This window comes from Gossypium hirsutum, chromosome A02 (assembly GCF_007990345.1).
Source record: "Gossypium hirsutum isolate 1008001.06 chromosome A02, Gossypium_hirsutum_v2.1, whole genome shotgun sequence".
NCBI lineage: Eukaryota > Viridiplantae > Streptophyta > Magnoliopsida > Malvales > Malvaceae > Gossypium > Gossypium hirsutum.
The window spans coordinates 88,772,116-88,844,204 of record NC_053425.1 but is presented as its reverse complement, the minus strand read 5'-3'; positions in this window follow the sequence as shown (position 1 = coordinate 88,844,204).

Here is a 72,089-nt window from a genome sequence, read left to right as displayed (position 1 = left end):
GCATTAGCTGTGGGAACATATACTTTATCTTTGCCTAGTGGACTTGGTTTAATTTTAAAGGATTGTTATTTTGTGCCCAGTTTGACTAAAAACATTATTTCAATTTCTTGTTTAGACAAAATTGGTTTTGAGATAATAATTAAGAATAATTATTGTTCCTTTTATCTAAATAATGTTTTCTATGGTTCGGCAAAATTGATTAATGGCCTCTATATTTTAGATCAAATGAATCTCATTTACAACATAAATACTAAAAGATCTAAAATAAATGACTCAAATCAAACTTACCTTTGGCATTGTCGTTTGGGCTACATAAGTGAGAAACGCATATCCAAACTCCATAAAGATGGTCTCTTGGATTCATTTGTTTTTGAACAATTTAAAGTATGTGAATCTTGCTTATTAGGGAAAATGACTAAATCTCCTTTTACTGGTAAAAGTGAACGAGCTGTGATTTATTGGGCTTAATACATTCAGATGTATGTGGACCAATAAATACACAAGCCATAGGTGGATTTCATTACTTCATTACTTTCCCTGATGATTTCAGTAGATATGGGTATGTTTATCTCATGCGCCATAAGTCTGAGGCCCTTGAAAAGTTCAAGGAATTCAAAAATGAAGTACAAAACCAACTAGGTAAAACTATTAAGACACTTCGATCTGATCGAGGTGGAGAGTATTTGAGCCTAGAGTTTGATGATCTTTTGAAGGAATGTGGGATTGTCTCACAACTTACTCCTCCTGGTACTCTTCAATGGAATGGAGTTTTTGAGAGAAAAAATCGAACTCTATTAGACATGGTTCAATCCATAATGAGTCATGCTGATCTATTGACTTCCTTTTGGGGACATACACTTGAAACAGCTATTTTCACACTAAATCGTGTTCCATCTAAATTGGTTCAAAAGACGCCATATGAGATGTGGACTGGGAAACGTCCCAGTATGTTTTTTTATTAAAATTTGGGGTTGCGAAGCTTATGTCAAACATCAGACGTCTACTAAGCTTGAACCCAAATCTGAAAGGTGTATCTTTGTGGGGTATCCGAAAGAAACCAAAGGATATTATTTCGTTAATCCCTCTGAGAATAAAGTGTTTGTTGCTCAGACTGGTGTCTTCCTAGAGAGAGAATTTATTTCTAGAAAATGAAGTGGGAGAAAGATTGAACTTGAAGAAATTCGAGAATCACAAGATACCACTGAACCAGAGACAGAACAACAGTAAATTCCACAAGAAACTGAGGAACAAGTAACTGCTGTAGAAACACAACCACTGCGTAGATCTTTAAGAGAACGCCATGCACCTGAGAGATATGGATTTCTCATTACAATGCATGGTGACATTCTTCCTATAGATCAAGATGAGCCTACGACTTATCAAGAAGTGGTGGCGAGCCCAGGCTCTAAGAAATGGCTCGAGGCCATGAGATCTGAGATGGATTCCATGTATGAAAACCAAGTATAGACTTTGGTTGACCCACCCGAAGGGGTTAAACCTATAGGGTCCAAGTGGGTTTTCAAAAAGAAAATGGACATGGATGGTAATGTCCAAACATACAAGAGGCGATTAGTCGCTAAAGGTTTTCGTCAAATTCATGGTGTTGACTATGATGAAACTTTTTCTCCTGTAGCTATGTTTAAATCCATCAAGATCTTGCTCGCCATAGCTGCATTTCATGATTATGAAATCTAGCAGATGGATGTCAAAACAGCTTTCCTTAACGGGAAAGTTGAGGAGGATGTGTACATGACACAACCTGAAGGTTTTGTCAATCCAAAGGATGCTGGAAAGATATGTAAGTTACAAAGATCCATTTATGGATTAAAGCAAGCTTGTCGAAGTTGGAATCTTGGTTTTAACGATGCAATCAAAGAGTTTGGTTTTATTAAAAATGAAGATGCGCCATGTGTTTACAAGAAAGTTAGTAGGAGCACAATCACATTCTTGGTACTGTATGTGGATGACATACTTATCATGGGCAATGACATACCTACCTTACAGTCTATTAAGACTTGGTTCGGAAGTTGTTTTTCTATGAAGGACTTAGGCGAAGCCACTTACATCATAGGAGTCAAGATCTATAGAGATAGATCAAGACGACTACTAGGTCTAAGTCAAGGTACATATATAGATAAAGTATTGAAAAGGTTCAATTTTGAAGAATCTAAGAGAGGATTCCTACCTATGAGACATGGTATTTCACTCTCGAAGGAATGTGTCCTTCAACTCCACAAGAGAGAGAACGCATGAGTAAAATTCCATATGCTTCTGCTATTGGATCTATCATGTATGCCATGTTATGTACCCGTCCAGATGTCTCATATACCTTAAGTATGACGAGCAGGTACCAAGCAGATCCCGGTGAAGGTCACTGGACCACAGTCAAGAATATCCTTAAGTACTTGAGAAGAACTAAGGATACGTTCCTAATATATGGAGGTGAGGAAGAGTTAAGTCTAAAAGGTTACACTGATGCTAGCTTCCAAACCATCAAGTTGATTCTCGATCGCAATCAGGTTTTGTGTTTTGCCTTAATGGCGATGCTGTGAGCTGGAAGAGTTCAAAGCAAAGTACAGTAGCCGATTCTACAATAGAGGCCGAGTATATTGCAGCTAGTGAGGCAGAGAAAGAAGCTATTTGGATCAAAAAGTTCATTACTGAACTAGGGGTTGTGCCTAGCACATCAGATGCTATAGAACTTCGATGTGATAACAATAGAGCTATTGAACAAGCTAAAGAACCCAGATCTCACCAGCGATCTAAACATATACTTAGGCGCTACCATCTTATTCGAGAGATTGTTGATCGAGGGGATGTAGAGATATGCAGGGTACCTACAGATGATAACATTGCTAATCCCTTGACCAAGCCTCTGACACAGCAGAAGCATGATCATCACAGTAAGTCACTTGGTATTAGATATATGAGTGATTGGTCTTAGTTCCAGTGGGAGATTGTAAGAGTATGTCCAAAGATCAATCATGAGATGGTTGTAATAACATACTTGATTTATCATGTTTATTGATATAAGGCATTGCCATTATTTTTTCAGTTTCTTTTCTGTGTACATAAATAAACTGTTTTATAATAATGTCTTGAGAATAATATGATTATTCTTAAAAGATCCTTAGTCAAGTATTATTGTTGGCTAGGACAACAATAATGCATTAAGACTAACATGTAGTTGATTGATGATAAAGAGTTGTCATTGATATGGAGTGTCAAAATCAATGCATAAATATGTGTGTTAGAGAACAACATATTGGACTGACCTGCTATGAGTATGTTTCTTGGATTATTATGTAATTGTCACAACATTACTCATAGTGACTAATATGTATATGATCCTCATACTTGAGATCATCATTATCCCAACATCGTGAGTTGTATATTTTGATATAGTCAAACAAACATCATAACTGGTTGTTCTATAAAGACTAATGTTGGATATACCACAATCTATGTAGAGGGATATGGTTGATTAATATAGGATAAGTCCCTCCTACATAATGGGAGTAATATCTTAGGCCACTTGATTGAGTGAGACTAGAAATGCATGGCCATGCTTAAATAAGTTGATATAAGATGTCATACATATTTGTGTGTCATAGTTCACTTAAGGTATCAAGAAACATGGGATGGACTATGCAAGTGTGACTATTCCATGACTTGTGTCCATTCCAAAGATATAGGACTTAAGGATTAATGCATGAAAGGTTAATCACAAAAGGTTTTGTCGAATTATGACTTCTCATAACTTAGGTAGCAATGATGCATTGCTAGATGCCACTCATTGTTTGTAACATTAGAATCGTTCTAATATTACTGCTAACGTTACAAGAACCTATAAGGTCACACCCTATGGTTGAAATGAACGGAGTAAAGCATAGTTGGTATTGTATTCTGATTGTCAGATGAATTAAATTAATTATAGAATTAATTTAATTGGGCAATCAAATTGTTGAACATACGTACAAGGATGTTGTACACATAATCAGAACATAAGTTCATTAGTATATGAATTTGGTTCGTATATAAATTTAAATAAATATAGTTTATCGAAATCTTTATTGTAGACGCTCAATTTTGCCCGGGCCCAGAAATAAGTCCAAAAACAAAAATAATAAACCCAAAAAAAAAGTCCAATTTCAGTCCAGAATTACAAATATAATTTAGCCCGATCGGAATGGCCCATTACTTGAAAAGATTTAAGGTCCATCTACAAGCTTGACTCATATGGAAATGTAATCTTCAATGATATGCAATCTTGCATGAATTGAATGGTTTATGGTGATACTTGTGTGTCCTGTGGTTGATGTTGTGGAATTAGCATGAATTAGGCTTGATTGAGATTGGTTTGAATGCCTATTTATGCCATGTTATGTACCATTTGGTTTGGTGTAGGTGTATGCAAATTTGGATGGCAAGATGGCTAGGTAAATAGCCTATTTTTGTCTATACGGGCAAAGACATGGGCATGTGTCTTAGCCGTGTGTGACCACAGTTAGGTGACACGGCTGTGTGTCCCTTGGTGTTTAATTAGAAACCAAGTCAATAGCTCCACACAGTTCAGCACACGGGCGTTTGACTTGGCCATGTGGCATAAGTCAGTATACCTTATAGGTCCAGCACAGCCTGGCACACGGGCGTGTGAGGCCATTTCGAAGGGCACAAGGGCTAGATACACGGGCATGTGGTTGGCTGTGTAACCCAAGTCAGAGAGTTACACGGGGTGAGACACGGGCTGGGACACGGCCATGTGATACCATTTCAAATGTCCACACAGCTTGTGACACGGGCATGTCTTTAGCCGTGTGAGACATACAGGCGCGTGTCCCCTGTATTTTGTAAAATTTTCTAAGTTTTCCAAAAATTTTCTAAATTATCGGTTTAGTCCTGAACCACCCCAAATGCATGTTTTAGGCCTCGTAGGCTCATATTAGGGAAAATGTGAGTGATTTTAAATGATGATTATTTGGTTATGATTAATGTATGAAAAAAATGCATGTTTAATTGTGTAATAAGTCCAGTAATGCTCCGTAACTCTATTTCGATGTTGAATACGGATAAGGGGTGTTACATTTATTTGTATCAAAGCTACAGTTTAGTCGATTCTCAGACTAATGTATCGTATGTGAGAGTCTAGCTATACATGTCATATATAACCTGTGATAGTGTGATATCTCCTAACAGTTCTAAATGGTGTTTTGGTATAGTATTAGATCTCAATCGAGAAATGGCTGATGATGTAGAAAGTAATGTGCTAGCCATTGTAACACCCCTCACCCGTGTTCAACGTTAAACAAGGATCGGAGGCATTACCAGACATACATCACAAACATTCACACAAATCCAAGTCATAAATATCTATTCAGATAAAAACCATTCACATATAATCGTAAAGTCTACTAGGCCCAAAACATATGTTAAAAGCGATTCGAGAATAAACCGGTAAATTTAATAACTTTTGGAAAACTTAGAAAAATTTTGCTCATACAGGGGTCACACGCCCATGTGGTTTAGGGACACGCCCGAGTGAGCAGGCCGTGTGCTCACACACCCATGTGCCCCAAACTCGTGTAACTCTCTGTTTCGTAAGTCATGAACAAATGGAGGTCAGACGACCAAGTCACACACCCATGTGCTAGGCCGTGTGGCAAATTTAATTTTCACAAAATAGGTACAGACTTCACACGGCCGAGACACATGCCCGTGTTCGAGACCGTGTCTCTCACACAGCCGAGACACACTCCTGTGTCTTTGCTCATGTGCTCAATTCTGAGCATTCTATTTCCCAATATTAAGGTGCAGGGGACACACGGCCAAAACACATTCGCATGGGGTGGTCCGTGTGTCATACATGGCCTACACACACGCCCGTCTGTCTGTCCGTGTGGACAAAATAAAGGCTATCTACTAAGCCATTTTGCCACCCTCTTTTGCACAAGTTTTCCTAACATCAATTTAGCATAAAACTTGTATATTTAGGCAATCAATCATCCATAAACAAGACTAGCTTATGTCATTATAATATCAACATACATCATTCTTAACCTCATACTTTATTGAGCTCAATCATACCAACTCACATACCACGTACATCATTTATCCACTTTCATTTTATAAATTTAAGCATGAGTTTACCATTTTAACAATGAACCACATTTCATCCATTAAGCATTCAAGCCATGAATCAACCCATCATCACAAAGACAATAGCACAAGTATGAAAATTAATAGGCTTACAACCAATTAAATCGTATTAAGCCAAGTTACATGGACAAACACCATATTAAACCATTGACACTTAAAAGACAATACATTTGGCCAAATTACAATGACATATAAACAAAATGACCAAGTCCCTATACATGCCATATTCTCAAAATGTTGAAATCATCAATACCCAAAATAATAATTTGATAGTGTGATGCAAAGCTCTGACGATCTCCAACCCGAGCTAGCTTGGCGACACTATAAAACATTGAAAATAAAACGAAGTAAGCTAAATAGCTTAGTAAGCCTATATGCAAGAAATAAGCAAACCTTACCAGACAATCATAATACAACACCACAACGTAAAATAACATAAAACTTTAATAATTCTCATAAACATAACTTATTCAATCACACCTTACCAGATTTCGTCAATTTACAAATAAATTACTTATTTGCTTTCGTACGTACCTGTACCATTTCATAGCAAACCTTATGCTCATTCTCATCTTTGACCTAGACTTAGTCTTACACTTACCCGTTGAACCAATTGGAATAATATCAGATACTCGAGTAAACTTGCACATTAAGTGCCACATATGTAGCCAACGCTACCTTAATCACATATCACATAAATGCTTACTTTCGAGCTATCAATGGGCCTGCTCACACAAGCTATCAGTCAAGACTTAGCTATGTGGTGCTGCTCACACAAGCTATCAAGTAACCGCAACAAATACCGATATACTCAGCCATCGGTAGGATGTACAAGACTAGCACCCAGATCACATAATTACATAATCACATACCATGGTACCCTAGTGACATGTGACACGTATCCTAACTTATTCCTAAGGTTTAAACGTGATTTTCACTTGTCGAATCGTCATCGTACATTTCCATAGAATCATTTGGCAATTCATACAATATCAAAGCATTTAAATATAATTGCAATACTAGCAATATTTATTTAATACATACGAACTTACCTCGATTACAAAAATGGCTTACTAGGTTAATTACTCCACAACCTTGTTCTTTCCCCGGTCTAGGTTCAAACTTTGTTTTTCTTGATCTATAATACCAAGTTTAACTTATTTAATCACCACATTATTCAATTTCAGCCCAAAATCACATGATGGCAAAAATTACATCTTTACCCCTAACCTTTCAACTTTTTACAATTTAGTCTCTAGGCTCGTACAATGAAATACATTCAATTTCTTTGTAACTCCAGCCTAGTCGATTGATATTCATGAACATAGGAATCTGCATTTTATTTCACATTTTACAACCTTTTACAAATAGGTCCCTATTAGGCATTTTCAGTAAAAACCAATTAGCAAATGTTGTTTATCTAACAACCAACATGCATTTTCTACCATTAAACATCAAAATACAGACTTTGTGTTTTCTTCAAATTAGTTCTTGAAATAGCTAGATTAGTTAACAATAACTTCAAAAACATAGAAATCATGAGAAAGGCAATAATAACGGACTTATAATCGAGTTTGAACGTGGCCAAAACCCTAGCTGTCTTCCTTGAGAACTTCAGTTATGGAGGACTAAATTGATGAAGATGGACATCTTTTATTTTATTATTGTGTTTATTTACCGTATGACCAAAATGCCCTTCATGCCAAACTTTAAAATTTCACCTAACCATGTCCATTTTTGTCCACCTTACCATATATTGGTCTAATTACCATTTAAGGACTTCTAATTAAAATTTCATTGTCATTTAATACCTATAGCTCATAGAACTCAAGTTTTGAACCTATTGCAATTTAGTTCTTTTTACTAAATCAGACACCCAACGAAAAATTTCTAAACCTAATTTTCATACAATTATTCTATCATGCTATAGACCTTAAAGAAATAATAAAATAAATATTTCTATTTTACTAAAACCATTGTTCTGACTTGACCCAAAAACGGGTTGTTACATGCTTCATTCACGGAGTAGCGCAGTCTGAGTCGAGACCTATATCAGGTAGTCAGGGAGGAGAGGCCAAGGAATCCTTTTTCCAAATGATGAACAAGTGGTTCACTGAGTTTTTACGAATTAATCCAGCTATTCAGCAACCTCCACCCCCATCTATTCCCCAACCAGTCCTCATAGCTCCTCAAAGTTTGGAACCTTTACGCTTAAATAAGCTGCCTCTTAATAAAATTAAAAAAACATAGGGCTAAATAGTTTAGAGCTACAGTTGATGATGATTCTGAGAGAGCTGAGTTTTGGCTTGAGAATACTATTCGGGTATTTGATGAATTATCTTGCACACCAGCTGAATGTGTTGAATGTGACGTATCACTTCTGAGAGACACTATATATCAGTGGTGGAATACTTTAATATCCGTGGTGCCGAAAGAACAGGTCACATGGGAATTCTTTCAAATTGAGTTCAGAAAGAAATACATCAGTCAGCAGTTTATTGACCAAAAATGTAAAGAATTTCTAAAATGGAAACAGGGTCGTATGTCTGTGATCGAGTACAAAAGAGAATTTGTGAGACTCAGTAAATATGCTTAAGAATATGTTTCCACTGAGAAGATGGGTTGAACGAAGACATTAGACTTCTAGTCGAGATTCTAGAATTGAAAGAATTTGTTGTGTTAGTTGATAGAGCTTTCAAAGCTGATGAACTTAGCAAAGAAAAGAGAAAAGCTGATTTTGAGGCTAGAGATTTGAGAAAGAGGTCGATGACTAAACCCTATCACTCTTTGTCAAAGAAATCATGAGATTTGTATAATCATTTGATAGCTTCAGTGGGTTATTCTAATAGAGAACATGGAAAGCATTATACAAATCCTAAAGCCCAAGCCACTTCAGTATCGAGTGTTGGTAGTGTTAAAATCAATAAACCTGAGTGTCAATAGTGTGGGAGAAGACATTTTGGAGAATGTTGGATGAATAATAAAGCTTGTTTCAAATATGGCTCGTTAGATCACTTTATTTGGGATTTCCTGAGTTAATTGAGAAAGAAAATTTTCAAAATGCAAGACCGAGCAACACAGCTGCTAGGAGACCACTTAGAAATACGAGAAATGTGACTAGTAGCAAAGGAGTGAAAAAGGATTCTACTATGAGATTTGAGGCGAGAGCACTAGCCAAAGCTTACGCTATTCGCGCTCACGAAGATGCGTCATCACTAGAAGTTATCACCGGTACATTTTCTCTTTATTACACTAATATAATTGCCTTGGTTGATCCTGGACCAACTCATTCATATATTTGTATGAATTTAGTGTCTAGTAAGAGTTTTCCTCTTGAGTCAACTAAATTTGTGATTAAAGTATTGAACCCCCTAGGCAAGTATGTCCTAGTTGATAAATTTTGCAAGAATTGCCCTTTGATGACTCGGGGTTACTGTTTTTTGGTTGATCTGATGCTTTTACCTTTTGATGAATTCGATGTGATTTTAGGTATGGATTGGTTGACTCTGCATGATGCTGTTGTGAATTGTACACGAAAGACTATTGAATTGAAATGTCAAAATAGTGAAATTCTTCGAATTGAATTAGATGAGTCGAGTGAATTGCTTGTTGTGATATCGTAGATGTTAGCTCAGAAATATGTAAGAAAAGGTTGTAATGCTTACCTTGCGTAAGTACTAGATACAAAAGTGTCTGAATCAAAGATTGAATCAGTGCCAGTGGTTTGTGAGTATTCCGTTGTGTTGCAAGAAGAGTTGCCTGGTTTGCCACCGATCAGATAAGTTGAATTTGCTATTGAATTAGTACCGAGAATGTCCCTAATACTGATAGCTCCTACAGAATGGATCCAACAGAATTAAAAGAGTTGAAATCTCAATTACAAGAGTTAACAGATAGAGGTTTTACACGACCTAGTTTTTCGCCCTAGGATGCTTCAGTGTTGTTTGTAAAGAAGAAAGATGGATCGATGAGATTGTGTATTGATTATCATCAGCTCAACAAGGTTACGATTAAGAATAAGTATCCTTTACTGAGAATTGATGATTTTGTTATTATTAGTTGTGAGTTAAAGATTCGGATATGCCAAAAACTGTATTCAATACCAGGCACGGATATTACGAATTTCTGGTTATGCTGTTTGGGTTTACTCATGCTCTTGCAGTTTTTATAGATTCGATGAATCGAATCTTTAGACTGTATTTGGATAGATTTGTTATTGTATTCATTGATGAAATTTTGATCTATTCCCGAGATGAGTTTGAGCATGCTGAACATTTGAGCATTGTATTACAAACTTTGAGAGATAAGCAATTGTTAGCTAAATTTAGCAAGTACGAGTTTTGTCGCCAAGAAGTGGTATTTTTGGGACATATTGTTTCAACTGAAGGCATTCGAGTTGATCCGAGTAAGATCTCAGCAGTTGTTGATTGGAAACCAACAAGAAATGTATTCGAAGTCAGAAGTTTTATGGGATTACCTGATGGCTATCGACATTTTGTAGAAGGGTTCTTAATGATTGCCACACCAATGACTCAATTTCTAAAGAAAGATATGAAGTTTGAGTGGTCTAAGAAATGCCAATAGAGTTTTGAAAAGTTGAAAGCACTGTTAACTGAAGCAGCGATTCTAGTTCAACCTGAGCCAGGTAAAGAGTTTGTGAGTTTCAGTGACGCACCATTGAACGGTTTAGGTTGTTTTTTGATGCAAGAAGGTAAAATGATAGCTTATGTTTTTAGACAATTAAAACCGCATGAAAATAATTATCCAACACACGATTTAAAGTTGGCAATTATAATTTTCGCATTAAAAATTTGGCGACATCATTTATTTAGTGAGAAGTGTCATATCTTTACTGACCACAGGAGTTTGAAGTATCTAATGACTCAGAAAGATTTGAATTTGCAACAACGAAGATGGCTCGAGTTGTTAAAAGACTATGAATTAGTGATTGATTATCATCCGGGGAAAATAAATGTGGTTGCAGATGCTCTCAGTAGAAAATCTTTATTTGCTTTGCTGGCGATGATCACATAGTTAACTTTGTCTGATGATGGTTCGACTTTAGCTGAGTTAAAAGCTAAACAAATATTTCTTCAGCAAATTTGCAAGGCTCAGAAGAGTGACAACAAATTGCAAGCAAAAAGAGTATAGTGCGAGTCAATTACCGGTTTAGAGTATCAGATTGGATCCAATGATTTTTTGATGTTCCAAGGTAGAATTTTTATACTAAGAAACTCTGAGTTTATTCAGAAAATTCTATACGAAGTGCACAGTGGTTGTTTATTTCTTCATTTGGGGAGTACTAGCATGTACAACGATTTGAAACGGTTGTATTGATGGTCAGAGATGAAAGGAGATATTTTAGAACTTGTGTCGAGATGCTTGGTTTGTCAATAAGTTAAAGTCGAATATCAAGTACCTTCGGGACTACTTCAGCCAGTGATGATAATGAGTGGAAATAGGATAGAATTACGATGGATTTCGTATCGGGGTTACCCATTTCTCTGAAAATGAAAGATGCTATTTGGGTTGTTGTTGATAAATTGACGAAATTTGCACATTTCATTCTAGTAAATATAGATTTTTCACTCGATAGATTAGCTGAATTGTATATCTCTGAGATTGTTAAATTGCACTTGGTGCCAGTTTCTAATATTTTGGATAGAGAGCTGAGATTTATGTCACAATTTTGGAAGAAATTGAAAGAAGCTTTAGGTACGCGGTTGAACTTTAGTACTGCTTTCCACCCGTAAACAGATGGTTAGTCTGAGAGAGTGATACAGATATCGAAGATATGCTTCGTTTCTATGTTTTAGAGTTTGAAGGCAATTGGGAAAAATATTTATCGTTGGTTGAATTCGCGTATAACAATAGTTTTCAATCGAGCATAAAGATGGCACTGTATGAACCATTGTATGGTCACAAATGTCAAACTCTATTGTATTGAAATGAACTTAGTGGGAAAAAGAATCATGGGTTGATTTGATCAGAGAGACAGAAGAGAAAATGAAAGTAATTCGTGACAGTTTAAAAACAGCTTCAGATTGACAGAAATCGTATGCAGATTTGAAACGTAAAGACATTGAATTTCAAGTCAGCGACAGAGTATTTTTGAAAGTATCTACGTGGAAGAACATTCTTCATTTAAGTCGTAAAGGAAAATTGAGTCCGTGATTTACCGAGCCATATGAAATTATTGAGAGAATAGGGCCAGTGGCATATCGGCTAACTTTACCGTCAGAGTTAAAAAAGATTCATAATGTATTTCATGTGTCAATGTTACATTAATATAGATCAGATTCATCACACGTAATTTCTCCTACAGAGATTGAAATTCAGCCTGACATGACATATAATAAAAAATCGATCCGAATTCTGGCTCGAGAGATTAAAGAGTTAAGAAACAAAAGCATAGCCCTAGTGAAAGTTTTCTGGGAACGTCATGGTGTTGAAGAGGCTATGCAGGAACCCGAGGAAGCTATGAGAAAACAGTACCCTAACCTATTTTTTGGTAAGATTTTCGGAGACGAAAATTCCTTAAGAAGGATAATTGTAACAACCCGTTTTTAGTCAAATCAGAATAGTGGTTTTGGGTCCACAAATTTGAGGTCAAAATATTTATTTTATTATTAAATTTAGGCCTACAACATGATAGTATGATTGTGTGAAAATTTCGTTAAGAAAATTTATCGTTTGAATGTTCAATTTGATAAAAAGGACTAAATCGCATAAAGTATAAAACTTGAGTTCTATTAGCTAAAGATGTTTAATAGCTATAGAACCTTAAAGTAGAGGTCCTTATGTGATAATTAGACCATTGAAAATGTTAGTGGACAAAGATGGACATCATTTAAGTGAATTTTAATGTTTTATTTAAAGGTTATATAGTAAATTAGTAAATAAAGACAAATTAAATAAAAATAACATGGCTATCATCTTTCTCCATCTAATTCTACGGAATTTGCAAAGAAAGAAAAGCCATAAAACCTTGATAAGTTTGGCCATGGTAGTTTGGAGTGCGTGGTACGTATTTTGACTCGGTTTTTAATGATTTTTATGTTTTTGATGTCATTGTAGCTTCATTTAGCTAGCCCAGGGTGTATTTTGCAAAACTGTTAAAGGTTTAGGGTTTTTCCATTGATAAATCTAGGTGTACTTTGATATTTGATGACAGAAAGTGTGACAGCCCTAATTTGACCCTAGTCGAGAAGTGTTATATTCTATGCTTATTATATGTGAAAGTGCATGTGTGAAAGTATCATGTCTTAATTTTTTCATTTGAATGTGGAATTAGCTAAAAAGGACTTGTTTGAGAAACTTTGATAATGTGGTAGGTGAATGTCCAAGTGATTAATTTTGTAAATTACTAAAGTAGAGGATTTGCATGTCTATTTTACCACTTTATTTAAGTGTACGGTAGTGGGGTTGGTTAATGCATCATGTGCTTAATCATATTAATAAATTATAAACTTAAATTATGGTATAAAATAATATATGTTATTTTATAACATAAAATGGGTGATAAAAACAAAGTGAACTTTATTTTTATTCTTTCTATCACTTAGCCGAAACTTAAGAAAACAAAAAAGAAGAAGAGAAGCTGTTGAATATTCGGTCACTTGGGGGAGATAAATTCAAGGTAAGTTCATGGTAGTTTGGTTAAAAATTCATGTTTTTGAGTTCCTCTCTTGGTTCTACTTTAAACCCATGAATTAATTTGTTAAGTGTTGGTTAATTGTGCATTCGGTTATGATAGGAAATTGCAAAAAATTGTGTTTGATGATAGAATTTGATGAATGAAAGTTTGATGGACTATAATGTTAAAATCCCTGTGATTGTAAGTTTATAAGTTTAAATTTTGAAATTTGAACTACGTGTGGCTCAATTGCTTGCAATGGGCATTCGGCTATAGTATGTAATGCAAAGAAAATTTGGTGTTGGATGTTTTAAATGATTTAGATAGTTATAAATTAAGTTTGAGGATTGGTACTTATGTATAAATAGTTTAAAAGGAGCATTCGGCCATGATGAAGTGATGTTAAATGCTTTGAATATTGAGTATATAATATTATAAGTTGAATCTAAGGTTTGTTAAATTGTTATTTTCATTGCCGAATGTGTGTAGAGTTAAAGAAAATTTGTTCAAGTGCTTAGTTAATTTATATTAGGTTAATGGTGTGTATAAATTGTTTAAAATATAAAATTTGTATGAGTATTAAAGGTTGTATATGAATTCGGCCTTGGGAGAAATATTTTAGTACAAAATGCTTGAATTTTAAATAGGTTATTGCTTTAATGACCGAATGTGCCAAGGCTAATGCATGTTCTAGTTGATCAATACGTGAACATGAATAAATATATAATTGATGAGCTATATATTCGGCTATATGGGTGAGATATGTATATGAAAACATGATAAGCCATATGAGTTTTGTGTTTGTATATGTGAGCTAGATATATAATGAATATTCGACTATGAAGTTTAAAGGTTAAATCATAGGAACTTTGGTGACATATTTGATCATTAGGGTCTTATGTACTTTAGCTATGTGAGTTATGTGTTAAAGCAAGTTACTTATTTGATATATGTATTCGGTCATAAAGGTATACATGAGGAAATGTTAAATTAATTTATTAAATTGCTTAATGTGATTAAAAATATATATATATGTGTATGACCATTTTGTATTTGAGCTAATAGTAGCTATATGACCTATTAAATTTCTTGTCATATTCGGCCATAAGCTAGCATGATGGGACCTTAGTAAGTTAAATTTTGTTTGAATTAGCTCAAGAGCATAGAGAAACAAGGTTGAACAAGGGAAAGGAGAAAGTAGTTAAATAACCAATCCGAGACTGTTCGAAAATATTCGAGGTAAGTTTTAAGTAGATAAACATAAATAATATTCGATAATCACATTACAAATTATGAGAATTAAGTATTACTTGTAATATATGTATATAGCCGAATGACAATTATAATATGGAATTAAAATGTGATATGTTTTTATGATCAAATGATAATTGTTAGATGAATATGAGTGAGATGTTATGTGTAAACTACCAAATGATAAGTGTGAATGATGAAATGAAATAAATGTGAATAAAATGTAAGATGATATATTCGAACGATGTTTGTGCCTAATTTGGTGTGATTGTGTTATATGAAACTTGTTGATTTGAATATCGTACAGTAATATTCGGGCCTTTAAGCCTAGCAGGCTATGATGCCGGTGAGATACTATTCAGGCCTTTGAGCCTAGTAGGCTACAATACCGGTGAAATACTATTAGGGCCTTCGAGCCTAGTAGGCTATAATGCCGATGAAATGATATCGAGCTTCGAGCCTAGCAGGCGAAATGCCGGTGGATGAATTCGGGTTTAAAACCTAGCAGGCTAAATGCCGGTGATTTGATAAAAGTCTAAGACTAAGATACCTCGTGTTAGAACGACAAATGAATACATTCAATACGTTAAGTTGGCCAAGTACGTATTATGTATTTATATGTGAATTTGATTTGAATTGAATCATAAGTGTATAATGTGATACATATATGAATAAATGTTGTAATTATATCTATGATCATAATACATTCGGTCAAGATGTGAAAGTATGTGAAAGTATTTGATTTATTTATGATATATTAATTTAGATTAAGTGAAATAAGAATGCTAAATGTGCATTATGTTCTTATGTATATTCGGCCAAATGACAATATACCTAGAAAATGACCTATTGAGAAATTCAATGATCGAAGTATAATTGACTTTATTTGTTTGCACTGCTTAAAACTTACTAAGCTTATGAAAGCTTACTCTGTTTATTACATTTCTCTGTTTTATAGATTGTTGACTCCAGTCACGTACTGGGGAAGGGATCGTCAGCAACTCGTCACACTATCTATCATTTTGGTACTACTATGTTTTGGTGCTAGTATGGCATGTATAGTATAGACTTAAGTGAATGATATTTTGAGATGTCATTGTATATAAGCCATGTGAATATGGAAACTTTTGAATGTCGGTATAAGTTTGAATTTTGATCTTTGATTGTGTTTGGCTATGCATATAATTTCTAATGAACTTATGTAAATGTGAATGTACAAATGTTGAGTTTTAGATTAGTAACTCTTCATAACCCACTCCGGTGACGGATATGGGTTATAGGGGTGTTACATTTTATTAGTATCAGAGCTATGGTTTAGTCGATTCTAGGACTAACGTAACGTGTGTGAGTCTAGCTATACTTCCATAAAGTGTCAATATGATAGTGTGATGATTTCTGACAGTTGAAATGTGTTTTTCGTATAGTAATGAATTCTGATCCCGATCGAGCGGTAGCTGACGATGTAGAGAACGTAGCGCCTGCTCCCGCGCTTGGGACAACACCGTTGGACTCTCAACCGAATACTAGTAATTAAAATGATGAGGATAAACAAGCCTTCTATGCTATGATGAATGATATGTTCGAACTAATCCGGCTATTTCACATCCTCCACGCCCGACTAATACAACCCCTGCACCTGTGGTACCTCCTGTAGTTGACCCGTTGTGGTTGAGCAAGCCCCCAGTTGATAGAATTTGAAAGCACGGGGCTACTGAGTTCAAGGCTACTGACAGTGGTGATGCCGAGCAGGCTGAGTTTTGGCTCGATAATACCATTCGCGTGTTTGATGAATTTTCATGCACACCCGATGAGTGCTTAAAATGTGTTATATCTCTGTTACGTGATTCTGCCTACTATTGGTGGAATACCTTGGTTTCAGTTGTGCCAAGAGAACGGGTTACTTGGGAATTCTTTCAAACCAAGTTCCGCAAGAAATATATCAGTCAAAGATTCATCGATCAGAAATGGAAAGAATTTCTCGAGCTCAAATAGGGTTCTATGACAGTTACCGATTACGAGCGAAAGTTTGTCAGACTTAGTAGATATGCTCGGGAATGTGTTTCGTCTGAGGCTATCATGTGTAAACGCTTCGAGGACGGGTTGAATGAAGACATCAAACTGTTGGTGGGTATTCTGGAAATCAAAGAGTTTGCAGTGCTTGTCGAACGAGCTTGTAAAGTCGAAGAGCTCGGTAAAGAGAAAAGAAAAGCTGATGATGGAGCTAGAGATTTCCGTAAAAGATCTTCGGGAAAATCCTTTCATCAGTCATCGAAGAAAATTAGAGATGACTCAGGCTGATCTAAGAATACTTCAGGTTTTTCCAGACGTGACCATGATAGACCCCTTATGAGTACGCGAGCCACCTCTATTACCAGTGTCGGCAATGACCGTCAGGACAGATCTGAGTGCAAGCATTGTGGTAAATGGCATTCAGGAAGTTGTAAATTTCATGACCGCTCTTGTTTCAAGTGTGGATCAACTGATCACTTTATCAGAGACTGTCCGGAATTAGCTGAACTGAATACTGATCCAAGTGGGAGACCTAGTAACACTGCAATACGAAGTAGACCACCCAGACATGCGGGTAATGCTAGGGGAAATTAAAGAGGGACCAAAGATACTGCTGTATGTTCTGAGGCTCGTGCTCCTTCTAGATTCTATGCTATATGTGCACGCGAGGATGCTTCTTCTCCAGATGTTATTACCAGTACTTTCACTCTTTTGATACCGATGTTATTGCTTTGATTGATCCCAGTTCTACTCATTCGTATGTGTGTGAAACTTTGGCATCCAGTAAGACTCTACCTGTTGAGTCTACTGAGTTTGTGATTCAGGTGTCAAATCCTTTGGGCCGTTATGTGCTAGTTGACAAAGTATGTAAGAAATGTCCCCTGATGATTCGAGATTCTTGCTTTTCGGCTGATTTAATGTTATTATCGTTTGACGAGTTTGATGTCATTCTCGGTATAGATTGGTTAACTGTGCATGATGCAGTAGTGAATTGCAAGCGAAAGACAATTGATTTGACGTGTTCAAATAATGAGATAATTCGAGTTGAGTCTACCGATTTGAATGGATCACCGGCAGTGATATCCTCGATATTGGCTTAGAAATATGTGAAAAAGGGGTGTGAAGCATATCTTGCGTACGTATTGGATAGTAAAGAATTACAAAAGAAACTCGAGACTGTGCCTGTGGTTTGTGAATATCCGAATGTGTTCCCCGAGGAATTACCTGGATTACCACCGGTTCGGGAGGTAGAGTTTGGTATTGAACTAGTACCAGGGACTACACCTATTTTGGTAGCTCCGTATCGTATGGCACCAACCGAATTAAAAGAATCGAAATCTCAGTTGCAAGAGTTGACAGATAGAGGTTTTGCTCGACCGAGTTTTTCTCCCTAGGGTGCACCAGTGCTATTTGGGACAAAGAAAGATGGAACCATGAGAATGTGCATTGATTATCGTTAGCTTAATAGGGTAACGATAAAGAATAAATATACGTTGCCGCAAATCGATGATTTGTTTGATCAACTGAAAGGATCCTTAGTATTTTCGAAGATAGACTTGAGTTCGGGTTATTATCAGTTACGAGTTAGAGACTCTGATGTGCCTAAAACTACTTTCAGAACGAGGTACGGACATTATGAGTTCCTAGTGATGCCATTTGGGCTCACTAATGCCCCTGCTGTTTTCATGGATTTAATGAATCGAATTTTCAGACAGTATTTGGATCGGTTTGTAGTCATGTTTATAGATGACATTTTGATCTATTCATGGGATGAAACTGAATATGCCGAACACTTGAAGTTAGTATTGCAGATTTTGTGAGACAAGCAATTATATGCGAAGTTCAGTAAATGTGAGTTCTGGTTGAGGGAAGTCAGCTTTTTGGGGCATGTTGTATCCGCATCAGGTATCCGAGTTGATCCAAGTAAAATTTCAGCTATACTCGATTAGAAGCCTTCGAGAAATGTTTCAGAAGTTCGAAGCTTTTTTGGACTTGCCGGGTACTACAGACGGTTTGTGAAAGGTTTCTCGATAATAGCAACACCGATGACAAAGTTGCTTCAGAAAGATATCAAGTTTGAGGGTCAGAAAAGTGCCAGAAAAGTTTTGATCAATTGAAAACTCTTTTGACTGAAGCCCCAGTGTTAGTTCAACCAGAATCTGATAAAGAATTTGTGATCTACAATTATGCGTCTCTGAATGGTTTGGGCTGTGTGTTGATGCAAGAGGGTAGAGTTGTAGCGTACGCTTCGAGACAATTGAAGCCACATGAGCAAAACTATCCGACTCATGATCTCGAGTTAGCTGCTATTGTTTTCGCTTTGAAAATTTGGTGCCACTACTTGTTCGGGAAAAAATGCCATGTGTATTCCGATCACAAAAGCCTCAAATACTTGATGACTCAAAGAGATTTGAATTTGAGACAAAGACATTGGCTAGAATTATTGAAAGATTAGGAGCTTGTCATTGATTACCATCCGGGAAAGGCTAACGTGGCTGCTAATGCATTAAGCCGTAAATCACTGTTTGTTTTGGGAGCAATGAATGTACACTTGTCTGTGTCCGCTGATGATGTGTTAGTAGCGGAATTAAAAGCAAAACCGTTATTGATGCAACAAATCCGTGAAACTCAAAAAGTTGATGATGAATTAGTTGCAAAGCGAGCATTATGCGTTTCGAAAGAGGATTCAGAGTTTCTGATTGATAGTAATGATTGCTTGAGGTTCAGAAATCGATTATGTGTTCTGAGAAATTCAAAGCTTATTCCGATGATTTTGAACAAGGCTTATAGCAGCTGAATGTCAGTTCACCCGGGTAGTACAAAAATGTACAACGATATGAAACATCAGTATTGGTGGCATGGTATGAAACGAGACATTTCTGACTTTGTTTCGAAGTGTTTGATATGTCAACAAGTGAAAATAGAATATCAAGTGCCTTCAGGATTACTTCAGCCGATCATGATACCCGTAAAGAAGTGGGATCGAGTCACGATGGATTTTGTATCTGGGTTGCCATTGTCACCAAGCAAGAAAGATGCGATCTGGGTTGTGGTTGATAGATTGAGAAAGTCGACTCATTTTATTCCCGCACGTGCGGATTATTCACTTGATAAGTAAGCCGAATTGTATGTTTCTCAGATTGTAAGGTTACACGGGGTACCTACTTTTATTCTGTCAGATAGAGATTCGAGATTCACTTTGCAGTTTTAGAAGAAATTGCAAAAAGCATTGGGTACTAAGTTTTATTTTAGCACCGCTTTTCATCCCCAGACCGATGGTCAATCCGAGCGAATTATTCAGATACTCAAGGATATGTTGAGATGTTGCATTCTTGAGTTTAGTGCCTCGTGGGAACAATACTTGCCTTTGGTTGAATTCGCATATAACAATAGTTTTCAATCGAGCATCAAGATGGCACCATATGAGGCTTTGTACGGTCGTAAATGTCGTACACCTTTGTTTTGGACAGAACTCAGTGAGAATAAGATTTACGGAGTTGATTTGATTAAAGAGGTTGAACAGAAATTTAAAGTGATCCGTGAAAGTCTGAAAGCAGCATTAGATCGTCAGAAATCATATGCAGACTTAAAACGGAAAGATATAGAGTATCAAGTCAGAGACAAAGTGTTTCTTAAAGTCTCACTATGGAAAAAGGTACTCAGATTTGGCCGTAAAGGAAAATTGAGCCTGAGATTTATCGGACCATGCGAAATTACAGAACGGATTGGTCCGGTTGCTTATAAATTACTTTTGCAACCTGAACTTGAAATGATTCATGACGTTTTTCATGTTTCGATGCTCCATCAGTACAGATCCGATCCTTCTCATGTGATTAATCCATCAGAGATTGAAATGCAGTCTGATTTGAGTTATGAAGAGGAATCGGTTCGTATTTTGACTTGTGAAGTAAAAGAACTACGAAATAAGAAAATCTCATTAGTGAAAGTACTGTGGCTCAAACACGGGGTTAAAGAAACAACTTGGGAGCCAGAGGACTCAATGAAAGAACATTATCCTAACCTTTTCGCTGGTAAGATTTTCGAGGACAAAAATTCCTAAGGGGGAGAATCGTGACAGCCCTAATTTGACCCTAGTTGGGAAGTGGTTTCAGGACCACAAAACCGAGTCACAAAAATAATTAAATATTATATTCTATGCTTATTATATGTGAAAGTACATGTGTGAAAGCATCGTGTCTTAATTTTGTCATTTGTCTGTGGAATTAGCTAAAAATGACTTGTTTGAGAAACTTTGATAATGTGGTAGGTGAATGTCCAAGTGATTAATTTTGTAAATTACTAAAGTAGAGGATTTGCATGTCTATTTTACCACTTTATTTAAGTGTACGGTAGTGGGGTTGGTTAATGAATCATGTGCTTAATAATATTAATAAATTATAAACTAAAATTATGGTATAAAATAATATATGTTATTTTATAACATAAAATGGGTGATAAAAACAAAGTGAACTTTATTTTTATTCTTTCTATCACTTAGCCGAAACTTCAGAAAACAAAAAGGAAGAAGAGAAGCTCTTGAATATTCGGTCACTTGGGGGAGATAAATTCAAGGTAAGTTCATGGTAGTTTGGTTAAAAATTCATGTTTTTGAGTTCCTCTCTTTGTCCTACTTTAAACCCATGAATTAATTTGTTAAGTGTTGGTTAATTGTGCATTCAGTCATGATAGGAAATTGCAAAAATTTGTGTTTGATGATAGAAATTGATGAATGAAAGTTTGATGGACTATAATGTTAAAATCCATGTGATTGTAAGTTTATAAGTTTAAATTTTGAAATTTGAACTACGTGTGGCTCAATTGCTTGGAATGGGCATTCAGCTATAGTATGTAATGCAAAAAAAATTTGGTGTTGGATGTTTTAAATGATCTAGATAGTTATAAATTAAGTTTGAGGATTGGTACTTATGTATAAATAGTTTAAAAGGAGCATTCGGCCATGATGAAGTGATGTTAAATGCTTTGAATATTGAGTATATAATATTATAAGTTGAATTTAAGGTTTGTGAAATTGTTATTTTTATTGCCGAATGTGTGTATAGTTAAAGAAAATTTGTTAAAGTGCTTAGTTAATTGATATTAGGTTAATGGTGTGTATAAATTGTTTAAAATATAAACTTTGTATGAGTATTAAAGGTTGTATATGAATTCGGCCTTGGGAGAAATTTTTTAGTACAAAATGCTTAAATGTTAAATAGGTTATTGCTTTAATGACGAATGTGCCAAGGCTAATGCATGGTCTAGTTGATCAATACGTGTTAAGGGAACGTGAATAAATATCGATTTGATGAGCTATATATTCGGCTATATGGTTGAGATATGTATATGAAAATATGATAAGCCATATGAGTTTTGTGTTTGTATATGTGAGCTAGATATATAATGAATATTCAGCTATGAAGTTTAAAGGTTAAATCATAGGAACTTTGGTGATATACATATTTGATCATTAGGGTCATATTTACTTTGGCTATGTGAGTTATGTGTTAAGGCAAGTTACTTATTTGATATATGCATTCGGTCATAAAGGTGTACATGAGGAAATGTTAAATTAATTGTATTAAATTGCTTAATGTGATTAAAATATATATATGTGTATGACCATTTTGTATTTGAGCTAATAGTAGCTATATGACCTATTACATATCTTGTCATATTCGACCATAAGCTAGCATGATGGGACCTTAATAAGTTAAATTTTGTTTGAATTAGCTCAAGAGCATAGAGAACCAAGGTTGGACAAGGGAAAGGAGAAAGTAGTTAAATAGCCGATCCGAGACTGTGTAACATCCTGATTTTCGGATTTATTCGCGGTTTTCAATATTTTTTAAAGATTTTAAAAATTTTGTATTTAGATGTGAAATTAATATTTTGAGTAGGTAAATGGGCTTATAGAAGGCCCATGTGTTGGCCAAAACCCGGTTGAATTTTTGAATTTTGGACTTAGGAGTTAGGGGTTCTGGCTAGGTGGCCCTTGTATAGAGTTATGGGTAAAATTGCATCACAAAAGATCCTCTGGTAAAGTGGCTAAGTGACGCCACTAGGGAGCTAAAAAGATGGCGTGTGGAGCATTGGGGAAAGCATGGGATCGATTCCCTGTGTTGACAAATAGATGCATTTATTTTTAAGTGCTGGAGGGGTAAGTGTTGGAGTCCAGGTGGATTCTACTAGAGGAGAGTTTGAATCAGTTCAAATGCTTGGATTAATGAGGGATAAGGGGAGAGATTTAAGGGATTGGGAGAGAGGCTAGGAGTTGGCCAAATTTTTGGAATTGAAGAGGGAAAAATCGGTAGGGGGTTTGAGGTTAGTATTTCGGTACCTAGGGTATTGGGTGGTGCCGTTCTCTTCTGCTCTGACATCACAAGGTTATTCTTTTCTCTCCTTTTCCTCTCTAGCCGAAACTACCACTTTCCCTATTCTTCTTTTTCTATTTTTCTTCTTCAAAACCATTCATCAATTCTGCTTTTCATCAATACTTTTGCCGAATCCATAAAAGCCGAAATCTTGAACACACATTACTGGTACCGATTTCTTCAAAGCCAAACCCTTTAACATTATGTTTCCATTAATCAACGATTATTCTTTCTAAACTCTAGAGACCTGTCGGCAATTCTACATCCAGGTTATAGTTCCACATTGTCATCTCCTTCATCACCCAAAAGCCGAAAACCATAGATTTGGGGGCTTATAGCCGAAACTTCAAAACTCCGGGAGTCGAGTTCTACCGTTGTTTGAAAGATAAATCTACACCAGATTGCGTGGAGATCAAAAAGGAGTAAGGGGTAAGTGTTCATCATCTCAGATCTGGTCCTATTTTACAAAGTTAGGAAAAGCCGAAGTCCCTAAAATCTAGGGAGGCTGTCGATTTGGGCATGTGGCTCTAAGGGTTTTTAACTGACGTTTTCTGTCAATGATTAGTGTCTTCTTAAGTGTTGGATTGAAGGCGTGGGATGTTGGAGCAATCGGATTTGGAGCTAGCTATCGATTTTGGCAAAAAGGTAAGATTTCAAAGGCTTTTAGGGACATGGTTTGAGATGGATGAGTAAGTTTTGGGGTTTATTGATTATGGTTTGTAAATAAGAACTGTGCTAATCAATTGTAGGACATCGGAAGAGATCTCAGTAGCAGTCGTCGCGAATCAGGTGTGTACCGAACACCCTTTCTTAGTTCAATTCGGCAAAAGCCGAAATGCTGAAATTTCAGCATTTCATGGGCTTGTGAGTATGCGAATGCTCTCGAGACATAGAGTAATTGTTAGATCTAGCACCGCAAGGTGGTAAGTAAGTTCGTGTGACGTTTTAACGTACTTCGAAAAAAGGGTCTCGATGGGCCAAAAACTGGGCCCAATGGGCTTACGGACCAATATGGGTAAGAGATGGGCAAATTAGCCTGTTAGTTAGATGGTGGAACCCAATTGCATAAAACTGTTGAAAATTACTGAAGTAGCTTGTGTAGTTGCTAAGTTACGAAAATTACCCCTAAAGAGCAAAATTACCGATATACCCCTAGGGTTAAAATTGGCTAAACTGCATGATTGATTAATACTGTATTTTACAGGATATGCTTTTATTAATATCTGTTGCATGGGGTTGGGGTATTGATGGAGGAAGTATTGAAAGTGGTTCATCCACGTACTGGAGGCTTTGCCTCAACTTACTGATATTTGAGTAGCGTTGCTGCAACTGTAGAGTGTAGGGCTGGTACGGGGGCAGTGTAGCGGTTGGTGGGTTGAGTAGTCTCCCCAGATGGGTTTGCATGCATTACTACTATTGTTACCTATGTTACTGAACTGGGCCTATGGGCCACACTGTTATGTAAAAAGGGGCTAAGGCCTTGCTACTGTATTCTGAAAAGGGCTTCGGTCCACTGTGTACTGTTATCTGAATAGGGCTTAGGCCCAATGGGCTCGAGCTGATTTGGGCTTTGGATGGGTTTCTGTATACACTGAGTTTTCTCAAACTCACCCCTTTTTCTTCCATCCTTGCAGGTGAGCCTTAGTTGGTGCACTTGGAGCTGGGCGGGATTCGGAGTGGCCACATGTTTTCTGCAAATTCGTTTTCTTCTGGTGAACTAGATTTTCCATATTTTTGTTTATGGTTTTGGGTTTTTTTTGTAATAAGGCCGCTTAATTATTTTTATGGTTTGGGTTGTTTCTTTATTATTTAATTCTATTATGATAAAACTTTGATAACTAACGAAATAGATTAGCTCTAGGATGCGTTTTCAAAAACACTAAGTGATTTCAAAATAACACGAATACAAGTAAGACTTCTTCTAAGCAAATGTTTTCAACCTTAATCATTTTCTTAAGATGGACATAACCAAACGGTTTTCTCAAAATTATACGAGATGTTAGAGTGTGGCAATGGCGGTGTGCATGTCTAGGATTGGATCCGAAGGGAGCTTGGTACTTAAGCAGTCCGACGGACTCACCTCCTCTCTTTCCTGGTTTCCTACCTGGTGCACAGCTTCCATTCACTTTAACCTACTTTTAAAAGTGTCTTTTACAACACCAACTAAGTCTTTCCAAACTAAGTAATACGGCATGTTTTGAATGCTTCGATGTGGCGCATCAGATCCGATCATAACGTCTAGGCCGGGTTTGGGGTGTTACAGACTGTTCGAAAATATTCGAGGTAAGTTTTAAGTAGATAAACATAAATAATATTCGATACTGGCATTACATATTATGAGAATTAAGTATTACTTGTAATATATGTATATAGCCGAATGGAAATTATAATATTAAATTAAAATGTGATATGTTTTTATGATCAAATGATAATTGTTAGATGAATATGAGTGAGATGTTATGTGTAAATTATCAAATGATAAGTGTGAATGATGAAATGAAATAAATGTGAATAAAATGTAAGATGATATATTCGAATGATGTTTGTGCCTAATTTGGTGTGATTGTGTTATATGAAACTTGTTGATTTGAATATCGTACAGTAATATTCGGGCCTTTGAGCCTAGCAGGCTATGATGCCGGTAAGATATTATTCGGGCCTTTGAGCCTAGCAGGCTACAATGCCGGTGAAATACTATTCAGGCCTTCGAGCCTAGCAGGCTATAATGCCGGTGAAATGATATCGGGCTTCGAGCCTAGCAGGCGAAATGCCGATGGATGAATTCGGGTTTAAAACTTAGTAGGCTAAATGTCAGTGATTTGATAAAAATCTAAGACTAAGATACCTCGTGTTAGAATGACAAATGAATACATTCAATACGTTAAATTGGCCAGGTACGTATTATGTATTTATATGTGAATTTGATTTGAGTTGAATCACAAGGGTATAATGTGAGACATATATGAATAAATATTGTAATTATATCTATGATCATGATAAATTCAGTCAAGATGTGAAAGTATGTGAAAGTATTTGATTTATTTATGATATATTAATCTAGATTAAGTGAAATAAGAATGCTAAATGTGCATTATGTTCTTGTGTATATTCGGCCAAATGACAATATACCTAGAAAATGACCTATTGAGAAATTGAATGATCGAAGTATAATTGACTTTATTTGTTTGCACTGCTTAAAACTTACTAAGCTTATGAAAGCTTACTCTGTTTATTACATTTCTCTATTTTATAGATTGTTGACTCCAGTCACCTACTGGGGAAGGGATGTCAGCAACTCGTCACACTATCTATCATTTTGGTACTACTATGTTTTGGTGCTAGTATGGCATGTATAGAATAGACTTAAGTGAATGATATTTTGAGATGTCGTTGTATATAAGCCATGTGAATATGGCAACTTTTGAATGTCGGTATAAGTTTGAATTTCGATCTTTGATTATGTTTGGCTATGCATATAATTTCTAATGAACTTATGTAAATGTGAATGTACAAATGTTGAGTTTTGGATTGGTAACTCTTCATAACCCACTCCAGCGACGGATATGGATTATAGGGGTGTTACAGAAAGTGTATGGTTGTTGTTAGATAAACAACACTTGTTAAGTGATTTTCGGTAAAATTTTTAATTGGGAATTAATTGAGAAATGTGTAAATTTTGTGGTGAAAATGTGAAATAAATGAAAAAAATGGACTACAATGGTAATAAGGAAAATTCGGCTAGCAGGGGTAGAGACCTAATTGCATGAATTTGTGTTTTTAGAAGCTAAGGACTAAATTGTAAAAATGTTGAAATACTAAGGGGAAAAAGTGTAAATTTACTTTAATATACATTTTTGTGCTAAATTGAACAGATTGATTATTAAATGAGTTAAATTTGATATTATATAGATCAAGAAAAACAAAGTTCAAATTTATATCGGGGGAAAAATAAAGTTTTGGCTAGTCGATCTATTTTATCGTTTTTGTGAATCAAGGTAAGTTCGTATATTAATAAGTATTATTATAATTGTGTTTTAAATGCTTTATTATTGAATTAATTTTAAACACGACTTTACGGACTTGTTCGACAATGTTTCAGCAAATATGAAATCCCAGTTGAACCTTAGGAATAGATTAGGATAGGAATGACATGTCATTAGGGGTTATGTGATTTGGATGTTGGTCCGTACATCCTACCAGTGGCTGAGTTATTCGGCATGTGTTGCGGATTCTCATCAGCTTATGTGAGTAGCATCATGTAGCTATGTCATGATCGTCAGCTGGTGTGATCAGACCCATTTATTGCTCGAGAGTGAGCATTATGTGAGTCGACATTGTGAGGCTGCGTTGGGAAAAGAGGGCTAAGGTTTATGACTTTTTTAAGGTTTTTGACTATTGGGCTTTTAGGGCTTTTTTTTATTTGGGCTATTATATTTGAAAATGGACTTTGATATTAATGGACTTTTTATTTATTTTTATTTGTTTATTTTTTCTTGGGCTGGATGAAATTAGGCTTTATAGTTTCCCCATTTTGCTCATTTTCGTGTAACGGAATGGAGCAAAGACTTTAAGGAAGACCAATTTCGTCTGGTCCTGTCAAACCTCGACTTCTTTGGTGTTCTCTTTTCCACGTAGCTCATTCTTTCAATCCATTGGTTACTCTACTTCACTGTATCTGCTTCACTATAACTTTAAGAAGACAAGATTTATTGTTTTAGTTTCATCTTGCCCCATTGCAACTTCAAGGAGATATGATTTTTTATTTTAATTTCAATCCAATCCACCGCAACTTCAATGGTATAGGATTTGTAGCTTCAATCTTCTACACTACAACATCAGGGAGATAAAATTCACTATAGTAGATTCAATTTGACCAACTGCAACTTCAGGGGTATAGGATTTGTAGCTTCAATCTGCTCCACTACAATTTCAGGTAGATAAGATTCGCTATGGTAGATTCAATCCGACCCACTGCAACTTCAGAGGTATAGGATTTGTAGCTTCATCTTGCTCCACTGCAACTTCAGGGAAATAAGATTCGCCATTGTAGTATCATTCTAACCCACTGTAACTTTAAGGGTATAGGAATTGTAGCTGCATCTTACTCTATTGCAGCTTTAGGGAGATAAGATTCACTATGGTAACTTCAATTCGACCCACTGCCAAGGGGTATAGGATTTGCAGCTTCAATTCGATCCACTACAACTTCAGGGATGTATGATTTCTAGATTCATCTTGCTCCACTGTAACTTCAGAGAGATAAGATTTGCCATAGTAGTTTCATTCTGACCCATTTTAAATTTAGAGATAAAAGAATTGTAGCTTCAATCTGCTCCACTATAGCTTTAGGGAGATAAGATTCACCATTGTAGATTCAATCTGACCCACTACAACTTTAGGGGTATAGGAATTGTAGCTTTAATCTGATCCATTGCAACTTTAGGGATATAGGATTCGTAGCTTCATCCTGCTCTACTGCAACTTCAGAGATATAGGACTCATAGCTTCATCATTCGCCATTGTAGTTTCATTCCAACCCACTGCAACTTTAGAAGTATAGAAATTGTTGCTTCTATTCGATCCACTACAACTTCAAGGATATAGGATTTGTAGCTTCATCTTGCTCCACTGCAACTTCAAGGAGATAAGATTCGCTATGGCTAATTCAATCTGACCAATTGCAACTTCAGAGGTATATGATTTGTAGCTTCAATCTACTCCACTACAACTTCAAGGAGATAAGATTCGCTATGGTGACTTCAACCTGACCCACTGCAATTTCAGGGGTATAGGATCTGTGGTTTCACTAATCTGTTACACCATTCTCTAGGGAACAGGACCTATAGAATTCATTTTATAGGCCTATATTTTATGCCAAGCGATTAGGATGTTATGATCATAATGAATCAAATGTTCTTAACTAGATGTATATGAATGATTTTTGTATGAATGCAGAATAACAATTTTCATAATGATCCATTTTTTAGTGCTTAGGTTGACATTGCTCATTGTTCATCAAGGTTCTGTCACTGATGTGTTACCATGCCTTCTTGTTCAGATCTGGAATCTTTGATAGGAAACCTGAAAAGGTAATCACAATTTGGACTATTCGTCCTGAGATCTTTCCAACCTTCAAATTTGGTTAGTTTTAACTAGTGGTCATATTTTAGGTCCCTGTACTATTTAGAGATCTTTCAGAGCAACATGCAAAAATCCATTTAGTTTAATATTGTTAGTTTATTAATCGTTATTTCAATGCAAAAATGCTTGGATAAGGTTGTAACAATGGATAAGACTGAAATTTATTGGGAGCAGAGCTCTAAATAAAAAGATTAATCATAGTAGCAATCATTGCTAAAACACAAACTGAGTGAAAATGAAATCAGGTGCCCCAGATATTGCAGTATGAGCTTCTCTACACAAACTTCTTGAGGACCATTTTTAGCCTGATATGTGTCTAGGAGGTCTAGAATACTTCGTTGATGCTTCAAGATGCAAAGTTTTTCCTCTTTGTTATGTTTGAGGGGACAAGACTACCACATGCCCAATCTTCGATCAAAATTTGAGCCGCCTGTAACACCCCCACCCGGATTCAATGCCAGAATAGGATTATGGAGCATTACCAGACTTATAGATGCAATTAAATATACACTTAACATACATTTTCATAATTCATGCATTCATCCATCAATCTCACACATATTGTCCCTGTTATGAGCCTATGAGGCTCAAAACATGCAATAGAAGTGGTTCGGGACTAAACAGAATACTTTTAAAACTTTCACGTAACTTTAAAAATTTTCCACCAAAATAGGGGACACATGCCCGTGTGGACAGGCTGTGTGTCTCGCATGGCCAATTGACATGCCCGTGTCATAAGCTGTGTGGACATTCAAATTGGGATCACATGGTCATGTCCCAGCTCGTGTCATACCCCATTTAACTCTCTGACTTGGATCACACGGCCAACACACACGTTAGTTTGGCTAGCCCGTGTGCCCTAAAATGGCCACACATTCCCGTTTTCCAGGCCGTATGCTAGGCATGCTAAACCTGTAGAGTATACTGACTTATGCCACACGGCCAAGTCACACGCTTGTGTGTGAGGCCGTGTGGAGCACATTGACTTATTTTCAAATTCAACACCAGGGGGCACATAGCCGTGTACTTGACCGTGTGTCACACATGGCTAAGACACAAGCACGTGTCTCTACCCATGTAGACAAAAATAGGCTATTTACCAAGCCAATTTTCCACCCAAGCCTACAAGTATCAACACCAATTCAAATGGCACAATTTATAGCATAAATATGCAGCCAAATCAGTCCAAAATTAAGATTAAAACATACCATTTCAACATCCATAACCAACATGATTGTTATCTCCTATTATACCATTTCAAACTTATCAACCACACCAATTCAATTCACCAAATCAACCTTTCTCAAACATATATCATTTGGCATAATTTCAAAAGCACAATTCACATCTAATATCAACCATTTAATATAGACTATATTATCACTTATAGGCATCATCAAGTTCACATAAACCAATTCATAAGGCTAAAGTGTACAATCCAAAGCTTAAACATTTACAAGCCAATTCATATGGCGAAAATCATTATCAATCTATAATCAAAATGACTCAAAATACCTATACATGCCATATACTTAATATACCAAAGTTCATAGGTACCAAGTGATGAATGGTAGTGTGAAACGATCTCCAACGATCCACAAATCTAAGCTAGCTTCCATATCATTATAAGACACAGGAAAATACACAAAGTAAGCTTTATAGCTTAGTAAGCTCGTATGGAATAAACTTGACTAATCATAAATATACTATTCATCAATTTAAACATATTAACATTAAATTTATGAATACTAACAAACCTTTCTCATACTTATTTATACAATTATATGCAAACTTCGAAACTTCTTCGATTTAAAGTTCATACAATGCATGCACATACTTGTACCAATCGTTAATAAGCTTATACACATTTTGGAACAACACTAAATACTTGATATTTCACACACTAACTGCAGTACATAGCCAAAACTATCTCAAATCGCACACTAAGTGCCTTATATACCTGAAGCTATATAAAATCGCACATTAAGTGCCACATATAGTCGAAGCTCTCTCATCTCGCACACTAAGTGCCACATATAGCTGAAGCTATCTCATATAGCACACTAAGTGCCACATATAGCCGATGTGATATCAAACATGACTGTATATCGAACATGACTGTAGTCCCATATATATACAATTTATGCAATATCAAAGCATTAAAGCATAATTATTACAGTGGTTATTACATATGAACTTACCTCAGATATTAAAATGACGAATCAAAGTTGATTAGTTAATAACTTTTGTTTTTCCTCAATCCTAATCTAAACTCCATTTTTCTTGATCTAAATATAATTAAAATTAACTTATTTAATCAACTATTTGTTCAATTCAATCCAAAATATGCATTAGGGATATTTTACGCATTTTCCCCGAAACTTTTACATTTATCATAATTTAGTCCTTATTCATAAAATCACAAATTAATGAAATTCATCCACAACCCATGCTAGATGAATTTCAAATAGGTCCTCAACAGCCCATATTTCTCATTTATTTCACATTTTAACCACAAAGTTTTCACATTTCACAATTTAATCCCTATTTTGCATTTTCACAAAAAATCACTTTACAAAACTTATTTAACTAACATCAAACATTAAAAATATATCATCAATCATCAAAATACTCATGTATTCTTCAATGGAAACTTTAAAAATCTTTACAATTTTTCAAAATTGTCCCTAGGCTAACTAGTACTAGATGCAACGATCACAAAAACATAGAAATCATTAAAAACCGAGCAAAAATGGACTTACAATTAAGAAATGTATTAGCTGAACCCTAGAAAGCTCCCATGGCTTCTCAACCTTTGTATTTTCAACAATAGCAAAATGATGTAGACATTTTTGGCTTTGTTTTGTTTTATTAACCATTATTTATTAATTACTAATTTAACCTTAGTAATATAACTTAAAAATCATTTAATGGTTGTCCAAAATTGTCCACTCATCTTTCAAATGTTTTAATTACCATTTAAGGCTAGCATATTTAAAAATTAAAGCTATTTGACAACTTAAACTAATAGAACATGCATTTTAAACTTTACACGATTTAATATTTTTTATCAAATTGACCAACCAAAAGATAATATTACTTCACGAAAATTTCACACCATCATATATTCATGTTGTAAACATTAAAATAATAATATAATAATTATTTCGACTTCAGATTTGTGGTCCCAAAACCACTATTCTGATTTGACCAAAAACGGGCTATTACACCGCCCTTGTTGGGTTTTCAACTCAAAACTCAATTGGTCTCAAGATGCCCTTTGTGGGTTTTTGCATTGGCCTCTCCTTTTTTTTATTCTTTTTAGGTGAAATACCTCTTGATTGAATCTGAATTCACAAAGTTGGGAAAATCTCTGCCATCTATCTCGATCAAAATCAATGTTCCTCCAAAAAAGGCCATTTTTACCACATAATGTCCTTTCTAATTTGGTGTCCATTTTCCTCTAAATTAATTTTGTATGGGAAGTATTTTTTTCAACTCCTTGTCCCCCTCTTGGAATTCTCTAGGGTGACCATTTTTTTCATAATCTTGCATCATTCGTTTTTGGTACATTTGACAACGACGGATAGCTTTTAGCTTCTTCTCTTCGATCAGGTTCAACTAATCATATCGAGATTGGATCCATTCTGCTTCATCTAACTTCAACTCTAATAAAACTCGAAAATAAGGAATCTCAACTTTAATGGGAAAAATCGCCTCTATTCCATAAACCAATGAAAAAGGCATTGCCCTGGTGGAGGTTCTGACAGATGTTCGATAAGCATAGAGGGCAAATGGTAATTTTTCATGCAAATCGTTATAAGTCTCTATCATATTCCCCACGATATTTTTAATGTACATATTGGTTGCCTCCACTGCACCATTCATTTTAGGGCAATATGGTGATGAGTTGTGGTGCTTGATCTTGAATTGACTACAGACCTCCAACATTGTGTTACTGTTCAAATTCAATGCTTTATCAGATATGATCCTTTCTAGCGTTCCATATCGACATATGATTTCTTTCTACAAGAATTTGCTAGCTGTTGATTTCGTGATATTGGCATAAGAAGCGACTTCTACCCAGTTGGTGAAGTAGTCGATGACTACAAAGATGAATCGATGTCCATTGGTAGCTTTTGGCGATATTGACCCAATAACATCCGTGCCCCACATAGAAAAAGGCCATGTAGAAGTCATAACTTAAAGAGGTGAGGGAGACACATGAATTCTGTCTCCATAAATTTGGCATTTATGACACCTCTTGGCATGGTTGATACAATCCCCTTCCATGGTGGACCAATAATATCCTAATCTCATGATATGCCTAGCCATTGTAAAGCCATTAGCATGTGTTCCGTAAACACCCTCATGGACTTATTCTAGGATTTTCTTGGCCTCAACAACATCTACACACCTTAGTAGCACCTGATCCTTTATTCTTCAGTATAGGATCTCCCTATCTATGACGTACTCATTGGATAGTCTTCTTAGTGTCCTTTTATCATTCTCGGATGCCTGCTTAAGATATTCACGGTTTTTTACATATTGCAGTATGTCGTGGTACCAAGGGTGATCATTTTTTTCTCTTTATTTGATGTTGTAACAATGGGCTAGAGCCTTATAAATACTCATCTGGATAGGTTTTACATCCTCTTGTTCACTTTGACCATGAAAGCTACGGTAGCCAAGGGATCGGCCATCTGATTTTCATCTTGCGAGAGGTAGCAGAAGGTGATATCATCAAACTCTTTAATTAACTCAAGGACCACTTTTCGATAACCAATCTTCTTGGGATCTCTCATTTCCCATTCACCTCTGATTTGATAGATTAATAGTACAGAATCCTTGTATACCTCTAGTACCTTGATCTTGCATTCTATGGCTACACAGATACCCATGATGCTTGCTTCGTATTCTACCATGTTACTTGTGCAATCAAAATCAAGTTTACTAGTAAAAGGATAATGATCTTCGTCTAGGATACATGGATTGCCTCAATTCCGTTACCCATGGCTTTTGAGGCACTGTCAAAATTTAGTTTCTAGGGATATTCTCTTTGAGTGCCTTCTTCAGTGGTTGCAACATACATCAGATCCTCATTTAGGAAATCAAAATATAAAGGTTCGTATTCCTTTAGAGCTCTGCTAGCTAGGAAATTTGTTATTACACTCCCCTTTATTGCTTTCCAGTTTACATAGATTATATCAAATTCAGATAGCAGAATTTGCCAACTGGGTCATTCTTCCATTCAATGCGGTTGACTCCATCATATACTTTAAAGGATCCATCTTTGAGACGAGCCAAGTCGTATGGTACAACATGTATTGTCTCAGCCTCCGGGTAGTTCAGATTAAGGCATAAGACAACTTCTCAATTGGCGAGTATCTTGTCTCACATTCAGTGAACTTCTTACTGAGGTAATATATTGCTCTTTCTTTCCTCCCTAACTCATCATGTTGGCTAAGTACGCATCCCATAGAATTTCCAAATATTGCCGAGTACAATATCAATGGCTTATCTGGGCTAGGTGGCATCAGCACTAGGGCATTGGACAAGTAATATTTAACCTTGTCGAATGTCTTCTAGCATTACTCATCCCATACACCTGGATTATGTTTCTTAAAGAGACGAAATATGGGGTCGTATTTCTCGATTAGTTGTGAAATGAACTGGGCAATGTAATTTAATCTCCCTAGGAAACCCCGGACCTCCTTTATTCGAGTGAATCTTGATCCCTTCCTCACTAACTACAACTCTTAGCAATTTACCAGATATGGCCATGAAAACACATTTTGCTAGATTTAGCTTTAGCTAGAATTTTCTCAACCTCAAATATAATTTCCTCAAGACTTTTACATTTCCTTTTATGTTCAGGATTTTGTGATTATATCATCAACATAAACCTCAATTTCTTTATGCATTATATCATGAAACAAAGTTACCATGGATCTTTGATATGTTGCTCCTGCATTTTTTAGTCTGAATGGCATCACTTTATAGCAAAATGTTCCCTACATGGTTATGAATGTGGTCTTTGTATCTGGAGAAACCATCCATGAAGGAGAATAGTGAATAACCTGTTGTATTTTCCACTAAGGTATCGATGTGAGGCAATGGGAAATTGTCTTTCGAGCTGGCTTTATTGGAATCCCTGTAGTCTACACACATTCGTACTTTCCCATCTTTATTAGGGACAGGGACTATATTGGCTACCCACTCATAGTATTTAACCACTTGTAGGAAACCAGTGTTGAATTGTTTCTTGACCTCTTCTTTATTTTCCAAAAGGACAGCGGGCCTCATCCTTCAAAGTTTTTATTGAATTGGCTTGCATTCTTCCTTTATGGGAAGCCAGTGTTCCACGATATCTATATTTAAACCAGACATGTCTTGATATGACCATGCAAAGACATCTTTGAATTCTTGGAATAAATCAATGAGGTCTCCCTTTGTCTCCATAGTGATGCAAGATCCAATTTTCACCTCTTTTTTTTCTTGGTTGTCTCCTAAGATCACAATTTCCATTAACTCCTTCTAAGGTAAAATTTGTTTCTCATCTTGTTCTACCATCCTTAACAAATCAGGAGATAAGTTGCAGTTTCAATCATCCTCAAAGTCTTGAAGTTCCTCTGGACACATATCCTGCTCAAAAGGAAACTCTAAGTGAGTAGTAGCATTGCTCGTATCATTGATATCTGGAGATTTTTTATAAGAATAAAAAAAGATCCAAAGAACAAATAAATTTAAGAATAATTATTTTCTTGGTATGAGTATGTATGAAATGAAAATAGAAGAATATTTGTCAAATGGGACATAAAGATGCACTATTTTTTACTAAAATAAAGATAATGGACATGCGCCTATTCCATAAAAGGATATTTATTACGCCCAGGCTTAGAGCCATAGGTAAATATTACTCTGAAATAGTCCTACAAACTATGGAGATCTCATTTTCAGTTCAGTTTTTCAGAACACATCCAAGGGTGTAGGGAAAAATTCTTGATAGGTTCTCTTCCTCTGTTCCCTTTTCAGAGGCACAAACATCTTTTCCCTCCAAACCCTCGATATCTTCAAAGAATTCCAACTCTTTGTTGTCCATCAGGCTCTGTACTAGAGTTCTAAACTTAACACACTTTTGGATTTCATGAAATTTATTGCATGCAATGCTATGTAATGTTGATGAATGGAAAAGACACATGTAAAAAGGCGTTGATTCTACTTCAATTCTATTAGAACAACTTTACTAGAAAACAAGTTTCTTTACATAAAAACAGATACTCCCATTTTATCAAGAAACCCCCTTTCTATGACAAACTCTCTATTTAACAATTGAACACGAATCAACACCTTTCCTCTGAGATGAAAATGAAATCCAACCAGATACAAAACAAAATGAAACACGTCAGTACATTTTGTATAAAGCTCAAATATAAAGCAAAGAATGACAATCAAAACTGTAACATCCTGAATTAGGGCTTAGTCAGAAGAGTGGTTTCGGGACCACAAATCCGACACAGTAAATTTTTTTTTTATAATTTTATGGTCTACAATTTCACAGGATGATTTCGTAAAAATTTCGTTCGAAAATTTTGAGATGTTTGGGCACTCAATATGGTCAAAAGGACTAAATTGTAAAAAGTGCAAAAGTTAAGTCTACATGTTAAAGGTGTCTAATTGTTATGAAATTTTAAATTGGAGGCCCTTAAATGGTAATTAGACCATTGGATAATTTTTTGGACAAAAATGGACATGAAATGGGTGAAATAGAATATTTTTAAGTTAGGGGCATTTTGGTAATCTAGTAATTAAAATGAATTAAAAACAAAATTAAAAGCCAATTTTTGTGCATATTCTACCCCATGGCCAAAAATTGCATGGAGAAGACATAGCTAGGGTTTTTCAAGCTTTCAAGCTCGATTGTAAGTCTGTTCTAGCCCCGTTTTTAATGATTTTTACGTTTTTGAAATCCTCGTAACAAGATCTACTCATTTCTACCCATATTTTAAGCTAGGGTTTGTGATTAAAAATTTAACCATGGATGACATGCAGGTGGCTTGATGTCTAATGGTAGAAAATGAATGCACAGTGTGTAATAAACGACTTTTACTAAGTGATTTTTGATGAAATTGTCTAAAAGAACCGTTTTGTAAAAGTTACAAAATTTGTCATAAAAGTGTAATTTAGCGGAAATTAGGGGCTCTTATAGTTATGAAAATGATTTGGCTAGACTTAAAGTGCAAGGAAATTGAATAAAAATCATTTTACGAGCCTTGGGGAAAAAGTGAAAATATGTGAAAGTTTAGGAGTCAAAATGCAAATTTGTAAACATATGATTTTTTGACCCATATGAATAATGCGACTAATTAGTAAGCTAAATATTATAGATCAAGGAAAATGAGATTCGAGCATAGATTGGAAATGAATGAGATTATGGACTAAATCGAAATATATAGCCATGCTGGCATTCGAGGTAAGTTCGTATGACAATAATAATGCAATAATATCATTGTTTATGCTTGAACTTAAATTGATGTGTGAACATTATGTGGTGAATGTTTATATAGTTGATATGATAATTGTATTATGTGACATATGCCTAAATGTAATTATAAGCAACGCTATGTTTATTTCATGAATATTAGAATGGTGAATTTGTAAGCATGAATGATATTATGGTTGTTATCCATGACATTACGAGCAAGTACGATGGAGATGCTATGTGCAATGAGAAAGACCTCGTTCGAACCTTAGGAATAGTTTAGGATACAAGTGACATGTCATTAGGAATTTAGAAATCTGAGCTCGTTGAGCGGTCTGAATTCGTGATATATGTGAGAATCTGAACTTGTTGAGTGGTCCAAGTTTGTGATTTATGTGGCATCCGAGCTCATTGAGAGGTTCGAGTTCATTATGGATGCGAGCATCTGAGCTCGTTGAGTGGTCCAAGTTCATCATGTATGCGATTCATGTAACATTCGAGCATGTATACATGTTATGAGGTAGCTTTGGCTACATATGTATATGTGGCACTTAGGTGCAAGTTTTTGCGTATCCAATTGTATTACTAGTGTTCAATAGGTAATGTAATGAATGTCATGAAATTCCCAATGAGGGCATGTTAAAGAGATATGGTTATATGATACACTACGATGAGTACAGGTACGTATGCTAAACTTATGAATAATGCCTTGTTAAAAATCGATTTATGATGAGCAAGTATATATGTGTATATGATAAGTAAGCCAAAAGGGTTTGAATGATGAATAATCTTTATGGTTATGTTATTATGTCTTTGTGAAATTGAACATGAAATCCATGAAATGGTAAGTTCATGATTAGTTGAAAATGAACTTATGATAGTTACCATTATATTGCATTAAGACAGTGTTAGACATTAGTAGTTGTGTGACTTTGAAAATCCACCAAAAATTTTGGAAATTGAATTAAGACTGAATAAGATATGAGATTAAAGCTTATTTAATCTAGTTTCACTTAGAAGAAATGGTGTAAGTAAAAGAGTTTCATATTATGAGATATTTGAACTTTTGTGAAACAGAGTCAGAGTGATTTCGGGCTCCCCGGTCTCTAATTTAAAAAATCCCTAAAAATTATAAAAAAAATTATTATAGGGTAGTATTTATATTACTAAAACCTTAATGAGTCTATTTTCAATAGAAATAGACAGGAACATTAATTGAAATCCGTACTATGAGATAATCCATTTGGAGTAAAGAAAGGTCGAAGCTGTCAAGCAACAGAATAGGGGTAACTGTAAAGAATAAACTATTCTTATTGGCTCAACCAAAAATTCTTTAAATTTTATGGTAAGAATATATTTGACTCTTGTTTTAGGAAAAATTTATGGATCTTAATTTGGAGTTCAGTAGCTCCAGATATAATTAATTTAGTAACTATGATTCGAGAAAAGAGCATGACTAGAAATTAAGTAAAATTGTAATTATGATTATATTTCCTTGGAATCATGTTGATAATTTGCTTCTTATTTTCATATGGACTTACTAAGCTTTAAGCTTACTCCCTCTTTTCCATTTCCGTAGTGTTGACAGGTTAGCTCGGGGTTGGAGATCATCAGAGGCACCCTCACACTATCAAGCTACCTCCCTTGGACTATTGATGAATCTAAATGTCTTCAAGTGAGTGGCATATATAGGGACTTAGTTTTATGATAGATGCTGTTATGGTTGGCCATATGTATTGGGTTATATTGATTCATTGTATATAGCTATGAGATTTGGCTTATAATGACTGTGGCTTGTAAGCCTAATTATCCATAATAAGTTCTAATGCTTGTGATGCGATGATGTGTTTATGCTTGTGGGATGTGTATGGTTGGTATTATGACATATATGCATGATGGGTGCTTCTTGACCGATCGAAATGGTCATAGCCATGTGGTAAATGTATAATATGGAAAGAAGTTGACAGTGTTTGAACATGAATACTTGATATTGATTGAAGCTACTTGATAAATTGATGGTTCTGAAAGTTTGGTAAAAGTGGTCATCAAATGACAAGGTCAATGAATATAGAATTGTTGTGTCTAGGTTTGATATTATATGAGTACATGCAATAAGTGAATGATAGCATGTTAAAGTTAAGAATATACCTTAGTGAAGTATGTTAAATCATTAAAATGATGCCATGATGTATACCTTTGATGTGTGTAAAGATGTGAGGGATTAATGGTAACAAAAGGCTTAGAATATAGCCTAAGTACTGGTTGCACGAGCAGAGACACGGTCATGTGTCTCAACCGTGTGGAGGACACAGCCTAGAACACGGGCGTGTGGCCTGGCCGTGTGGTTCAATTTGTTTTGCTGACGTTATAAACAGAGAGTTACATGGCCTGAGGACACGGGTGTGTTGGAGACATACAGTCGTGTCCCTGTGTCCACATGGGCGTTTGACCCTATTTCAGGAAAATTTTTCTAAGTTTTCCTAAAACTTTCTAAAGTTCTCGATTTAGTCCCAAACTGCCTTTAATGCATGTTTAGAGCCTTGGTAGCTCGTGTAAAGGACATTATGCATGTGATTGAATGTTTTTAATTTAAATGAAATTTTATAGCTCGGTTTTGCATTTGTGTGAATGTTTAAGTCTGGTAACGCCTCGAATCCTGTCCTGGTGTCTGATATGGGTAAGGGGTATTCCTTCTTTGTAATCTATTTGGGTAAACGCTAAAAGTTTGATATGGTTCTTCCTAGGGCTAGCTCTTAGGGTTTACTACATGCGATTTGGTTCTAAAGTAAAGGTACATGAACTAGAAGATTCCTCGATCCTCACCCATTTTAGGCTCATACAGACAGATTTTAGCTTAGAGGAATACATTTCCCTATGTTTGTGCGAAGGTGAAAACCTCACGAAGACAAAGGTAAGGATGTATGTAACAACCTACTTATTAGTGGTGTTAGAAATAGTGGTTTTGAGGCCACCAAATCTGACGAGTAAGTTCGTAAATATTATTATTTAATAATTATGAGTCAAATATTTTTTAAAAAGGGTTTTTGATTTGATAATTTATGTTATAAGCGATTTATTAAGTTCAAGTGGTAAGACCCTAAAGTCAAGTGATTTTAGAAAATGAGGTATCGGGACCTTATTTCTAAAAAATGAGTCATAAATATTTTTATAAATATTTATGGAATGTCATTAAGGTTTTATTAAATTTTTGTTGAAAAATTTTAATGTTTCGATAGTTAATTAACTGGAAAGGACTAAATCGTAAAAGTTGAAAAAGTCAATCGCTATTAGTTTCAAGGTGTTATGTAACACCCCAAACCCGGCCAAGATGTTACGGCCGAATTCAGCTTGCCACATGGAGAATGTTACTATAGAAGTTATGTTTTATCCAAAAATCTTTCTTAGGGTTTGAAGAATGTTTTGTTATAAGTTAAAGTGAATGGAAGCTATGCACCAAGTAGGAAGCCAGAAAAGAGGAGGTGAGTCTATTGGACTGCTTAAGTACCAAGCTCTTCACGGATCCAATCCTAGACATGCACACATCCATTGCCACACTTTAAACCTATTACTTGTCCACGTATAAATAATTAAGTTTAAAACTATTTAAAATATTCATTTCTTTTGAAAACGTTTACATTGCGGAAGCTTTGCTCGGTTATCATGATATTTTGAAAATAAGAAACTTTTATAAAACGCGCCATAAAACTAACTAATTTAATAACCCAAAATAAGTAAAATAATAAAAAGAGCGGCCTTATTACAACTTAAACTAGAAACAAAATACTCAAAATAATAATTGCAAAACCTAAAAAGAAACCAGAATTTAATCTTCGTGGCCACTCTGAATCCCGCCCAGCTCCAAGTCCACCAACTAGGGCTCACCTACAAGGATGGAAGAGAAAAGGGTGAGTTTGGAAAACTCAGTGTGTAAGGAAAACCCATCCAAAGCCCAAGTCAGCTCAAGCCCATTGGGCCTAAGCATATTCAGATAACAGTGGGTATTGGGCCGAAGCCCTTTTCAGAATATAGTAAACTAGGCCTTAGCCCCTTTTCAGATAACAGTATGACCCATAGGCCCATTCCAGAACAGAACAGACATATTCGTGTATGCAAGCCCAACCCAGCCTATAACCAACTGCTACACTCTACCCGTACCAGCCCTACACTCTATGTGGGGAATAGCTCAACCCACCCAGTCCTACACTCCACAGTTGCAGCATAGCTGCTCAGATATCAGTAAGTTAAGGCAAAGCCTCCAGTACGTGGTCAAGCCACTTTTAGTACTTCCTCCATCAATAACCCAGTCCCATGCATCAGATAATAATAATAACATGGCATGCAGTAAATAGTAACAGTCAAACATGCATTTCAGTCATAATTAACCCTAGGGGTAAAATGGTCATTTTGCACCTTGGGTTATAATAGTAATTTTCAATACTTAGGGGTATTCTAGTAATTTATCTATTTTAGGGTTTTCATGTATATTTCCACCATTCACGTACTAACAGAAACACTTACCGAGTGCTCTTATCGAATTGGGCCCGTTGGCCCATTATCCCAATTTTGGCCCTTAAAGCCCAAAAATATCGAAGGCACAGAAATCATGCATTCTGTAGTCTAAACATTGTAGTTTACCAAAATGTTGATCGATTTACCTCACGAGCATTCGCACACTCGCAAGTCCACAAAATATCAGTTTTTCGGCATTTCGGCTTTTCGACTTTTGCCGATCTAGACTATGAAAGGGTGTTAGTTACACACCTGTTTGGACGATATGCTGACGAGATCCACACACACGAACTTCCTACAATTGGATTACTAACAATTTAATCTAACTATCAAAAACGAACTACGTAATAACCCCCTTACCATATTCGGCCAGAAGCACCTTAGGCACTAGCGATCCTACCTTTGCCGAAATTAGCGACTAGGTTTAGATCCAGTCATTCCAGTTGTCCAAGCCTTCGATCAGCAGCCTCTAGATCACACTATTATCACAATAAAACAGTTGTCACAACCTTTAGAGCCACAGAGCCCAAATCGATAGCCTCCCTAAACCTTTAGGGACTCCGGCTTTTTCTAACTTGAAAGAAATAAGACTAGATCTGAAGTAATGAGCACTTACCACTTATTCCTATTTGATTACTACACAGATCTGATGTATATCTATCCTCTAAACGATGGCAGAACCCGAATCCAAGAGATCTGAAGTTTTGGCTATAAGCCCCTAAGTCTTAGGGTATTTCGGCTTTTTAAGTGGTGAAGAAGATGATGATTCAAGGCTATAACCTTGGAATAATGCTGCCGACCAGTACCAGGGGTTTAGAGAAGATGAATTTTGGTCAAGAGGAACAAAAATACCGAAGGATTTTGGCTTTGGAGAAATCGGCACCAGTAGTGAGTTTCGGGATTCGGCTTTTGTGGCAATCAGCTATGGAGGTTTTGTGGAGGATGGGATCGACAGAGAAGGTGAGTAGGGTGATCAAAAGGTTTAGGCTAACAGAAGAAGCATAAGGGAAGAAAGAAAATGGAGAAGAAGAGAGGGAGAAAATTCGGCATCAAGAAGAGGAACTTGCGTTTTTGGCTTTTGTGAGAACTCAGAATGAATGAATGAAAACTTTCAGGTGGCTAACCCTAATCCTCTAAGACAGAAAAAGAAAAGAACCTAACCTTAATATCAACTAAAGCAATCGGCCCAACCTTCCTAAGGCCCTTGCCGAAACTCTCTTGAGTGATCATATGCCCAGCACATGTCCAAAATTAAAAAGTAACTACATGCCTACCTTGCGACTCGAACCTTGGACCTTCAATTCCTTCCCATGCGCCATTTTTTTAGGAATCTAGTGGCGCCACCTTGCCACTTTATCAAAGCCTTATTTGTGTCATGACTTACGAAGTTCTTCTTAAAGCCCGCTAAACCCAATCTCCTATTCACTTAAAATCCAACCTTGATATTTTACCATGTTTAACCTAGGCTTGGGCCTTCTAAAGACCTACTAACACATTTAAACACAATTCCAATATTCAAAACACCAAAATTTCAAAATTTACCAAAAATCACAGAAACCCGAAAAAAATCCCGAAAATTAGGGCGTTACATGTTAAGTGTTAAAGAATCATAATTGGATGGCCTTAATGGGTAAATTACCCATTCTTAAGATGGTGGATGATTTAGGTTTCAATTTCCTTTAATTTTATATATGTTTTATATATTATTTTTAATATTAAAATAATATAATAATGTTAAAATAAGAAAACATAAAGTTTTCTTCTTCATTTTGGTTGTTCACCACCGAATTCACTATGGGAAAAGCTTCAAGCTTCGGTTCTTCTTTGGATGGTGCATGGTAACCCATTTTTCATCCATTTCTTTTAAATTTTATGTTTTTGAGAACGTTGTAATTAGGTCTAGCTAGCCCGCACCTTCGATTTTGAAACTGTTAAAGATTTTGAATGTTGAAATTGATGAACCTTGTGATTTTAAGTGTAAATTGATGAATTTGAGATATTATTTTTTATTTAAAAGTATTTTATTAAGTGCTTTTTGATTAATTATTTGATTAGGGACTAAATTATTAAAATAGTAAAAATTCAAGGATTTAATGTGAAATTGTTGCATGAATGGTTGTTTTGGATACCATGAGTATTCACCTAGGACAATTTTGAGTAAATATGGTTAATTTGCATGTTTTGGGCTCATGGACTAAATTGAATAAAAGTAAAACTTTAGGGGCAATTTTATAAAAATGTAAAAATGATTAAATTGTATAAAATATATTATTTTACTGTCTAAATTAATAAATTGAATAAAATTATTAATTTAGGTCAAGATCGAGAGGAAAATCAAGGAAAATGGAAAATTACCAAAATGCCCCTAAACTTTGGTATTTTTGCAAATTAGCTAGGTAAGTTCGTATGAACTGTACTATGTATATTGTTGATTAAATTGAATGTTATTATATGAATTTTATTGAAAATGAATCGATATATATGTTATTATACAATTTATCTTCTAATGAAACGAGGGAAATTCAACGATGTACGATGGCTATCGAGTCCTATTTGAACCTTAAGAATATGTAAGATACAAATAACATGTCATTAAGGTTACCTATTTTGGGTGCTAGTCCTTAACGTCCTACTAGTGGCTGAGTTTCCAGCATGTGTTGCGATTACTTGACAGCTTGTGTGAGTAGACCTAGCTTACCATGTTTTAGGTACTGGTCTTGAATGTCCTACCAATGGCTAAGGTTCGGCATTAGTTGCGGATGCTCGACAGCTTGTGTGAGTAGCACTATGTAGCTTACATTTTGACCGATAGCTTGTCTGAGCAAACCTAATTGCAACTCTTGTAAGCTACGACTATATGTTCAGCACACTTTGTGTGAGCTTTCCTGCTTATCTGGTATTATTCTAAGTGGTTCAACAGGCATGAAAAGGATGAACTAGTAAGGGTTCTGATTGATTTCACTATGACAATTATGGAAATGTATGATGTATCGATGATTCAAGTAAGAACATTCATGATTATGAAAAGTGTGATTTAAGTGATGTTATGTTTATGTCCTATGTGTTATGCAAATGAAATGGTAAAGAAAACAATATGAATTAAGACATGAAACTATATGAATATGTTTGATATGGTGATACATGGAAATTATCTAAGTTAAGATGAGTAATAGATTCAAGTGATACATGTTGAGATTAAATGGCTATTCATGTTAATGTGCTTATGATTTGTATCATGTATGCAAACACGTTTGGTGTGAATGCTTAAACTTTAACCAAGCTCTGGTTAGATCCTTCCATGATAATTTATAGGCTATGCATTGTAATGGTAAGTGCCCAAATGAAAATATGCTTGTGTTCATGAAAAAGTGGTAAGGTTTAAATTATGTAATTTCTTATGAAATGGTTTATCATGTGGTTAATTCCAAAAGAGCTATGTTTAAATGCACTAGCTTGTGGCTATGGTTGATGATATGCTTATGTCTTGTGTGTTATGCATAAGGAACTAGTGTGGAATGGTAATGAAATAGTAAGTTCATACTTAAAATGTTAAATGATGAAAAAGGGACTAATGAGTTGAATTGATGTTGTTATTTAAGTTAAAGAAAGTAAATGTAATGGAAAGTAATGAAATGCAAATGAAAATAAGAAAATCTGAAAGGATTTAAAGTTTTATAAAATCCTATAATGATATGTATATGTGATGATGTGGATTTATTCACTTTATGAGTTGTTGAATATGGTTTCATGAATCATGTGGTATCGATATAGGATTACTCTTTATAAGTATAAATTTCATATTTGAAATGGATTGATATGACTGAAGTTTATTTGAGCTTACTAAGCATGCATTGCTTACGTAGTTGTCTTTCCTTTACTTTTCAGATTATCGGAAGCTCGATCGGGTTGGAAGCTCATGGGAAATCTATCACACTATCCAGTAGTTATATCCGTAGTTTTTGATGTCTTGGTTAAGGTTATAATGGCATGTATAGGTGGACCATGTCTAATGTTTAATTTAAGAGTTTGGTATATGTCATCTTGGTTGATGATTATGGCATGAAATGTTGCCTTAGATTAAGGTACTTAAGGTACTATTGATATCTTGTTTGTATGTGTTAATGTATATTTAAATGGCCAAATTGGTATGGTTGTTATGTATCAATTATGTTATATTTGGCATGAAAACAAGTAAGTGAAACTTGTTTAAATATGCACATTTATTGGTGTTTTGGTTGATATTATAGCCATTATGTTTTAGTTTGTAATTATGGCATTTTGAGTGATTGAAATGGTTGTTAGGTTGATATAGATTTGTGGCCTTATGGTGGTTGATTTTATAATCTTTATGATGCTTAAATAATGAAAGCTGAAACAGTATTTAAAATGTATGTAATGGTATATTCTTTGACTCAGTTAAATGTGGTCATTTTGGTATATGGAATGCAGTTGACGTATATAGCTAATGATGCTAATTGTTAAATGATAAATTTGGTACATATGAGTGTGGATTTGATATATGTACAAAACGGTAAGTTTGGCTAAACTAAGCATTTAGTTATACATGTATGATTGTTGTGATTTGAGGTGCCCATTGGCCATATCGATTGTGTGGATATATATACCTTATTGATTTAGCTTGTTGATGCATTATTTGATGCATTTTGAATGCTTGATTACATGTGGAAAATTGGTTGTAGGTGTGTGCATGATTGGGGAAGAAAAATGGCTTAGAAATGGCTTATTTTTCATCCATGCTGTTAGAGACAGGGGCGTGTATCTCAGCCATATGTACCTTGTAGCTTACTAAGGATTGCAAGCCAGGCAGTTACACGGCCTAGCCACACAGCCGTGTGACCCCTGCTATTTGAAAATTTTCATCTTTTCCTGAAAAATTCTAAATGTTTTCAATTTAGTCCCGATCTGTTTCTAATGTGTTTTTAGGGCCTCAAGGGCTTGTATAAAGGACAATATGTATGTTATTAATGGAATTTTCTATGATTAATGTTGTGAAGTAAATGATATATATTTTTGATAGCTTTGAAATGTAAACTCCGGTAATGCTCCATAACCTTATTCCGGTGATGGATATAGGTTAGGGGTGTTACAATGTATCTCGAAAGCAATCGACCATCCTATGCGGAGGTGAAGACCTCATGAAGGAATAGCTTCTCACTCCCACTTAAGAAGGGCAAAATAGAACGATTATGTCATGCAATATATATGTGGAAATATACGAAGAGAAGCTTTCAAACCAATAAAATAGATGTATGTAACCCGAGATAATAAAGACATTATTTACCACTAAAATAAAACATGAAGGATGAAATACAATGAGGGGATCGCCAATTTAAATCGAATTATTAATTTTTGACAAAAAGACCAAAAAGTAATCTACTCGCGGCTTGACTCTCTTATTTTCTCCCCAGTAGAGTTGCCAAGCTGTCGAAACCTTTTTTGAAATTGACTTTTTATTTTTTTTTAAAAATGAAAATGGAGTCACTACCAATCCTTTTTATTAGGTGTGATCGGATCACCTTGAAACTTAATCATTTTAATAATAATTTTATGAAAACGATAATTTTCAATTTGCTAAATCCAAGAAGTGGGTTCGGGAGTCGATTAGTACCCTCATAACGCCCAAAATTGGTACCTAGTTGATTATTTGATGTCTTAGTGTCGTAAATTGAAAATTCGAAGAAAATTAAAATATGATACCTCTTTGCATGATGTTATTAAAATATTGCTAGCTAAAATTTAAATTTTGTAAAAAAGGCTTTATTTTGAGTAAATCGAAAAGAAAAGATCATGCCCCATAAGTTAGGGCACGATGTCTCCAATTCTCGAAAGCAAGAATACTCATCGTGTCATTATTACCTAAATCCTATGCATCTTGAATTTTAAAAAGAATGTTCGATTATTTAGGTTCAAAGAGAAAATTGAACCCCGTAATTTAAGGTACAACTTCTCGAATCCCTAAATAAAGAACATTGTCTTAGTTTTAATTATTTCTTATGCGTCGAATAAAAATGAATATAGCATTTAAAGCGATATGCAATTAATTTATTTGGGCATAGTATGAAAGTGGATAAATATATTTAAACATGATACATGGTATGGTGATAGCAAAATAAAATAAAATAGCCATGTGGGTAAAAAAATGAAATGAGGATATTATAATAATAAATAATAAATAATAACAAATAATAAAAAATTACCATGCTAGTAAATAATAATAATGCAGCTATAATAGTAATAAGAACATCAATTCATAATAATAATAGCAATAGTCATGTCATAGTTACTACCATAATACCAATATAAATAATAAAAAATAATAATAAGTATAAAACTAAAAATGCATAGCAAAAAATAAATATAAATAACATAAATTTCAAGTGCTAAAATAAAAGAAACAGTAAGTAAAGAGGAAAAATTAAATAAACACGGGGCTGAACTGAAAGTGCATTAAAATTTAAAGTATAAATTAAAAAAAAGAACATAAAGGATCAAATTAAAATAAAATAAAAAAGTACAAGGACTCAAATTGAAATTATTCCAACCCCATGTCATCTCCTTAGTTCAACAGTGGGTCAAAGGACCGATTTGCAAGGAAATAAAAAATTATAGGGTAAAAATTTTAAAAAATAAAAAAGGAATAGGACAAAATTTAAAAAGGGCAAAAAAGCAGAAGGACCAAAAAGGCAATTAGACCCTCTTCTTGAAAACACATGGATCCTGGATGGATTCGGATTAGGTCACTGGGTCGATCCTAAAACAGCGTTGTTTTGGGACATTTGGAGCCACTATGAAACGACATCATTTTACTAAGCCTATATAAATTAAAAATATTAAAAAATCATTCCAAAACCTTTTTTTTTTTTTCAATTCTTCCTTTTTTTTCTCTCAAGTCACCCCCTCATCTGGCCAAGGGGCCATTGCACGTCCACCATGGCCACTAGTCATTGACGACAGCTGTAACACCTATTACCCGTATCAGAAGCCAGGATAGGGTTCGAGGCATTACCGAACTTAAACATAGTCACACATACAAAACCAACCCATAAAGTTTTTATTCAATTTAAAATCATTCAAACATATGCAAATTGTCCATTATATTGGACTACAAGGCCCAAAACCTACATCAGGAGTGGTTCGAGACTAAACCGAGAACTTTGGAAAATCTTAGAAAATTTTCTCAAGAAACAAGGGCACACACCCATGTGGAGACAGGGGACACGCCCGTGTGCCCTCGACACGCCCGTGTCCTCAGGCCGTGTAACTCTTTGTTTGTGATGTGAGCACCCAAATATAATCACACAACCATGTCACACGCCCATGTGGTGTGACCTTGTGGTCGATTATAATTCCATACTTTTTCATAAAATGGTGCAGACTTCACACGGCTTAGGCACATGCCCATGTCTCCATACTGTGTCCCTCACACGGCCAAGACACACACTCATGTCTTAACCTGCGTGTTTACTACTGGACATTTTGTTTTGTAAATCTAAGGTGCACGGGACACACGGCTAGACAACACGCCCATGAAGGTTGACAGCGCATCACACATGGCCTAGACACATGCCTGAGTGTCTACCTGTGTGGACAATTTTATGGCTATTTTTCAAGCCAATTGCCACCCTCATTTGTACACATATAATCATGGTTTCAATGGTTTACAACATGGCTTAATTGTCACTCAAAACATGACTGATTTATGACTTTATAAAGTCCACATATCACATACTCAAATTAGCAAGTTTACTTAAGGCATTGTACACCAATTTCATAACTAATCAACATTATTTACCTACATTCAATTTGCACACTTATGCCATAGTTAAAGCCATGCCTATTAATTCCAATTCATCCACAAAAGAAGTATACCATATCACACATTTATCAAGGCAACCACATCAAAGTATTTCCAATGTATGCAATAATGGTTAGGGTTCCAACCCAAGGAGAAAATATAAGGCACATCTCATGGCCTTATACAAAATGAATCGAATATCACCATAAGCCAACACATTTGGCTAAACCATTATGATAGGTAACAAAAAGACCAAGTCCCTATGCATGCCATACTCAAAATGTTAAGACTAACTACACCCAAATATTTCAATTGATAGTGTGAACGAAAACTCCGACATCCTTCGATTCCTGAGCTAGCTTGGCGATGCTATAAGAAAATGGTAAGAAAGGGGAGTAAGCATAAAGCTTAGTAAGTTTGCATGTAAATAATTAATAACATTAATCATGCAATAATATACACAAAACATAATATAATTCACCATCATGTCATCAAGTATTATAAGCATATTATAAATCATGTCATTAACATAGTGTACAATTAAGTCTCATGATCATGATTCATTTATTCACATCTTACCAAGGTCTCATAATTATAACTTTCTCATATGCAACCTTACCACTTATCCATCACATACTAAACTCATTACTCTTGAGTTCTGAGTATGTATCTATACTATTTCATAACATAATCACTTATTTTCTCGTCTTTGACATACTCAATGGCTTACCCGTTGAACCACTTGGAATACTAAGGATACTCGAGAAATCTCATACATATCAAGCGATGCCAATGCCGTATCCCAAATATGGTCTAGCATGGGATCTCATTTCAATGCCAATAGCCCAGCTATGGTCTTACACGAATTCTCATACGATGTTGATGTCTCAAACACAGTCTTACATGTAAATCTCATTTCGATGCCATATCCCAAATATGGTCTTACACGAATACACATACCGATGCCAATGGCCAGCCATGGTCTTATACGGAGTCTCATATCAATGCTGATGCCATATCCCAGATATGGTCTTATACGGGATCTCATTAACCCTAATGTCATGACATTTGTATCCTATCTATTCCTAAGGTTCAACCGGGCTTTCGAGGTGCCAAATCTTCATCGAAATATTAACCAAATCCATAGGGACAAATATAAATTTCATGCAATATCAAAGCATTAAATACATAATAACAAAATGTTGAATTATTTACACAGGAACTTACCTCGATACCAAAATATATCTATCTATTTGGTTTAGTCCACAACCTTGTTCTTTCCTCAGTTTATCTCTAGACTCCGTTTTTCTTCATCTATAATAGAAAATTTCACTTATTTAATTCACACATTATTCAAATCAGTCCATAATTCATACTTTGCCAAAATTATAATTTTTCCCATAAACTTTCAAATATTTATACTTTAGTCCCTAGGCTCATAAAATGAAGTGAATGCATTTTCTTTGTTACACAAGCCTAGTCGGTTCGTATTCTAACTCATATTAGCCCACATTTCTCATTGAATCACATTTCTACTATCCATTTTTACATCTTTTACAAATAAGCCCTTTTTAAGTGTTTTCATGTAAAATCACCTTTTAAAGGATGTTTTACACACATCAAACATTCATATTCATCGATTAAACATCAAAATACAAGCATGCTATTCGTGGGTCAAATTTGAACCATGAACCCAACTTCAGAATATGGCTAGAAATAGGTAGATCATGCTTCAAGGATCTAAAAAATGTAAAGAACATTAAAAATGGGGCTTGGATGCACTTACAATCAAGCTTGAAAAGTTGGAAAACCCTAGCTATGAAGAGTCACCAAATTTCTTCAATGGCTTATAAAAGATGAAAAAGTTTTGCTTGATTTTTCCCTTTTTATTCTTTTATTAACTAAATGACAAAAATACCCTTAAGGCATTTCTTTCAAATTTCACCTATTCATGCCCATTTTTGCTCAAAATTTTAGAATTTGGTCAAATTGCTATTTAAGGACCTCTAACTAAGATTCCAATGCAATTTCATCTAAAAGCTTCTAGTACACAGGTTTTACAACTTATTCAATTTAGTCCCTAACATCAAATTAAACACCTTAAGCATAAAATTTCTTCATGAAACTTTCATAGAATCATAAAACATATCATAAGCCTTATAATAATCATAAAATAATTATTTCTACTTCATATTTGTGGTCTTGAAACCACTATTCCAATTAGACCTTAAACTGAGATGTTACAACTCTCCCCCTTTTAGGGATTTTCATCCCCGAAAATCTTACCGATAAAAAGGTTTGGGTATTGATTTCTCATAGCCTCCTTGGGCTCCCATGTAGCCTCTTCAACCCATGTGTTTTCCATAACACTTTCACGAGGGAAATAGTTTTATTACTCAATTATTTAACTTCCCAAGCCAAAATTTAACTGGTTCCTCACCATAAGTCATATCCTGTCGAATTTCAACCTCTGTTAGTGAAATCACATGTGAAGGATCAGATCGGTAATGGCACAAAATATAGACATGGAGCACATCATGAATCCTTTCTAACTCAGGTGGCAAAGCCAACCAATAAGCTACTGGTGCAATCCTCTCGGTGATCTCGTACGGTTCAATAAACCGCAGACTCAGCTTACCTTTTCGACTAAATCTGAGAACCTTTTTCCATGGAGACACTTTCAAGAATACTTTATCCCCGACTTGAAACTTAGTATCCTTCCATTTCAAATTCGCATAGGATTTCTATCTATCTGAAGCAGCTTTTAAACAATCACGAATTACCTTTACCTTTTCCTCGGTTTCCTTAACTAAGTCAACTCTGTGAATCTAATTTTTCTCTAAGTTCAGTCCAATACAAAGGTGTTCAGCACTTACACTCATACAATGCCTCATAGGGCACCATTTTCAAACTCGTTTGATAACTGTTGTTGTAGGCAAACTCTACCAACAGTAAATACTTTTCCCAACTACCTTCAAATTCAAGTACACATCATCTAAGCATATCTTCCAAAATCTGAATTACCCTCTCGGATTGACTGTCAGTTTGTAGATGGAAAGTAGTACTAAATTTCAGCTTTGTACCCAAAGCTGCTGGTAACTTCTTCCAAAATCGCAAAATAAACCTCAGATCTCTATCTGATACAATTGATATAGGTACTCCATGAAGTCTAACAATTTCACCAACATATAAATTAGCTAGCTTATCAAGAGAATAATCAGTATGTACCGGGATAAAGTGAGCTAATTTAGTTAATCTATCAATAATGACCCATATGGCAACTTTCTTTCTCGAAACCTGTCACGAAATCCATAATAATCCGGTCTCATTTCCACTCGGGAACCAAGATAGGCTGAAGTAAACCAAAGGTACTTGGTGTTCGGCCTTTACTTGCTGACAAACTAAGCATTTTGATACAAATTCAGTAATATCTCTTTTCATACCATTCCACCAGTACACTTTCTTCAAATCATTATACATTTTCGTACTACTCGGGGGAACTGACAAACAACTGTTGTATGCCTCATGTAAAATTTTCTAGATAAGCTCATCATCTTTTGGTACACAGACCCTATCTCGAAACAACAAGCAACCATCAGAACCAATCTAAAAATCTGACTCAATACCCGACTCACACTGAACTCTCTTGGTTTGCAAATCACCATCACTTTTCTGAGCTTTACAAATCTCTTGAAGGAACACCGATCTAGCTCTCAACGCAGCTAGAATCGAACCATCATCCGATAAAGTCAACTATGCGTTCATTGCTCTTAAACCAAATAAAGACTTTCTACTCAAAGCATCAGCGACCACATTCGCCTTTCTCGGGTGGCAGTCAATTACTAGCCCATAATCTTTTATCAACTCCGACCATCTTCGTTGTTGTAGGTTCAAATCCTTTTGTGTCATTAAGTACTTTAGGCTTTTATGATTAGTGAATACCCGACATTTCTCACCATACAGATGGTGTCTCTAGATCTTCAGTGCAAACACAATGGCAGCTAGTTCCAAGTCATGTGTTAGATAATTTTTCTCGTGTGGCTTCTATTGTCTCGAGGCATAAGCTACTACTTTCCCTCTTGCATAAGTACACATCCCAAACCATTCAAGGATGCATCAATATAAACCATAAATTCTTTTCCCGGTTCTGGTTGTACTAAAATTAGAGCCTCAGTCAACAATGCATTTAATTTCTCAAAATCTTGTTGGTATTTTTCTATCCAATCGAACTTGACATCTTTCTGTAACAACCTCGTCATCGGAGTAACAATCATGGAAAATCCTTTAACGAATCATCTATAATAACCAGCTAAGCCCAGAAAGCTTCTAACCTCTGACACATTCCTCGGTGGTTTCCATTCAACAATAGCCGAAATCTTACTCGGGTCAACTCTAATACCATCACCCGAAACAATATGCCCCAAAAATCTGAATTCTCGAAGCCAAAACTAACTTTTCCGAAGCTTAGCATACAATTGCTTATCTCTCAAGGTCTGTAAAATAGTTCTCAAGTGTTTGGCATGCTCAGATTCATCATGTGAATAAATTAGTATATCATCAATAAATACAACAAATTTATCCAAGTATGGTCAGAAAATTTAGTTTATTAAGTCCATAAATACAATAGGGGCATTCGTTAATCCAAATGGCATAACAAGAAATTCATAGTGACCATACCTCGTCCTAAAAGCGGTTTTCAGCACATCAAAGTCTTTAACTCTCAACTGGTATTAACCTAACCTCAAGTCTATCTTAGAGAACCATCTCCTTCTTTCAATTAGTCAAACAAATCATCGATCATTGGCAAGGAATACTTGCTCTTTATTGTCACCTTGTTGAGCTATCGGTAATCTATACATAGTCTTATTGATCTGTCTTTCTTTTTCACAAATAACACCAGAGCACCCTATGAAGAATAACTAGGTCTTGCAAAACCTTTATCCATTAATTCTTGTAACTAAACTTTCAACTCCATTAATTCCATCATAGCCATCCTATACAGAGCAATCGAAATAGGTGTTGTACCAAGGACTAACTCAATACCAAACTCAACTTCCCTAATTGAAGGCAATCCAGACAACTCTTCCGGAAACACATCCAGATACTTACATAGTACCAGCACTAATTCAATTTGCAACTCAGACTCCTTTGTATTCAATACAAAGGCAAGATAAGCTTCACAACCCTTTCTTATACATTTCTGAGTGGACATAAAAGAAATCACTACAGGCAGTTATCCGATTCATCTGGTTCAACCCGAAGAATATCCCCATTTTCACATTTCAGTTAATAAATTTTCTTCCACAATTTAGTATCACATCATGTGCAGTTAACCAATCCATACCAAAAACTACATCAAATTTATCAAATGGCAATAACATGAGATTAGCTGGAAAACAATGACCTCTAATCATTAAAGGACAATTCTTACATACTTTGTCAACTAACACATACTTGCCTAATGGATTTGATACTTTTAAAACAAATTTCATAGATTCAACAAGCATATTCATACTAGACACCAACTTCATGCAAACATAAGAATGGTCGATCCCGGGTCAATCAATGCAATAACAAAAGTATCATAGAGAGAAAAAGTACCCGTAATCACATCAACAGATGAAGCCTCTTCGCAAGCACTAATGACATAAGTCCTAGCAGGTGCTCTACCCTCAAATAATGCAACCAAACCTCTGGGTGCACCCTTTCTACTTGATCCATTTCCTGGATTTCTCTATGGTCTGCCTCTAGCGGGAGCATTACCTGACCTTATACTTTGATTTCTATCTTTCTCGCCCATCTCAAGACAATAACGAATGAAATTGTCTGTGAACTACATTTAAAGCAAGCTCTATCATTCATTCGGCACTCACCGTCTACTCGGTCAGGCATTACCAACACTAGCAATTGAAGTAGTCTGATCTTTCGAAACCAAACACTATTTCCCTTGATTCCTATTTGAGAACACAACAGAAGCATTGGAACAGGAATAGAAATTCCTCGATTTCTTGATGAAGTCTGAAATGACTTACCCATCTATCTTTTCTTCGAGTCTCTAGCATCAACCTCGGCTTTTCTTTTCTCTTTGGCTAATTCCTCGACCTTACAGGCTCGACCAACAAGTACAACAAACTCCTTCAGTTCAAGAATACCCACTAATAATCTAATGTCCTCATTAAGCCTGTCCTCAAACCTTTTACACATAATGACTTCGGAGGATACACACTCTTGAGCGTATTTACTGAGTCGAACAAACTCTCTTTCATACTTAGTCACTCACATACGGCCTTGTTTAATTCTAAAAATTCCTTGCGCTTCTAGTCAATAAATCGCTCACTAATGTATTTCTTTCGGAATTCCTCTTGAACGAATTCCCATGTGACCCTCTCTCTAGGTACCACAGACACTAGTATCTTCCACCAGTGATATGTCGTGTCTCTTAACAAAGATATAGCACATTTCAAGCATTCATCTGGTGTACAAGATAACTCTTTGAATACTCGAATAGATTTTTTGAGCCAAAATTTTGCTCTCTCGGCATAATCATTACCATTTGCTCTAAACTCTTCCGCCTTTTGTTTTCGAATCTTATCAACAAGGATTCTATGAAATCTCATAAAGTCTATACCTTGAGGCACTAGGGGTAGGGTTGAGGGTTTGGAAGGGTTGGAGGTTGTTGTTGTTGTACGGCTGGGTTGTACGAATGAACTCAGCAAACCACTCATTCATTACTTGGAAGAAGGCTTCTCGAGCCTCTCCACCTTACTCACAGTCACGGGTCTACTCTCATCTAGCACCGTCCCTTGGGCCGGAGCCGGCACGTTACTTTCAACATCATCCACCACTTCTCAATCGAGATCCATTACTATATAAAAAATAGTTCAAAATCATCAGGAGTCGTCACACTATCATAATATATGTATAGCATGTATAGCTAGACTCAAACACATGCTACGTAGTCCGAGAACCAACTAAACTGTAGCTCTGATACCACTAAATGTAACATCCCTTACCTCTATCCGAAGCCAGGACAGGGTTCGAGGTATTACCGGACCTAAACATAGTTATACATACAAACCGAGCCATAAAATTTTTAATCAATCTAAAATCATTCATACATATGCAAATTGTCCCTCATATTTGCCTACGAGGCCCGAAACATACTTTGGGAGTGGTTCGAGACTAAACCGAGAACTTTGGAAAAACTTAGAAAGTTTTCTCAAGAAACAAGGGCATACGCCCGTGTGGAGACTAGGGACACGCTCGTGTCCTCAGGCTGTGTAACTCTCTATTTATGACGTCAGCACCAAAATATAGTCACACGGTCATGTCACACGTCGTGTCGTTGATTATAATTTCATAATTTTTCATAAAATGGTGTAGTCTTCACACGGCCTAGGCACACGCCCATGTCTCCAGACTGTGTCCCTCACACGGCCAAGACACACTCTCGTGTCTTAGCTCGTGTGTTTACTACTGGGCATTTTGTTTTGTAAAACTAAGGTGCAGGGGACACACGGCCAGTCAACACACCCATAGAGGTTGACCGTGGGTCATACACAGCCTAGACACATGCTTGTGTGTCTACCCATGTGGATAATTTTGAGGCTATTTTCCAAGCCAATTGCCACCCTCATTTGTACACATACAATCATGGTTTCAATGGTTTACAACATGGCTTAATTCACACTCAAAACATGACTGATTTATGACTTTATAAAGTCCACATATCACATACTCAAATTAGCAAGTTTACTTCAGGCATTCCACACCAATTTCATAACTAATCAACATCATTTACCTACATTCAGTTTGCACACTTATGCCATAGTTAAAGCCATGCCTATTAATTCCAATTTATCCATCAAAGAAGTATACCATATCACACATTTATCAAGGCAACCACATCAAAGTATTTCTACATGCATGCAATAATGTTTAGGGTTACAACCCATGGAGCAAATATAAGTCACATCTCATGGCCTTATACAAAATGAACCGAATATCATCATAAACCAATACACCTGGCTAAACCACTATGACACGTAACAAAAAGACCAAGTCTCTATACATGTCATACTCAAAATGTTGAGACTAACTATACCCAAATATTCAAATTGATAGTGTGATCGAAGACTCTGACGTCCTTCGATTCCCGAGCTAGCTTGGCGATGCTATAAGAAAGTGGAAACAAAGAGGAATAAGCATAAAGCTTAGTAAGTTTGCATGTAAATAATTAACAAAATTAACTATGCAATAATATACACAAAACATAATATAATTCACCATAATGTCATCAAGTATTATAAGCATATTATAAATCATGTCATTAACATAGTGTACAATTAAGTCTCATGATCATGATTCATTCATTCACATCTTACAAAGGTCTCATAATTATAACTTTCTCATATGCAACCTTACCACATGTCCATCACATACTAAACTCATTACTCGTGAGTTCTAAGAATGATACGTGATATTCGTGACAGGTTTTAAATATTTATAATGAATCATTCTTGAAACTAACTATTATCATGATGAAGGCAAGGGTACCTACCGAACAGTAGTATAGCTTTAGCAAGACTGGATTATCGAACCCAAAGGAACTAAAAGTACTAGTATTAACTTTCTTTTTATTATCTAGCCTAAAAAATAAAAAGGTTTGTTTATCTAACTAATTAGTTAAACTAAGAAATCACAGAAAAGAAATTTGGGGAAAATACTTTTTGGAAAACTCAATTGATTAAGAAAATACCTAAGGAAAAATCCAACTAGACTTCACTTGTTATTTGACTCTAAATCGGACGATTTATTCATTCAACTTGTTTCGTAGAGATCCCTAAGTTATAATATTATCTCTCTCGAGACTAACAACGTCTAACCCTAGTTTGAATAATTGAAATCTCTTTCTAATTAACACCCTAGGGTTGCATTAACTCGATCTATGGATCCCCTTATTAGGTTTCAGCCTAATCCGGCAAAATCTTGCCACCCTATCTCTAGGCACGCAACCAACTCTGTTTAATTATGACAAATTTACTCTTAGACAGGGTCTATTTCTCCTCTGAATAAGAGCTTAACTTGAATCAATATCCTGGAATATCAAAACAAGAATTAAGAACACATAATTAAGAACAATCAAATATTTATCATACAATTCAGATAATAATAACAAGATCCATATTAGGTTTCATCCCCCTTAGGTATTTATGGGTTTTAGTTCATACTAATGAAAGAAAACAACTCAAAAGAATAAAAATAACAAAACATAAGAAAACCCAAAACTCCTTGGGGAATTTGAAGGGAGATCTTCAACCTTGATGGTGACTCCAGCTTCTGAGATGGATCGATCGGCTTTCCTTGAGCAATTTCTTACTTCTTCCTCTACGTCCTGCTGTCTAAGTGCCTCCTTGGGGGTTTAAATAGGCTTTGGTCAAGGCAGGGACACGCCCGTGTGTGATTCCTTAAGGCCGTGGTCAAGGCTGTTAAATGGGCACGGGCGTGTGATCTACCCGTGTAAATCATGCTTTGATCTTGCCAAAGGGACACGGCCGTGTGGTCTGCCCGTGTGAGGAAGTCTAGTCCGTGTTGATTTCGTACATTGGCCCATTTTCTCTATTTTTGGCCTGTTTCTCATTCCTTTCACTCTCCTATGCTCATCTAAGTATAAAACATGAAATTAAGGTATTAGGAGCATCGAATTCACCAATTTTAAGGAAAAATTATCCATAAAATGTGCTAAGCATGGGATAGAAATATGTATAAATTACGATTTATCAAAGAACGTACCTATACTATTTCATAACATAATCACTTACTTTCTTGTCTTTGATATACTCAATGGCTTGCCCGTTAAACCACTTAGAATACTAATGATATTCGGGAAATCTCATACGTATCATGCGACGCCAATGTCATATCCTAGATATGGTCTTACATAGGATCTCATTTCAATGCCAATAGCCCAGCTATGGTCTTACACGAATTCTCATACGATGTCGATGTCCTAGACATGGTCTTACACCTAAATCTCATTTTGATGCCATATCCCAGATATGGTCTTACACGAATACACATACCGATGCCAATGGCCTAGCCATGGTCTTATAGGAGTCTCATATCGATGTTGATGCCATAGCCCAGATATAGTCTTATATGGGATCTCAATAACCATAATGTCATGACATTTGTATCCTATCTATTCCTAAGGTTCAACCGGGCTTTCGAGGTACCAAATCTTCGTCGAAACATCATCAAGTCATCATTAACCAAATCCATAGGGACAAATATACATTTCATGCAATATCAAATCATTAAATACATAATAACAAAAAGTTGAATTATTTACACACGAACTTACCTCAGTACCAAAATATAGCTATCTATTTAATTTAGTCCACAACCTTGTTCTTTCCTGAGTTTAGGTCCGGACTCCGTTTTTCTTAATCTATAATAGCAAATTTCACTTATTGAATTCACACATTATTCAAATCAGCCCATACTTCATACTTTGGAAAAAATTACAATTTTGCCCCTAAACTTTCACATATTTATACTTTAGTCCCTAGGCTCATAAAATGAAATGCATGCATTTCCTTTATTACCCAAGCCTAGCGGATCCTTATTCTAACTTATATCATCCCACATTTCTCATTAAATTACATTTCTAGTATCCATTTTTACATCTTTTACAAATAAGATCGCCTTGTAAAGGATGTTATACACACATCAAACATTCATATTCCTCTATTAAACATCAAAATACAAGCAAGCCACACGTGGTTCAAATTTCAAACATGAACTATAGTTCAAAATATGGCTAGAAATAGGTAGATTGTGCTTCAAGGATCTCAAAAATGTAAAGAACATTAAAAATGGGGCTTGGATGCACTTACAATCAAGCTTGAAAAGTTGGAAAACACTAGCTATGGAGAGTCCCTAAATTTCAACAATGGCTTAGAAAAGATAAACAAATTTTTCTTGATTTTTCCCTTTTATTCTTTTATTAACCAAAAGACAAAAATGCCCTTAAGGGCCTTTCTTTCAAATTTCACCTATTCATGCCCATTTTTGTCCAAAATTTTAGAATTTGGTCAAATTGCTATTCAAGGACCTCTAGTTAAGATCCCAATGCAATTTCATGCTAAAATATTCTAGAACAAAATTTTTACAACTTATTCAATTTAGTCCCTAACATCAAATTAAAAACCTTAAGCATAGAATTTCTTCATGAAACTTTCACACAATCATACAAACATATCATAAGCTTCATAGTAATCATAAAATAATTATTTATACTTTAGATTTATGGTCTCAAAACCACTTTTCTGACTGGACCCTAAATCTGGATGTTACAACTGCGACAGCTACCTTCACTGGCTAAAAATCCCCAAAAAGAGCCCTTTTGATCTTTTAAATGAGTAAAACGTGGATCTTGGGTTATAACCCCAAAAACTCGATAAAAATCTGATCAAAGGCGAAGATACCTTTCAGTTTCTCCCTTTTAGAATGGGGGCCTTCGACGAATCTCAAGGGATTTGAAGCCCTCTCAAGTCGGAGAAGGGGGCCTTCACAATAGAGACGCAACGAAATGGGCAAAAAGAAAGAAAACCTCCTTTTTGTTTTTTTTTTTATTTTTTTACATTTGCTTCAAAAAAAGAATATAAAAGAACCACCTCTTTTCAAGAACTTTTATTTTTTGTATTCTTTGTTTGATTGATTCTTTTTTTTTACAGACTCCTTTCGGCTTTTATAGCCAAAATATAATACATTATATTATTTGTTTTTTCTTTTCTTCCTTCTGTTTCTACTTCTGTCCTTTGCTTTTGTTTCTCTATTATTTTGCAGGTGGTGGTGGCAGAGGGACGAAGTCAATGGCACACTTGTCGATGTGGTGAGGCTGCGGCGGGGGCTAGGGTTTTTGATTTTTTTTAAGGTTTTGGGCTATTGTGCTTTTAGGGTTTTTTTGTATTTAGGCTATTATATTTGAAAATGGACTTTGATATTAATGAAATTTTTATTTATTTTTATTTGTTTATTTTTCTTAGGCCGGACGAAATTGGGTCTCTACACTTCTATTGGAAAAACATTTGGTTTGAAAACAGTTTTCTTACATAGTAAAAATTTAAAATTTTGAAAGTTGACTCAGTTTTTGATATTTATAGCAATAAACCCTAAGTGAATTCATACATGTGTTTTCGGCTTAGCAGATGTTCGTTGTTCTCGACTTTCAACCAAATGATGTCCTCCGTTATTCTTGTACCACGAACTACTTTGAGTGTGGGCTCAAACCAGTTGAATTGAAATAGAAAAATAGAGAAAGTTTTGTCTCTTTTAAGAAATTCTTTTTTCTTTAATAGAAACCAGTAAAATTGTTATTTTGGAAAAATATATCTAATAGTTAAGAATAAATTCTCTCTATTTTTCGGTAGAGTAATGTAAACTCGAAATTATATAAGGCTTTTCTATATGTTTTTCCACCTTTTTAATTAATTATTATGTTTATCTTGAGTAATTATTATCGAAATAAGTGAATTTTACTTAATTAGTAATTTTAGACATGAATTTAGAAAGTATGTGAAATTATGCTTAGTTACATGATTTTCATGCATATTTTGTATTAATTCATGTTACTTTATTAATGTATGTACTTTTCACTATGTAGGAGGTCTACTGGAGACATGATTTAAATAAATAAAAGATGGTCATGCACAAATTATCAATGTGGATGGCAAGACCATGCAATTTTGGGCTTAGGGTTGACTATTTGACCCAGTAAAGAAGGTGATAAAAGATGGACATGTCTACTAAGTTATTGGTCTAGAAAACTGTCCAACAGGGGGAATTAAAAGCCCAATCTTGGCAGTTGGTGTTGGCAGCCCAAAATGTATTTTGGGATATTTAATTGAAGGTCTCTACAATTGGAAAATAATTAGAATTCAGCCCAACAACTTCCCTGTTGAAACCGTCCACTCTATAGCTATGTTTAGCTTGAAATTAAAATTCAAATTGAAAAGACTTGGTAATCCATTTTCCTTGAAGCATGGCCAGCCACATGTGAGCGAGAAGGAAGGAAATTTAAACCTATTTTTAGTAAACTCAAACCCTTACCTTCACCTATAAATACCTTGCCATTCCTCACCTTTCCATTATCCCTCATTTCTCAAGACTCCTCTCTCACTCACTCTAGTTTTTCGTCTATCCCCTCTCCCTTTTTTAGCTTCAAAAGCTTTGTCCAAAGCACTCTTTAGTCGACTATCTTCTAAACCTTTAGCAAAAGAAGCTTCAATCAGAATGGAGAAACACTTCAGTCAAAATAGATCCGAAAGCCTACTGAACTAAGTCTACTCTTTCCCATTTGATTATCTATTTTAACATGTTTGCTTTGAATTTTATGCTTTTGACATAAACTATGAAGTTTTAAAAATCCTATTTGCTAGGATAATTATATTAATTTAATAAGATTTATCTAATTCATGTTAACATGTCTTGTACCTCAGTCGATTATGTATTCAATTAATATCATGATGGTTTTCATTCATACGTGATTGGGTGCACTCAGCTTAGCTAAGAGATCCTGACCAGATGACAGCTAGTAGACGTATAATTGAAAAGTACAATGCTTAACTTAGGCCATTAAAACTGACTAAGTTAAGGTTCATAATATCTTTAGTTAGCTCTATTATCTTGCATGGTTTTTAGATTTATGTAATTAAACTGTTGCAAACATAAATGTCCCTGTGACCTTTACATAAATGCTAAGAAACCCTTAGTCTAATATGATCAGTAACATGCATCAGTAACATGCATATTTAACTAAGTAAAAGATCCGAGAGGACTTAATTTGGTTTCCAAACCCATAATAGATCGAGTTGCCATGGAAGTAATTCTAAACATGTTATCATGACGAAAGTAAGTTGATTTGATTAATATTTAATTATCCTAGCCCATTTAATGTTGATTTTTATTGTTGCTAAAGCCTTCATTCATACATTTAGGTAAATTGCATTTAGATTAGATATTGCATTAGGGATCACTCTTGCATTTAATTAAGCTAATCATCACTATCCAGATTTATTGAGTTTTTTTTTTTACATCAAATTGTTAATTATAAATTTTGCAATTAATTATTTAAGCTTATACAGTCCCTATGGAGACGATAACTCATTTTTACTTACTTATTACTTGAACGACTTTGTACACTTGCATAAACACGTTACAATTCATTACAAGTAACAATCTCTCAAAATTGTATATTATGCCCTACCTGTTCCATCTATTTATAAGAAGATAAGGTAGAACCCTTTTTGAGTTGTTGTGGTTTATTTAAAATAGAAAAATAACTTCCTACTTAGAGTAGCAGTGGGGTGGATGACACACCCTAGTATTCTTACTAGGGTTGTGTAACACGCCAAACCTGATCATTTAGAAAGATCCAAATATGACGTTTCACTACTTAGTAAACATCTATCTTTAAAACTATTTTCGACATAAACCTTGTAAAACTATATTGTTTGAGTTATCTTTAATATAATGGAAGAAATAAAGAATAAGCCAAATGGCGAACAAGTTATTATAAAACATCTTTATCAACCAAAATATGATACTTTAAAATCGTTCCATAACTTTAATAAAACTTTTGTATTTTTTCAGACATAGGTTTATATACAAATCCTTATCAAAATACAACTATTATCACCCCCATTTATCATGCATAGTAATAATAAGTAGATATCTCACAACAGCAGATGTCCTCTGGCGTAATCTTACAGAAAGTCTTCATTCAACAACAAGCTTGAGAAAGAAAGGGTAACTGAGTAAGTTCAAAAATAACTTAGTGAGTTCCACATAAATATTAAATAAAAATGCGAATAACATATTTCAATCTTGCAAAGGAATCACTCATAACCACAGAGTATGCCTATTGGCAAACGCAGAACTTACACAGATTCAGTACGCCAATGGCATGTCACATGGGTGAATTCTATACGCCAACACAATCATAACACAGACATTCCATTTTCGTGCTAGCCATATACCTAGAATTTTAGAGTCAAATTTGTATCAGATGTTTCCATTTCATTCATATAATTTCTCTCATTATATCTCCCCATTTCAGAATCATTCAGTAGCATGTTTAATTATGTTATGTCAATCTAGTTTACAATATATATCTGCCCTACCGAAGGCTACACAACATATTTCCTTTAACTCTATTCCATATATCAGTACATCTCATATCATTCATATTAGAAGCATATGGTAGTGAATTAACATGCAAACGAGCCATACTTCTTATCTCGGACATACAAAACTCAGACTAATGACTCTGGACAGACAACCATTATTCACACCCACATTCATTGGTCATCCCTTATAGAATAAGAATACTTACCTTACAATATTATAAAGTAAAGATAATTACAACACATGAAAGTAAGAAGGAACTCACTAGAAAAATAGCAAAGTTTAATTAGTAGGTTTTTTGCCTTTGTCACTCAGACATTCAATAGTGTCTTGAGCTAAAAATAAGGGTATTTAAACATATCAAATTACTACATCAAATCTAAACATGCATGCACGAAACATTAACACTTAACTCAAAACCAGGAAGTTTCCTTCCTTATACACCAGTCTAACACTTAAGCATTCATAGCTTTTCCTCTATCCATGTGAACTCCACATCCTTCTGTAGCAGCTTTATCAAGGGTGTTGCTATGGTGGCGAACCCTTCTAATAACCTGCAATAGTACCATGCGAGCCCTAGAAAGCTTTGTATTTCAGTAACATTCTTTGGCGATCTCCGCTTTAGAATTGCCTCGATCTTTTTTGGTTCTATACAAACCCCCTATACTGAGATCGCATGACCGAAGAATGCTACCTTCCTTAGCCAAAATTCACACTTGCTAAGTTTCACGAACAATTGCTTCTCTAGCAGAATTTGTAATACAGTCCGCATGTGAACATAATGTTCTTCTTCGGTTCAAAAGTACACCAAAATTTCATCTATGAAGACCACCACGCACTGATCCAAATACTCATGGAACACTCAATTCATCAAGTCCATGAATGGAACAAGTGCATTTGATAAACCAATGGACATGACCAAAATTTCATAGTGCTCATGCCTTGTTTTAAATGTTATCTTTAAAACTTATGATTCCTTCACCTTTAATTGGATCCATATTGCAAGTCTATCTTTGAGAACATTGTGGCATCTCGCAGTTGGTCGAACAAATCATCAATTCGTGCCAGTGGGTACTTGTTCTTACTAGTCAATTTGTAAATGTCAAATCTGTAATAAATGGAATGTATTGGAACAAATAATAGCCCTTACAACCATAAGCTTAAACTAAAGTTTAATTTTGTCCAGTATACTACCTCTGAGCGGACTATTTATTTACAACAAGTAAAGTTTAGCTAAGGGCCTCTGAACATCCAAACCCTAAATACGTCGCCTAGTTACATCATGATTTATCTTGAGGTGTAACAGCCTGTTTCTCAATGTAGTCAAAAATAGTGGTTTTGGGGCCACAAAATTGGCAAGTGAATTCGTAAATATTATTATTTAATATTTACTAGTCAAATAAAGTATTATAATAAATTTTGATTTGATAATTTCTGTTATTTGAACGAATAAATAGGTTCGAGTGGTAAATCATTAAAGTCAAGTGGTTTTGGAAAATGAGATTTTGAGACCTTGCTTCTATAAATCAAGCCCATAAATATTGTATTAAATATTTCGGAGTGTTATTAAGGTTATATTAAAATTTGTGTAACATCCCAAAATAAGGCCTAAACGAAACAGTGGTTGCGAAACCACGAATCTGAGATAGAAAAGTTTATTCTGATTAATTTTTATAATTCCCCGAGTGATTAGATGCATGTGTTAAAGTATTGATGGAAAATTTTATAGATAGCATGCTTAATTTGCCTACTAGGGCTTAATTGTAAAAGTTGATAAATATGAGTTTTAGATGCTAAAGGATTAAATTGAAGAGTATAATTGAAGTAGAGGTCCTTAAATGGTAATTAGACCATTAGGTTTTCATGGATAAAAATGGACATACATAGATAAAAATAACTAAAGTTTTAATGAAGGGTATTTTAGTCATTTGGTAATTAAAAGATTAAAAAAGGGAAAAAGATGGAAAAATGTGACCATCTTCTTCATTAGGCCGAAAGTTCAAGGGTTCTTCATATCTAGGGTTTTGTCAAGCTTCCAAGCTTCATAGTAAGTGATTCCAAGCCCTGTTTTTAATGTTCTTTACGTTTTTGAAGTCCTTGTAACATGATTTAGCTTATTCTAGCAATAATTTAACCTAGGGTTCATATTTGGAAAAATACTCATAGGTGATATGTGTTTATTTTGATGTTTTATGGTAGAATCTGAAGCTTGAAATTATGTTAAACGACTTGAGCTAAGCGATTTTAAGCGAAAATGAGTAAAACGACATAATCGGTAAAAATACCTAATGGTCATAAGTACATGTTAGAGTGGGAATTTGATATTTCCGTAGGTAAATAAATGATCAACATGTCATAAAACATAAGAATTAGGGATAAAGTTTCATTTTCGAGCCTTGGGGCAAAAGTGTAAATATGCAAAAGTTTAAGGGCAAAATTGTAATTTTTTCAAAATTAGAGTTAAGGACTGTTTTGATAAATGTGAATATTAAATAAGTTAAATTTGCTATTATAGATCAAGAAGAATGAAATTCGGGCTTAGACCTAGGAAAGAAAAAGGTTGAGGACTAAATCAAAATATTTGATTGTATTTTGTATCGAGGTAAGTTTGCGGTAAATAAATGCAATGTTTTATTACTTATAATTAATCGTGTTATTTTTTAGCATCTATATATTTATTTTGTAAAATTATTTCTTAATGATTCAAGTAAGAATTGACGGAGAAATTGTAACACCCCAAACCCGGCCTAGAAGTTTGGCTCGAATCTAGCGTGTCATATTGAAGTGTTTTTCTAAAACCATGTTTCCATTAAAAACCTTTCTTAATAATTAAAAACTTATACCCTTTTTAAACCTTGTTAGAAAACCTCAGCTAAATAACATTCTTAACAACTTTGTAAAAATCTTGGCAGTTACAGAAGCTTAATTTAAAAATAATTGCGGATACGTGATGTTTTGAACAATAGTAGTTGCTTTGGAAAACCGTGTTCAAATACTAGCAATTATAATAACAATAAGTAAAATTTCAAATTTGAAATCCAAAAAATTACAATGGCTTTACTACAACCCACATAAAACATTTAAAAGTAATAATCAAAACTATAAAATAAATAGTGTGTGTGGCTTCCTCCGAGCCCCTCGCAGCTCCGATCCGTCTAAGGCTGGAAATTACCTGAAAGGTTAATAAACGGGGTGAGTTTACAAAAACTCAGTGTGAAATCCCCTACTATAAAAAGGAACAGTCAATCATATAAAAGAATTAAAAGTCTGGCCCCAGCCTTACTTACAGTTTCAGTATCAATTGGGCCTTAGCCCACTATAACGACAGTACCAAATGGGCCTTAGCCCATTACAGAATAAGAAACATTATCAGAACTAGAATCAAAATGAGAATCAGAATCAGAATCAGGTGACAGAATCAGAATTAGGTGACAGAATTAGAATCAGAATCAGTATCAGATAACAGAATCAAAATCAAAATGTGAATGCAATCCCAACCCAATCCAGACGTATACACCCCTGTACCACCCTTACACCATGTGGGGAGACTATTCGACCTACCCAACCGCTACACACCACAGAAATTGCAGCGAGGCTGCCAGATATTATGACAAAGTCACCAGATACAGATATTGTGGCTAGGCCACTAGAACAGATATATATGTGGCGAAGCCAGCAGATTGCAATGAGGTTGCCAAATATTGTGACGAAGTTATATGTGGCGAGGCCACCAGATTGCAACGAGGCTGCGAGAATGTTTCCTCTATCAATATAACTCGTATCCCATGCAACAAATATACATGTCATGGCATACAACATACAGAATCAGAATATCATGCCCATATTTGAATCAAACAGTCACAGTCAAGTCATTCTAATCACCAACATGTATTACAATCAAATCCGTCAACCACACAGTCCAAGTCAGTCACTTGCCCACAAGGGCAAAACAATCATTTAACACCCTAGGGGTAAAATGGTAATTTTATAAATCGAGGGTAAAAAGGTAATTCTATAAATCAAGGGTAAAACATTAATTCTTTAAATTAAGGGTAAAACTGTAATTCTGTAAATCGAGGATAAAATAGTAATTTTGTAAATCGAGGGTAAAATGATAATTTTGTAAATTGAGGGTAAAATAGTAATTTTGTAAATTGAGGGTAAAACAGTAATTTTGTAAATCGAGGGTAAAATAGTAATTCTATAAATTGAGGGTAAAATAGTAATTTTGTAAATCAAGGGTAAAACGATAATTTTGTAAATCGAGGGTAAAACAGTAATTCTGTAAATCGAGGGTAAAATAGTAATATTGTAAATTGAGGGTAAAATAGTAATTCTATAAATCAAGGGTAAAATGGTAATTTTGTAAATCGAGGGTAAAATAGTAATTCTATAAATCGAGGGTACTTTGGTAATTTTACAAGTTGAGGGTATTTCAGTAATTTTACAAGTCGAGGGTATTTCAGTAATTTCACAAATCAGAGGTATCTTGGTAATTTTACAAACTAGGGGTATTTTGGTAATTTTACAAACCAGGGGTATTTTGGTAATTTTACAAACCAAGGGTATTTTGGTAATTCTACCCTACAAGGGTATTTCAGTAATGTTAGCCTACAGATATGAGATTCACATAGTCCAACCCAATATTTACTACACAATCAAACAACTTATCCAATTGGGCCCGTAGGCCCATTAGGCCCACATGGCCCCTTTCGGCCCATCGCGGCCCGAAGTAGCCATCCTACAGCTAGAGTAGTAAGAAATACACACCTAATAGGAGACTGGAGTTAATCCGCGCTCCGAGCACTCTTAGCCGACGCCCCACCCAAACGAGCACGTCATAAAGCGAAAGGGATCAGCCAAGAAAGGTAACTTTACTCTCCTCATGGTTCTCTCTATTTAAAGCCAACTTCGCATCCACTCTTATGTTAGCTTCCCGATGTGGGATCCCTCCATCACCAGAGTTTAAAACCAACACCAACTCTTGTCGTCCCAACATAGCAAAATAAATGCTCTTTGATTGCCATGAGTTTCGAACCCTGGACCTCCTTGCCAACTCTATGACGCCACCTTCCTACCTCTTATGTGGCGCTACTTTGCCACTAGACCACAAGGCTTTTTGTGGCACAATTTCCCCAACAATATTCTTAAGGCCTACCTACTACACCCAGGGTTTGATTCACCTTAAACCAAAATTTTTGCTAGAGTCCAGATTTGAACCCAGGACTTCTCCAACACTTCTCAGCACACTTAACCACTAAAACAAGCCTTCATTAACGAAATTTACATGCACAACAAAATATTATAAGCTACCTTCAACCACTCCCATGCTCAATGTCCAAAACTTCTAGGCCCTAATTCAGGGTGTTACAACTCTACCTCCCTTAAAGAAATTTCGTCCCCGAAATTTCCATCTAACAAGGTAGTCATGTAACATCTACCCACTACGCTACTACTGCGCACTCTGATCCTACTATCACTATCACACTTCAACTAGAACTTGAAACATCTCATACATACAACACTTATTCACTGAAGCAGACACATATTTATCACACATATATACAATTTCTATATCCAAACATCACATGCACATAAAATAAATACCAAATTTAAATTCAGACCAATTTCTAAAGAATCCATAGTATTTTAATTTCTAAACAGAAAAAAGTATTCAGAAGACTTACAGATTCGGCGCCGGAGACTCGGTGTGCCATACTTTTTAAGAGAAACACTTCAAACTGACCACGTGGTTGAAAGTAATTTTCTGAAATTCAACCTTTGAAAACCCAATCCACAGCCGAGTTGTTGCAACTTGGCTCTGATACCACTAAATGTAACACCCCAAACTCGGCCTGAAAGTTTGGCTCAAATCTGGCGTGTCACATTGAAGTGTTTTTCGAAAACCATGTTTCCATTAAAAACCCTTCTTAATAATTAAAAACTTATACCCTTTTTAAACCTTGTTAGAAAACCTCAGCTAAATAACATTCTTAACAATTTTGTAAAAATCTTGGCAGTTGCAGAAGCTTAATTTAAAAATAATTGCGAATACGTGATGTTTTGAACAACAGTAGTTGCTTTAGAAAATCGTGTTCTAATCTAGCAATTAGAAGAACAATAAGTAAAATTTCAAATTTGAAATCCAGAAAATTACAACGGCTTTACTACATCCCACATAAAACATTTAAAAGTAATAATCAAAACTATAAAATAAACAGCGTGTGTGGCTTAAAAGTCCCGTTGAACCTTAGGAATGTGTAGGATACAACTGTCATGACATTAGGGTTTAAGGATACCAAGTAAGACCATGCCAAGGCATGGCATTGGTAATTTTTACAAGGCAAGGAAATCATGTAAGACCATGTCAAGACATTGCATTGATAAACTACTATAAGGCAAAGATCCCATGTAAGACCATGCCAAGGCATGGCAATGGTGAGTTCATAAGGCAAGGATATCACGTAAGACCATGTCAATACATGGCAATGGTAAGTTTAAAAAGGAAAGGTACCCGTGTATCCTTAG